This window comes from Salmo trutta, chromosome 15 (genome assembly GCF_901001165.1).
Source record: "Salmo trutta chromosome 15, fSalTru1.1, whole genome shotgun sequence".
NCBI lineage: Eukaryota > Metazoa > Chordata > Actinopteri > Salmoniformes > Salmonidae > Salmo > Salmo trutta.
Window position 1 is genome coordinate 38,325,108 of NC_042971.1, and position 60,948 is coordinate 38,386,055.

General features: G+C 42.9%; 2 protein-coding genes across 5 annotated transcripts; both read right to left on the reverse strand.

Annotated features, from left to right (window-relative positions):
- Positions 1–15,438: 15,438 nt before the first annotated feature.
- Positions 15,439–17,080, reverse strand: si:ch211-284e13.9 (E3 ubiquitin-protein ligase RNF144A). The gene is made up of 3 exons (XM_029691315.1): positions 16,906–17,080; positions 16,546–16,591; positions 15,439–16,236 (listed from the first exon to the last, which is right to left on the reverse strand). Exons 2-3 carry the CDS (start codon positions 16,570–16,572, stop codon positions 15,736–15,738), a joined length of 528 nt encoding a protein of 175 aa, XP_029547175.1. The 5' UTR covers positions 16,573–16,591; positions 16,906–17,080; the 3' UTR covers positions 15,439–15,735.
- Positions 17,081–30,211: 13,131 nt separating this feature from the next.
- On the reverse strand, positions 30,212–60,079 carry LOC115148962 (solute carrier family 12 member 9). Of its 4 annotated transcripts, none has more exons than XM_029691319.1 (14): positions 49,817–50,069; positions 47,427–47,686; positions 47,067–47,201; positions 38,002–38,139; positions 37,508–37,807; positions 37,245–37,352; positions 34,916–35,027; positions 34,621–34,778; positions 34,427–34,509; positions 34,201–34,325; positions 33,802–33,994; positions 33,345–33,519; positions 32,626–32,772; positions 30,212–32,418 (listed from the first exon to the last, which is right to left on the reverse strand). In XM_029691319.1, exons 2-14 carry the CDS (start codon positions 47,626–47,628, stop codon positions 31,562–31,564), a joined length of 2,733 nt encoding a protein of 910 aa, XP_029547179.1. In that variant the 5' UTR covers positions 47,629–47,686; positions 49,817–50,069; the 3' UTR covers positions 30,212–31,561. The 4 variants fall into 4 exon arrangements, with proteins under 4 accessions (XP_029547179.1, XP_029547178.1, XP_029547177.1 ...); XM_029691318.1 differs by lacking the exon at positions 49,817–50,069 and adding an exon at positions 48,215–49,377; XM_029691317.1 differs by lacking the exons at positions 47,427–47,686; positions 49,817–50,069 and adding an exon at positions 58,943–60,079 and having other exon boundaries at positions 33,802–33,853.
- Positions 60,080–60,948: the final 869 nt, after the last annotated feature.

Sequence of the window (60,948 nt, forward strand, 5' to 3'; positions counted from 1 at the left end):
GTTTTCCACTCGTCTCCCTTCTTGATACGCACCAGATTATACGCGCTCCTGAGATCCAGTTTTGTGAAGAACTGTGCTCCGTGAAATGATTCCACCGCCATAGCGATGAGAGGTAGTGGGTAACTAAACCCCACCGTAATAGCGTTTAGACCTCGGTAATCAATGCACGGACGCAGACCTCCCTCCTTTTTCTTCACAAAAAAGAAACTCGAGGAAGCGGGTGAGATGGAGGGCCGAATGTCCCCCTGTCCCAGGGATTCCGTGACATATGTCTCCATAGCCGCAGTCTCCTCCTGTGACAAGGGGTACACGTGACTCCTGGGAAGCGCAGCGTCAACCTGGAGATCTATCGCACAATCCCCCTGTCGATGAGGTGGTAATTTAGTCGCCCTCTTTTTACAAAAAGCGATCGCCAAATCGGCGTATTCAGGGGGAATGCGCACGGTGGACACCTGGTCTGGACTCTCCACCGACGTGGCACCTATGGAAACTCCTAGACACCTACCTGAACACTCCTCTGACCACCCCTGGAGAACCCCCTGTTTCCACGAAATACGGGGATTGTGACCAGCCAGCCAGGGGACCCCCAGCACCACCGGAAACGCAGGCGAATCAATAAGGAAAAAACTAATGCGTTCCTTATGATTCCCCTGCGTTACCATGTCCAGTGGCACCATGGACTCCCTGACTAACACTGACCCTAATGGCCGGCTATCTAGGGAGTGCACAGGGAAAGGGGAATCTATCGGCACCCGCGGAATGCCCAGCTTAATGGCAAGTCCACGGTCCATAAAATTCCCAGCTGCGCCTGAATCGACTAGCGCCCTATGCTGGGAAGAGGGAAAAAATTTAGTAAACAAAACAGGTAAAAACACGTGACCAACAGGGGGTTCTGGGTGAATCTGGTGCTGACTCACCTGAGGTGACCGAGAAGTGTTCTGCCTGCCCTCTCGTCGCCCAGACTGGCTCCTCCAGCACCGATCGGCCGTGTGTCCTCTCCGACCACAGCTGGTGCAGGAGGAGCCACTTCCTCCGGTGCCCCTTTGCACGGCCCCCCCCCACCTCCATAGGGGTAGGGGCGGGGGTGCACGGGGGTGGAACGGGCAGGACCCTCTCCGAACGCCCGCGGGCAGCCAGCAAATTGTCCAGTCGTATGGACATATCTATGAGCTCGTCCAGGGACAGAGCTGTGTCCCGACAGGCCAGCTCCCTGCGGACGTCCGCCCGGAGACTGCAGCGGTAGTGGTCTATGAGGGCCCTGTCGTTCCACCCCGCCCCAGCAGCCAAGGTCCTGAACTCCAGCGCGAAGTCCTGGGCACTCCTCGTTTCCTGCCTGAGGTGGAACAGCCGTTCACCCGCCGCTCTTCCTTCCGGAGGGTGGTTGAACACGGCCCGAAAGCGGCGGGTGAACTCTGGGTAGTGGTCCCTCGCCGAGTCTGGACCGTTCCAGACCGCATTAGCCCACTCCAGAGCTCGGCCCGTCAGGCAGGAAACGAGGGCACTCACGCTCTCTTCCCCCGTGGGAGCAGGTCTGACGGTGGCCAGGTACAGCTCAAGCTGGAGCAAAAATCCCTGGCACCCAGCCGCCGCCCCATCGTACTCCCTCGGGAGCGCCAAACGAAGCGCGCCAGAGCCAGACGTCATGGGGAGCGAAGATGGCTGTATCGGGGGAGGTGGAGGTGGAGAGAGGATACCACTTCTCTCCCATCGGTCCATCCTCTCCATCATCTGGTCCATTGCCGATCCGATGCGATGGAGGACTGTCGTGTGGTGGAGTACGCGTTCCTCCATCGAGGGCAGAGGAGTGGCCGCTGCTCCCGCTGATTCCATGCCTTTTCTTAGGGTGCGGGATTCTGTAGCGGCTTGGTGATCGTGGAGGAGGAATGAGGCGCAGGAAGCAGCGAACACAGGGTAGTGGTGTTTTTAATATATACACTCACACAAAAAACAAAGGTTCCCACACACAGGGGAGAAAATACATACGGCGTCAAAACAACGTCGACACGAACATAAGCCGTCTATCAAATAAACAATCATTAATCCCGCACGAACAGGAGCGGGCCAGCTAAACTAAATAGCCCTTCTAATGGCTAATTGACCACAGGTGTCACAAAATAAAAAAAGGGAAAAGCAAAAGGGAATCGGTGGCAGCTAATAGGCCGGTGACGACGACCGCCGAGCGCCACCCGAGCAGGAGGGGGCGCCACCGTCGGTGGGAATCGTGACACAACCGCTTAAAACCCTCTCACTTGCTGGTCAACAGATTTTCTGTTCAATAGGGTTTTCAGTATATTTATCTTAAGCCATCCCTTTAAATACGGTGTACCTTTTATTTAGAATTTTGTCGATGTACTCACTAGAATACAGTCTATTCGGAAAATTATTCAGACCCCTACCCTTTTTCCACATTTGGTTGTTACAGCCTTATTCTAAAATTGATTAAATCAAACATTTTCCTCATCAATCAACACACAATACACCATAATTGCAAAGGGAAACAAGGTTTTCAGACATTTTTACAAATGTATTAAAAATAAAAACAGAAATACCTTATTTACATAAGTATTCAGACCCTTTGCTATGAGACTCACAATTGAGCTCAGGTGCATCCTGTTTCCATTCATCATGCTTGAGATGTTTCTACAATTTGATTGGAGTCCACCTGTGGTAAATCAAATTGATTTGGAAAGGCACACACCTGTCTATATAAGGACCCACAGTTGACAGTGCATGTCAGAGCAAACATCAAGCCATGAGGTCGAAGAAATTGTTGATAGAGCTCCGAAACAGGATCTGGGGAAGGGTACCAAAACATTTCTGCAGCATTGAAGGACCCTAAGAACACAGTGGCCTCCATCATTCTTAAATGGAAGAAGTTTGGAATCACTAAGACTCTACCTAGAGCTGGCCGCCCGGCCAAACTGAGCAATCGGGGGAGAAGTGCCTTGGTCAGGGAGGTGACCAAGAACCCGATGGTCACTCTGACAGAACAACAGAAATCCTCTGTGGAGATGGGAGAACCTCCCAGAAGGACAACCATCTCTGCAGCACTCCACCAATCAGGACTTTATGGTAGAGTAGCCAGACAGAAGCACATGACAGCACACTTGGAGTTTTCCAAAAGACACCTAAAGAAACAAGATTCTCTGGTCTGATGAAACCAATATTGAACTCTTTGGCCTGAATGCCAAGCATCATGTCTGGAGGAAACCTGGAACCATCCCTATGGTGAAGCATGGTGGTGGCAGCATCATACTGTGGGGATGTTTTTCAGCGGCAGGGACTGGGAGACAAGTCAGGATCGAGGCAAAGGTGAACGGAGCAAAGTATAGAGAGATCCTTGATGAAAACCTGCTCCAGAGCGCCCAGGACCTCAGACTGGGGCGAAGGTTCACCTTCCAAAAGGACAACGACCCTAAGAACACAGCCAAGACAACGCAGGAGTGGCTTTGGGACAAGTGTCTGAATGTCCTTTAGTGGCCCAGCCAGAGCCAGAACTTGAACCCGAACGAACATCTCTGGAGAGACCTGAAAATAGCTGTGCAGTTACACTCCCCATCCAACCTGACAGAGCTTGAGAGGATCTGCAGAGAAGAATGGGAGAAATTCCCCAAATCAGGTGTGCAAAGCTTGTAGCGTCATACCCAGGAAGACTCGAGGCTGTAATTGCTGCCAAAGGTGCTTCAACAAAGTACTGAGTAAAGGGCATGAATAGTTACGTAAATGTGATGTTTCAGTTGTTTTTTTTAAAATTTGCAAACATTTCTAAAAAGCAGTTTTTGCTTTGTCATTGTGGGTATTGTTTAATTGTTTAATACATTTTAGAATAAGGCTGTAACGTAACAAAATGTGGAAAAAGTCAAGGGGTCTGAATATTTTCCGAATGCACTGTATATCGAGAGAAAGGGTTCAGAATATTAGCCATAAATAAAATAAATCCATCTAAATATACTGTACCAGTCAAAAGTTTGGGCACACCTACTCATTCAAGGGGTTTTCTTTATTTTTACTACTTTTTACATGGTAGAATAATAGTGAAGACATCAAAACTATGACATAACATATATGGAATGATGTTGCAACTAAAAGAAATTTAAAGAAATCAAAATATATTTTATATTTGAGATTCTTCAAAGTAACCACCCTTTGCCTTGGTGCTAGCTTTGCACACTCTTGGTATTCTCTCAACCAGCTTCATGAGGAATGCTTTTTCAACAGTCTTGAAGGAGTTCCCGCATATGCTTAACACTTGTTGGCTGCTTTTCCGTCACTCTGCCGTCCAACTCATCCCAAACCATCTCAATTGGGTTGAGGTCGGGTGAATGTGGAGGCCAGGTCATCTAATGCAGCACTCCATCACTCTCCTTGGTCAAATAGCGCTCACAGAGCCCGGAGGTGTGTTTTGGGTCATTGTCCTGTTGAAAAACAAATTATAGTCCCACTAAGCGCAAACCAGATGGGATGGCTTATCGCTGCATAATGCTGTGGTAGCCATGCTGGTTAAGTGTGCCTTGAATTCTAAATAAATCACAGACAATGTCACCAGCAAAGCACCCCCACACCATCACACCTCCTCCTCTATTTATTTATTTAACCTTTATTTAACTAGGTAAGTCAGTTAAGAACAAATTCTTATTTACAATGACGGCCTACCCCATCCAAACTCTCCCTTAACCCGGACGCCGCTGGGCCAATTGTGCGCCCCCCTTGGGACTCCCGATCACGGCCGGTTGTCATACAGCCCGGGATCAATCTAGAGGCGAAAGAAACGCACACCTATTTAGACGAGGTGCTGGCTAGCGGAGTGGAACACTTACAAAAAATTTAAGCAAGCCGCACACTCTAGGAGCTCAGATGCAAAAATGTAATGTCCAACGTTTCGACAGACAAGCTGTCTACATCAGGGTATAATGACAAACACTGTAGGTGACTAGTTTATATAGTGTCAAAAGACACACAGGTATCTGTAATCATGGCCGGGTGTGGCCTGATTTCATCGGTTAATTCTCATATATTAAAATAGCATACAAAAAACAGCCCGGGATCAAACCAGGGTCTGTAGTGACGCCTCTAGCGCCTCTAGTGAGATGCAGTGCCTTAGACCGCTGTGTCACTCGGGAAGCCCTCCATGCTTCAAGGTGGGAACCACATATATGGAGATCATCCGTTCACCTACTCTGTCTCACAAAGACCAAAAGACAGATTTCCACCAGTCTAATGTCCATTGCTTGTGTTTCTTGGCCCAAGCAAGTCTCTTCTTTTTAATGGTGTCCTTTAGTAGTGTTTAGTAGGCCTGATTTACGCAGTCTCCTCTGAACAGTTGATGTTGAGATGTGTCTGTTACTTGAACTCTGTGAAACATTTATTTGGGCTGCAGTTTCTGAGGCTGCTAACTCTAATAAACGTATCCTTTGCAGCAGAGGTAACTCTGGGTCTTCCATTCCTGTGGCGGTCCTCATGAGAGCCAGTTTCATTATAGTGTTTAGTGGTTTTTGCGACTCACTTGAAGAAACTTTCAAAGTTCTTGACATTTTCTGTATTGACTGACATTTATGTCTTAAAGCAATGAAGGACTGTCATTTCTCTTTGCTTATTTGAGCTGTTCATGCCATAATATGGACTTAGTCTTTTACCAAATAGAGCTATATTCTGTTTACCACCCCTACCTTGTCACAACACAACTGATTGGCTCAAATGCATTAAAAAGGAAAGAAATTGCACAAATTAACTTTTAACAAGGCACACCTGTTAATTGAAATGCATTCCAGGTGACTATCTCATGAAGCTGGTTGAGAGAATGCCAAGAGTGTGCAAAACTGTCATCAAGGCAAACGGTGGCTACTTTGAAGACTCTCAAATATAAAATAGATTTTGATTTTTTTAACACTTTTTTGTTTACTACATGATTCCATATGTGTTATTTCATAGTTTTGATGTCTTTATTCTACAATGTAGAAAATATTTTGAAAAAGAAAAACCCTTGAATGAGTAGTTGTGTCCAAACTTTTGACTGGTACTGTATGCATATTCGTCTCCGTTTCAGCACCAATTAGTACATAAAACATATTATTATTAGGTTTAGGAAAGTGTTCATGAATCATAAAAAAATGGTTTGTAGAGGCTTTACACATGAAAGAAAGAAAACAGTATTTTGATTAATTGTGAAATTTGCCACATTCAGTTCTTCAACCCATGGGATTGTTGGAAGATTATTGCAAATATATTTATAATGGGGGAGTAGTGTACAATAATAGGCTATACCCTCGTTTATTGCTTGGGAATTGATTATGGGTGGTTATTAGGCCTACAGACTGTCTGTTAGTGGCTAATACTGATAGTGGCTAATATTTAACATGATAGAAATAGTAAACAGAGAAAATCTGGGTAGCCTATAATTAAGACATTCAAGAGTGCCCATCCCTGCAAGTTAAAAGGATGTACAATTTATATTCTGCATAATGGCACAACATTTCATAAACTTTACTGTGGGAAAGTTGATATTTTGGTATCCTTCATTTTGGTTTCACATTTGTCTCCAGCGATTATAAGGTAAAATAGATCTAAAACAAGTGTCATTTATATTTACAATTCCCTCATCCAAACAGAGTATTCTGTTACTCTTATCAATAGCTCTTGTCAAATTGTAAATTATAGTGCATGGAGAATGGTATTTTGTTCTATCTGAAAAAAAATTGGAAATGGTTTTCCCACTTGGAACCAGTAGGTTCGTTCGACCTTATTCATGGTTTCCTCGCACATAAAGGTGCTGGAATTATTAGGGAATTAAGTAAAGGTCAGAAAACTGCATATCTATAGACACACTTCCACCACACCTTCATTTATTGTATCTCTACCCCAAACTCATGCTTAAATTCAAGGTCAGAATACGCATGTAGAGAAAATTACACAAAAAAGGAATTACGTTCCATATACTGTACATGCGCTTGACTGGGGTCGGAATTCCCCCATTGATTAGCAGTGTCAAACCACAAAAAAATAATAACTAAGAAATTTGGCAGAAAAAAAATATGGTACAGGCCATTTTTTTCTTCTACAAAGTGCTGGTTCTGGCAGGAACCATGTAAACCTGCATGCTTACATGTGTTTTGGATTATGCTATGTGCACCAACATTGCAGACTGCTGCCATAACTCAACCTGAACCTAGAAATCCCCATTAGTGGTTACACTGATCAGGTGGTGAGATTGGAGTCATGGACTACAGTTAGTGTGACACTGACATTGCATGCCAATGCGGCGTTCCTAACTGAGTGGGAAGTGGGAATTTAACACATACGACTGGGAATTCCACTTGAACGGCCCTCCAACTGGGGAAACTCATCTATCATTCTGAGCTCCCACTTCTCCCACGATCTGACCTCTGACGTCACCTACTAAGAAAATGACCTTGATAACAGCATTTTTGGCAGTTAAATGCAGCAACAAAACATTATTTATAAAAAGCAATCTATTACTATGGTTTTGAAACACTATCATTTGTTTACAAGCATGATAGCTGTACTTTGAGTTTATGGTTTACACAGTTTGTTGGCTATCAGCAATAAGTGTTTCTATTCGAGTTCAAAGCATGTGAATGCAACTGGTATTTACAACTTCACAACTGGTAAATTCTCACCTTCCACTTGGTTACGAAAGTAGCATGAAACAACTCTAATGGGCTTTGATTGGTTTAGATGTCCCTCCTTGTTCCCTCCCCTGTTCTTTAGCTCCGTCCGATTGCCTAACAACGGTTCCATTGGATTGGAATTGTACCGGCTGTGTGACATGGCGAAGGGGATTCCACTTCCTGGAATGGATAAGTCTAGCTTCCTTTGCCATTACACCAAACCAATTACTTTGAGATCTTGATTGCGTGCTACCATGAGTTCATTCTCACAATTTCACACAGGCCACTGAGTCTGCTATTTGTTTCATTCATTGTTTATTTACTCTATTGTTCATATGATGTCTGAGTGCTATCTACAGGTGGTTACAGGTGCTCCTTACATAATGGCAGAGGATGAAAATGGGGGCTTAAGAAAAGAGAGCAGCTTGTATTTAAAGTGGACAAAGACTGTCCTGGCTATGTACAGGTATGGGCTTTAGTGCTGTTTAAGTGGTATTTAGTATGAGAGGATGTTTTGTGAGAACCTTCTCACCTTCAATTTACAGACATCAATGGTGGTCTGAAATGGTGAATCTTAGAGAGCTGAAAATGTTTCATCTGAGAACAGATGATTGACAACTTTTAAAGATATGAAAATAACTGAACAATTTTTTCCTTGGACAGTTCACAATGCGTGGACAATGCTTAGCATAATTTCATTACCTACTGTGGCACACCACAACGAGAGAACAACACTCTTTGTGCATCTAACCACCAGCTAACCAGAGAAAGGCAAATCTAACCACACCGATGACTTTACTCAGGACCATAAGATGCCATTATATTTAGAGGGCAAAGTGCAAAGTGGTGACAGTGATAAAGATACCACGGCTGAAAATACCTTGGGGTGAGTTACAAGTCTGTCTTTGGCCTTTTGACCCAAGCCAGCCCATAGATTCAGATGCCGCAATGTGCATGGTAGGTATATGGATGCCTGGAAATGGCCTGCTATACAGACAGAGGGGGGAATGGCACAGTTTATTGGGCTGTGACTGGCTGCTTCTTAGGAGAAATCTCTCACACATGCAAACACACGCACACATACACTCCCATATTGGGAGAATGCTGTCATACAGCTTTCTGGTCATACGATCACAAGTGTGTTCTTCTATGTCGCGACTGATAGAGTCCAGTTAAAGTAATCAGATTAGTCAGATGGGGTCCTGCTAAACTGAGCCGCTACCTGCAAGCCTCTTAGCAGCATGTGGGACAGGCTGACTGCACTGACACTGCAAGGTCACACTTAGGGATAAAGCCTCAAAAAGCTAGCAAAGCCCGTACACTGGCCCTTTAACTGTAGCAACCACAGAGAGAGCACCCAGGAGGTGCAACGAGAGAACATGCTCTTTTGACCTGTGGTCAAAGTGTAATTTGGTCTTAATACAGCCCAGTAATAGCGCTGTAAAGTCAGATCATCTAGGGCAAACACACATCCATCCACATCACATGTAAAATGTACAATTGTAACAAATATTGCAAAGTGACGTTGAAACATCTACCTGCCAAAGAGAGGGCCCTTGGAATATATCACATATAACAATACCTTTTGGTTTATTGTCATGGACAGTTGTTTGAGGTATGTAATTCCATTGTTTCAATGTCTCACATTGTTACAATAGAAACACTTAAATATTCAATTCTGGAGGCAACTCTCTAAAATCAGAATAGAGTAGAAGGCTGATGACTGGTAGTAAGTGGTACACAATCCTTGAAAGGCGCACTATACCATTGGAGCATCTGTCTTGGACTGAATTCTCTCTTCTTTCCTTCTCCCTAAGCTTTAAGTCAAAGTGGCCACCGGCAGACCTGTAGGAGGAGGGAACATGAAAGCAGCTTAGGTACACAGCAGACAGCAGCCCCCCCCCCCCCCCCACCACCACCACCACCACCACCTCACCTCCTATTGATCGGGTGACTACATCAAAGATCTTAGTGAAGTAATAGGAGCTATTCTGGCTCCAGCATTAATCTGTAGGCTATATGGAGTTACTCGACTATGAATAAGCAGGCTAAAAATAGATGTGCATGTGTGAATGATATACTGACATGCAATGTTGGAGTAGAACTACAGGGTAATTGTTTAACTGTTAAAGGGTCACTATGAGGGTCTAAGGACCTACATATATGTATAAGGCATCATTGTGACACATTTGGCATCTAAAGACGCAGGTAGCTTAGCGGTTAATAGTGTTGGGTCAATAACCGAAAGGTTACTGGTTCGAATCCCCAATCTGACTAGGGGAAAATTCTGTTGACGTGCCCTTGAGCAAGGCACTTAACCCTAATTGCTCCTGTAAGTTGCTCTGGATAAGTGTCTGCTAAATTACTAAAATGTTTAAGAGTAGGCTGCTGAAACCAAGTGGGGTAGCCAGCTGTCTCTGGTCTCTCTCCATAAATAAAGGCCTTATGAAACAAAGTTAGATCTCATTGGAAAACACCTGATTATTAATCACAGTGACCTCTTTACACCTGCAGATTACCTCCTGCCGCCAGACACACTACTGTGAACACACAGACACCTAACCCCTTCACACACACTATTATCACACCTTGCCACTGGGAATATCTCTCTCACGCACACAAGAACAAAGACTTCTAGTAGTGCACTTACTGAAATAACAAGTGATGGGGTAAGTAGCATACTAAAGCAATAAGGGGGTGTGGTATATGGCCAATATACCATGGCTAAGGGCTATTATGCACGATGCAACGTGGAGTATATGGCCATATATCATGAACCCCAGAGGTGCCTTATTGCTATTATAAACTTGTTACCAATGTAATTAGAGCAGTAAAAATAACTGTTTTGTCATACCCGTGGTATACGTTCTGATATACCACGGCTGTCACCCAATCATCATTCAGGGTTCGAACCACCCAGTTTATAAAGTGGTTTGAACACCTTTCAGAAAAATCTGCATGGAAATGTATGAAATCCAAAAGCATTATCCAGTTATCTAGTACTGCATATAGTAAAAAAATGATTTTTTAAAATTTCACCCTAAGAAGTAGGCCTACTACTATTTTCCAGCAGTAGTAACCCTGCTCTGTGTTCTATAAAGCCTTGAATTTACTCCAGATTAAATGTAGATGGCTTTAAATCCTTAAGCAGAAAATAATCCTGTGCTAAAAATAGTGGTGACGTCCCTATAGTTCAGACATATAGGCTATTTAAAGTGCCACCGCCAGGTGCCAGTTATGTATGATTATGTTATAACATGACAGTATATAGTGTCAGAGGCCAAAATAATTATTGTTAGAACACTAGTCTGGAATGGAAGTTCCACTATCTATGGATGGGAGAATTGGCCACCTGATTATAAACTCTCTGTGACATGATATGATTACTGAACCCATTTGTCACATGCAGAGGTTGCTCTCTATTTTTAGCACATGATCAAGATGGCGTCGACAGAGATGGTCGCCTCGCTTCGAGTCCTTAGAAAACTATGCAGTATTTCGTTTTTTATGTATTATTTCTTACATTGTTACCCGAGGAAATCTTAAGTCTTATTACATACAGCTGTGAAGAACTATTCGATATAACTTACCAACATTATGACCAGGAATACGACTTTCCCGAAGCAGATCCTCTGTCTGGACCACCACCCAGAACAATGGATCTAATTCCAGAGGCCGACCGAAAACAACGGTGCTGCAGAAGGGGCAGACGGAGCGGCCTCCTGGTCAGGCTCCGTATACGCGCACATCGTCCACCACTCCCAAATACAAATATACTACTCGCCAATGTCCAGTCTCTTGACAACAAGGTAGATGAAATTCGAGCAAGGGTTGCCTTCCAGAGAGACATCAGAGATTGTAACATTCTCTGTTTCACGGAAACATGGCTCTCTCGGGATATGTTGTCGGAATCGGTTTAGCCACCAAGCTTCTTCATGCATCGCGCCGACAGAGATAAACACCTCCCTGGGAAGAGGAAGGGCGAGGGTGTATGCTTCATGATTAACGACTCATGGTGTAATCATAACAACATACAGGAACTTAAGTCCTTCTGCTCACCTGACCTAGAATTCCTTACAATCAAATGCCGGCCATATTACCTCGTCATATTATTCTCGTCAGTTATTGTCACAGCTGTGTACATTACCCCTCAAGCAGACACCAAGACGGCCCTCAAGGAACTTCACTGGACTCTATGTAAACTGGAAACCATATATCCTGAGGCTGCATTTATTGTAGCTGGGGATTTTCACAAAGAAAATTTGAGAACAAAGCTACCTAAATTCTATCAGCATATTGATTACACTACGTGCGGGGGTAATACACTCAATCACTGCTACTCTAACTTCCGCGATGCATACAAAGTCCCCCCCCCCCTCCTTTCGGCAAATCCGACAACGACGCCATCTTTCTCCTACTGTCTTATAGGCAGAAACTCAAACAGGATGTACCAGTGACTAGAACCATTCAACGCTGGTCTGACCAATCGGAATCCACATTTCAAGATTGTTTTGATCATGCGAATTGGGATATGTTCCGGTCAGCCTCAGAGAACAACATCGATCTATATACTGACTAGGTGAGTGAGGTTATAAAGAAGCGCATTGGAGATGTTGTTCCCACTGTGACTTAAAACCTACCCTAACCAGAAACCATGGATGGATGGCGGCACTCACGCAAAACTGAAAGCGCGAACCACCACAGGTCTGGGAATATGGCTGAATATAAACAGTGTAGTTATTACCTCCGCAAGGCAATCAAACAAGTGAAATACCAGTACAGGGACAAAGTGGAGTCGCAATTCAACGGCTCAGACACGAGATGTATGTGGAAGGGTCTACAGGAAATCACGAACTACAAAAAGAAAACCAGCCACGTCACGGACACCAACGTCACGCTTCCAGACAAATTAAACACCTTCTTTCCCTGCTTTGAGGATAATACAGTGCCACAGTCTCGGCCCACGAACAATGACTGCGCCCCCCCCCCCACATATTCAATCGCTCCCTATCCCAGTCTGCTATCCCCACATGCTTCAAGAAGTCCACCATTGGTCCTGTACCCAAGGCAGCAAAGATAACTGAACAAAATTACTACCGCCCCGTAGCACTCACTTCTGTCATCATGAAGTGCTTTGAGAGACTAGTCAAGGATCATATCACCTCCACCTTCCACCTTGAAGAAGGCGCAACAGCGCCTGTTTATGTCATTGTCGTGTGTGTAGGTGGCAGGGAAGTCAGGCGCAGGAAAAACCAACTTGGTGTAACTAGAGTAGTTTAATTATTATAAAACAAACTCCAAGAAACCAACGTACATAAAAAATAAACATGGGTAAACATACCCGTCGCACACCTATACAAAATTCACAAACACATAACCACAAACAATCTCCGACAAGGACATGAGGGAAAACAGAGGGTTAAATACACAGCATGTAATTAATGGGATAGGAACCAGGTGTGTAGGAAGATAAGACAAAACCAATGGAAAATGAAAAATGGATCAATGATGGCTAGAAGACCGGTGACGTCGACCGCCGAGCACCACCCGAACAAGGAGGGGCATCGACTTCGGCAGAAGTCGTGACAGTTCAACCTCAGGGGCTGAAGAAATTTGGCTTGGTCGGGTACAGGCGAAACCAGGTAACCATAAACCAGGTCAGATTCCAAACGGTACAAGATGATAGGCAGGCTCGAGGTCAGGGGCAGGCAGAGTGGTCAGGACAGGCAAGGTTCAAAACCAGGAGGGCGAGAAATGAGAGACTTGGAAAGCAGGAGCTGAGAAACAAAAACGCTGGTTGACTTGACAAACAAGACAAACTGGCAAAGAGAGACAGGAAACACAGGGATAAATACACAGGGGGAAAATAAGCGACACCTGGAGGGGGTGGAGACAAGCACAAGGACAGGTGAAACAGATCAGGGCGTGACATCCAGAAGGCGAGGTCAGTACAGGTGCATCAAAGCTGGAATGGAGAGACTGAAAAACAGCTTCAATCTTATGGCCATCAGACTGCTAAACAGCAATCCCCAACTCAGACAGGCTGCTGCCTAAATTGAGACCCAATCACTGGCCACTTTAATAAATGGATCACAACTCACTTTAAACAATGCCACTTTAAATAATGCCACTTTAATAAAAATGTAAAAAAATGTACCTTTATTTAACTAGGCAAGTCAGTTAAGAACAAATTCTTATTTTCAATGGGTTAACTGCCTTGTTCAGAAGAACAGATTTGTACCTTGTCAGCTTAGGGATTTGAACTTGCAACCTTGCGGTTGCTAGCCCAACACTCTTACCACTAGGCTACCCTGCCACCCTGGTGTTTACATAGCTTACATTACTCATATCATATGTATATACTGTACTTTATACCATCTATTACACCTTGCCTATGCCGCTCGGCCACCGCTCAACCATATATTTATATGTACATATATTTAGATTTGTGTGTATTAGGTAGTTGTTGGGAAACTGTTAGATTACTTGTTAGATATTACTGCACTATCAAAACTAGAAGCACAAGCATTTCACTACACTCGCATTAACATCTGCTAACCATGTGTATGTGACCAATACAATTTGATTTGATGCACCGAATACAACAGGTGTAGACCTGACCATGAAATGCTTACTTACAAGCCCTTAACCGACAATGCAGTTCAAGAAATATAGTTAAGAAAATATTTACTAAATAAACAAAAGTGCAAAAATTATATCAAAAAGTAACACAAGAAAATTACATAACAATAATGAGGCTATATACAGGGGGTACCGGTACCGAGTCGATGAGTGGGGGTACATGTTAGTCTAGGTAAATTGTACATGTAGGTAGGGGTAAAGTGACTATGCATAGATAATAAACCGCGAGTAGCAGCAGTGTAAAAACACAAGGGGCCTGGGGGTTGGGGGGAGCAATGTAAATAGTCCAGGTGGCTATTAGATTAATTGTTCAGCAGTATTATGGCTTGGGGTAGAAGCTGTTAAGGAGCCTTTTGGACCTAGACTTGGCGCTCCGGTACCGCTTGCCATGCAGTAGCAGAGAGAAGAGTCTATGACTTGGGTGACTGGAGTCTTGACCATTTCTTGGACCTTCCTCTGACACCATCTAGAATATACACTACTGTTCAAAAGTTTGGGGTGACTTAGAAATGTTCTTGTTTTAAATCAAATCAAACAAAATAGTCTGTTAAAATAACATCAAATTGATCAGAAATACAGTGCTGACATTGTTAATGTTGTAAATGGTGTTGGTGTTGAACGCTGAGCTGTGGTCAATGAACATCATTCTCACATAGGTGTTCCTTTTGTCCAGGTGGGAAAGGGCAGTGTGACGTGCGATTGAGACGGAGAAATAAGTAAAACCACAAGTCCAAATCCCTATCTCCATCCATGGCTAATTTAGGAAAGGGCCGATTTTAGCTAGCTAACAACACAACATTTTAGCTAGGACAACAACACAATAAGATGCAACAATTCAAGTTGTTTCTGTCAATGACATATTTCTCTTGATGCGATGTGATAGGAGTAAAGTCAAATCCAAACTGGCTTCCCTTGAGACTTTTTTTGGTGTGCCAGGACCATTCACAGCTGAGCTCACTCAGTTTAGCTTAACACTGATTGGCTATTCTTTCCCTTGCATTCAATGCTTTGGGCGGCAACAATGTCATAATCTTTATGACCAGACAGAATCAGATAGATGGCCATCACAGGGGCACTGTTTCGCTCACTCTGATGCTTTCTCAGGTGAGATACTGTGCATTCAGCCTTTTGCGAATTGAAAATAAAATTATGAAAACACAGAGAAACTAAATATAAAACGATTTTATATGTTTATTTCTTTGAACATGTTTTGGGGAAGCCTGGCTTCCCTTGGCATCCATGAATATACGCCACTGGTGTCAAAACACAAATGATAACTTCTGGCTTTATATATCTTTTACTTGAGTATTAGACAGATTGCATTTAACAATACAGAAGCAATATGATGTCTTTGTACCATAGAACTAATGTAATAATTCCATTAGTAAATACAATCAAGATGATTTCCTTTTGCAAGTGGTAATGAATGAGGCCGTAAATTAATGTTCTACAGACTGTTGCATAGCCCCTACAGTTCCAACTCTCTGAGAGACTGACTGTTATCCACCACAGTGCATGGTAAAGGATACTGAAAATCATCATCATCATCATCATCATCCACTTCATAATCATAGCACTCTTTCTTCAAGCAGCGGAAGCAGAACTCCTTTTCGCAGTGTGGACAGATGATATTGGGGCATCCCTCTCCAGTGTGAGTGAGGATGGCCTTACAGTGAGGACAGGCCCTGAAGAAGGGGCATCCCTGGGCTGAACTGCTTGGATCAACTATGACCTCTGGGGAGAGGAGGGCAGCCCTGAGGGCACAGCCTGGTAGAGAGCAGGAGAAATGGACCCCTTGGCCCTCCAGGGTTCCTCCTGACTGGTGCCATTCCCTCCCACAGGCCCAGCAGAACTGGTAGACACGGCGCAGGGCCTCGGAGCAGCGCTGACACACAGCACACTGACCTTTGACCTTTCTGGCCCCAGCCTGGTGGCATCTGGGGCACTTCAGTGGGGTTGGAGGAACGGACTGGTAAGGAGTGGGGAGGGGAAAGAGAGACATATGTCATAAACCATTAGTTGTGAGATTAAGATAAACAACCTATTGATTAAATTGTCTGTAAATAGTGTGGGTCAATAAACATGTCACATTTTGACGTGTGCCCATAACACATAGTCATTGAAATGCTCAACCTTACACTGTGGACAAGAATACATCTTAATAACTTAATGCTGTCCTATAGTGGCTCTGGACAGCCCGACTTGCTTGGCACCAAAAATAATGAGTACAAGGCGCTGAAGCCATACTTTGTCTCTGTGGAAGTGTTACACAGCTTACCTGTGAGAGCAGGAGTGAGGCACTCATTATCAACTGTCCTCAGAGGCTAGGGAAATAGAACATTACAGTAAAGAGGGTCAAGTGAAATTAGGTAGATGTATTCTAAGTAAAGGGCTCTTCTATTCTATAAAACTTCCAGGAACATGTCTTTTTATTGATTGCTATATTAACCACGTTTAAAGAGATTCCTTGTGAAGATGCAGTACTTACTGTTATTTCAAAACACATATCTCATGAATCAAAGAACACAGTTCAAAGATTGATTATGAACTACTTGATTTACTTGGATGTACACTCCCTATTAGACATCGATCTATCAATCTACAAACATACCAATGACATACAATAATTTTGTATTACCTTTAAATCATAAGTTAGTCCCAACAGAAAAAAACGTCAGCTCGTCTTCCTTTCTCTTCTCGATCCACTGTGAAAGGACGATATGTGCTTTTGCATTTCATTTCACAGAGCGGGGGTAATTCCAGGACTTGAACTGAAAGTTATTGACATGGCCATTGCATTTTCACTTTCACTTAGAACTAACTGGGTCTAACTCAGAGTGATCTTGCTTTTTTTTCACTACTACACCACCATACTTTCTGAACCCTGTAATACATACATGACACCCTGCACATTTATAAACTCTGGTAATTACAGTACATACAGTATACATTTATTTCCTGTTGCTGTGAACATGAATTGTTAAAGTGCCATTTGCTCTTTCCATTAACTTTTAAAAGTGTAGTTGCACAGGAGATAGAAAGAACTGCAGGTTTTCAGTGAATTTATGTAAATCATGAGGTTTATTTTAATTTCCTGAGGTGCAGGAACACTCTCAGTGACAACAGAGTGATCAAATTAAGATATGACACCTGTAAAACTGTTGAGGTGCCAGTAGCCTTGCTATCAGTCTCTCTGTTGGCTGCTTCTTGGCTGAGGTGCCAGTAAAAGCAATGCTGCTGGCTCCCTCTAGTGTTGTGTAGCGTCTACAGTCTGACTTTTAGAAAATCACATTTTATTTGTCACATGCGTTGAATTCAACTGGTGTAGATTTTAATGAAATTAAATACACAAGAATGGAGCTTTATACAGGGAGTACCAGTACCAGATCACTGTGGAGCTATGTACAGGGAGTACCAGTACCAGATCACTGTGAAGCTATGTACAGGGAGTACCAGTACCAGATCACTGTGAAGCTATGTACAGGGAGTACCAGTACCAGATCAATATGCAGAGGTACAAGGTATTTGTGGTAGATTTTAAATGATACAATTTAATTTGAGGATATTTTCATCTATAATCGGGTGAACCGCTTAGAAATTACAGCACTTTTTGTACATAGTCCCCATTTTAGGGGAGCAAAAGTATTGAGACAATTTAATTTGTAGTGTATAAAAGTTGTCAAAAGTTTAGTATTTGGTCCCATATTCCTAGTACGAAATGATTACATCAAGCTTGTGACTCTACAGACTTTTTGGATGCATTTTATGTTTGTTTTGAATGAATGAATCGTGAATAATGATGAGTGAGAAAGTTAGGCATAAATGTCATACCCCCCAAAAAATGCTAAACTCCCCTGTTGTTGTAATAGTGAGAGGTTAGCATATCTTGGGGGTATGATATAAAATGCTAAACTCCCCTGTTGTTGTGATGGTGAGAGGTTAGCATATCTTGGGGGTATAATATAAAATACTAAACTCCCCTGTTGTTGTAATGGTGAGAGGTTAGCATATCTTGGGGGTATGATATAAAATACTAAACTCCCCTGTTGTTGTAATGGTGAGAGGTTAGCATATCTTGGGGGTATGATATAAAATACTAAACTCCCCTGTTGTTGTAATGGTGAGAGGTTAGCATATCTTGGGGGTATGATATTTCTATGTCTGTAACGTTCTCACTCATCATTAGTCACAATTCATTACGGATTATCCCTAATCATGATAGCATCCACAGTAATGTAAAAATGTTTAGAAACATATTCTATTGTTATTTACACTAAAACTGAATCCAAAATTAGCAGAACATTATTTAACATTAGGCACAAAATAATCTAAAACACAACCTAAAACAAACAGCAAATGCAGTCACAAGCTTGATATAATCATTGCATGCTAGGAGTATGGGACCTACTAAACCTTTGACAACTTTAATACACATCAGTCAAGTTGTCAAATCAAATTGTATTGGTCACATACACATATTTAGCAGATGTTATTGCAGGTGTAGCAAAATGCTTGTGTTCCTAGCTCCAATAGTGCAGTAGTATCTAAAACAATTCATAACAATACACACAGATCTAAAAGTAAAGAATATTAGATCGAGCAATGTCGGAGTGGGATTGACAAAAAATCAGTAGAATATAATACAGTATATACATATGAGATGAGTAAAGCAGTATGTAAACATTATTTAAGTGACTAGTGTTACATTATTAAAGTGGCCAGTGATTCCAAATCTATGTATATAGGGCAGCAGCCTGGAAGGTGCAGGGTTGCATAACCGGTTGGCAGCCTGCTAGTGATGGCTATTTAACAGTCTGATGGCCTTGAGATAGAAGTTGTTTTTCAGTCTCTCGGTCCCAGTACTTTTGGTCCCCTAAAATGAGGGGACTATGTATAAAAAGTGCTGTAATTTCTAAACGGTTCAGCCGATATGGACGAAAACACCTTCAATCGCGATCACTTGATTTTTGTAAAGTTCATGCATGTATGTGCAAGTCGGACAATTCTGATCCCCATAGTGCAACACACTTTGAAAGGCGGTAACCAACAATGTTCACTGATTTGACAAAAGTGATCTGCTCGAACATGCCCATTATGTACAAATTAATGTGATGTTTAAGTCTCTCTCTCTCTCCAATTTATTGTACACACATATTTTCAGTTTGTGAGTGTCTCCATAGACGAAACCTCCCTCATCGTCACTCAACGCCTAGGTTTACCTCCACTGTACTCACATCCTACCATACCCTTGTCTGTACATTATGCCCTGAATCTATTCTACCACGCCCAGAAACCTGCTCCTTATATTCTCTGTTCCCAACGCACTAGACGACCAGTTCTTATAGCCCTTAGCCGTACCCTTATCCTCTGTTCCTCTGGTGATGTAGAGGTTAACCCAGGCCCTGTAGCCCCCAGTACCACACCTATTCCCCAGGCGCTCTCATTTGTTGACTTTTGTAACCGTAAAAGCCATGGTTTCATGCATGTTAACATTAGAAGCCTCCTCCCTAAGTTTGTTTTACTCACTGCTTTAGCACACTCCGCCAACCCGGATGTCCTAGCCGTGTCTGAATCCTGGCTTAGGAAGGCCACCAAAAATTCAGAAATGTCCATCCCCAACTACAACATTTTCCGTCAAGATAGAACTGCAGAAGGGGGCGGAGTTGCAATCTACTGTAGATATAGTCTGTAGAGTTGTGTCATGCTATCCAGGTCTGTACCCAAACAATTCAAGCTTCTACTTTTAAAAATCCACCTTTCTAGAAATAAATCTCTCACTGTTGCCACTTGTTATAGACCCCAATCAGCCCCCAGCTGTGCCCTGGACACCATATGTGAATTGATTGCCCCCCATTTATCTTCAGAGCAAGTACTGTTAGATGACCTAAACGGGAATATGCTTAACACCCCGGCCATCCTACAATCTAAGCTAGATGCCCTCAATCTCACACAAATTATCAAGGAACCTTCCAGGTACAACCCTAAATCCATAAACACGGGCACCCTCATAGATATCATCCTGACCAACTTGCCTTCTAAATACAACTCTGCTGTCATCAACCAGGATCTCAGCAATCACTGCCTCATTGCCTGCGTCCGTAATGGGTCTGCGGTCAAACAACCACCCCTCATCACTGTCAAACGCTCCCTAAAACACTTCAGGAAGCAGGCCTTTCTAATCGACCTGGCCCGGGTATCCTGGAAGGATATTGACGTCATCCCATCAGTAGAGGATGCCTGGTTATTCTTTCAAAGGGCTTTCCTCACCATCTTAAATGAGCATGCCCCATTCAAAAAATGTAGAACTAAGAACAGATATAGCCCTTGGTTCACCTCAGACTTGACTGCCCTTGACCAGCACAAAAACATCCTGTGGTGTACTGCATCAGCATCGAATAGCCCCCACGATTTGCAACTTTTCAGAGAAGTTAGGAACAAATATACACAGTCAGTTAGGAAAGCTAAGGCTAGATTTTTCAGAACATAAATTTACATCCTGTAGCACAAAGTCCAAAAGGTTTTGGGACAATGTAAAGTCCATGGAGAACAAGAGCACCTCCTCCCAGCTGCCCACTGCACTGAGGCTAGGAAACACTGTCACCACTGACAAATCTACGATAATCGAGAATTTCAGAAAGCATTTTTCTATGGCTGGCCATGCTTTCCACCTGGCTACCCCTACCCCAGCCAACAGCTCTGCACCCCCCGCAGCAACTTGCCCAAGCCCCCCCTCTCCCCACCCCGCTTCTCCTTCACCCAAATCCAGATAGCTGATGTTCTGAAAGAGCTGCAAAATCTGGACCCCTACAAATCAGCCGGGCTAGACAATCTGGACCCTCTCTTTCTAAAATTATCCGCCACAATTGTTGCAACCCCTATTACTAGCCTGTTTAACCTCTCCTTCGTATCGTCTGAGATCCCTATAGATTGGAAAGCTGCCGCGGTCATCCCCCTCTTCAAAGGATGAGACACTCTAGACCCAAACTGTTACAGACCTATATCCATCCTGCCCTGCCATTCTAAGATCTTTGAAAGCCAAGTCAACAAACAGATCCCCGACCATTTTGAATCCCACCGTACCTTCTCCGCTATGCAATCTGGTTTCCGAGCTGGTCACAGGTGCACCTCAGCCACGCTCAAGGTCCTAAACGATTTCATAACCGCCATCGATAAGAGACAATACTGTGTAGCTGTCTTCATCGACCTGGCCAAGGCTTTCGACTCTGTCAATCACCACATTCTTATCAGCAGACTCAATAGCCTTGGTTTCTCAAATGACTGCCTCGCCTGGTTCACCAACTACTTCTCAGATAGAGTTCAGTGTGTCAAATCAGAGGGCCTGTGTTCCGGTCCTCTGGCAGTCTCTATTTGGGTGCAACAGGGTTCAATTCTCAGGCCGACTCTTTTCTCTGTATATATCAAGGATGTCACTCTTGCTGCTGGTGATTCTCTGATCCACTTCTACGCAGACGACACCATTCTGTATACATCTGGCCCTTCTTTGGACACTGTGTTAGCAAACCTCCAGACGAGCTTCAATGCCATACAACACTCATACCGTGGCCTCCAACTGCTCTTAAAAGCTAGTAAAACTAAATGCATGCTCTTCAACCAATCGCTGCCCGCACTCGTCCGCCCGACTAGCATCACTACTCTGGACGGTTCTGACCTATAATATGTGGACAACTACAAATACCTAGGTGTCTGGTTAGACTGGAAACTCTCCTTCTAGACTCACATTAAGCATCTCCAATCCAAAATTAAATCTAGAATCGGCTTCCTATTTCACAACAAAGCCTCCTTCACTCATGCTGCTAAACATACCCTCGTAAATCTGACTATCCTACTGATCCTTGACTTCTGCGATGTCATTTACAAAATAGCCTTCAACACTCTACTCAGCAAATTGGATGTAGTCTATCACAGTGCCATCCGTTTTGTCACCAAAGCCCCATATACTACCCACCACTGCGACCTGTATGCTCTCGTTGGCTGGCCCTCGCTTCATATTCATCGCAAAACCCACTGGCTCCGGGTCATCTATAAGTCTTTGCTAGGTAAAGCCCCACCTTATCTCAGCTCACAATAGCAACACCCACCCGTAGCACGCGCTCCAGCAGGTATATTTCACTGGTCATCCCCAACTCCTGCTTTGGCCGCCTTTCCTTCCAGTTCTCTGCTGCCAATGACTGGAACGAATTGCAAAAATCCCTGAAGCTGTAGACTTATATCTCCCTCACTAACTTTAAGCATCAGCTGTCAGAGCTGCTTACAGATCAATGCACCTGGACACAGCCCATCTGTAAATAGCACACCCAACTACCTCAGCCCCATATTGTTATTTATTTTTGCTCTTTTGCACCCTAGTATCTCTACTTGCACATCATCATCTGCACATCTATCACGCCAGTGTTAATACTAAATTGTAATTATTTTGCCACTATGGCCTATTTATTGCCTTACCTCCCTAATCTTACTACATTTGCACACTGTATATAGATTTTTCTATTGAATTGTTGACTGTACGTTTGTTTATCCCATGTGTAACTCTGTGTTGTTGTTTTTGTTGGACTGTTTTGCTTTATCTTGTTCTCAACTGGCCTACCTGGTTAAATAAAGGTGAAATAAAAAAGATATATAAATATATATATATATATATATATATATATATTGAACAACTGTTAAAAACAATGGCAACACTGCCATTGCACTGAGCCTTGCTGCCCCCATTAACATCAACGGGGCTGTAGTGGAGCGGGTCGAGAGTTTCAAGTTCCTTGGTGTCCACATCACCAACAAACTATCATGGTCCAAACACACAAAGACAATTTTGAAGAGGTAACGACCGGTTGCATCACCGCCTGGTATGGCAACTGCTCAGCATTCGACCGTAAGGCACTACAGAGGGTAGTGTGTAAGGCCCAGTACATCACTGGGGCCAAGCTTCCTGCCATCCAGGACCTTTATAATATGCGGTGTCATAGGAAAGCCCAGACTCCAGTCACCCAAGTCATAGACTTTTCTCTGCTACCGCACGGCAAGCGGTACCGGAGCACCAAGTCTAGGAACAATTAATAAAATGGCCACCAAACTATTTACATTGACACCCCACCTCCATTTGTTTTGTTCACTGCTGCTACTGCTGTTTATTATCTATGCGTAGTCACTTCAGCCCTGCCTACATGTACAAATTACCTCAACTAACATGTACCCCTGCACACTGACTCGGTACTGGTATAGCCTCGTTATTGTTATTTTGTGTTACTTTTTATAATTGTTTACTTTACTTTATTTGGTAAATATTGTCTTAACTCTTCTTGAACTGCACTGTTGGTTAAGGGCTTGTAAGTAAGCATTTCACGGTAAGGCCTACACTTGTATGTGACAAATAAAGTTTGATTTGTTGGCTCCGCCATTCCCTGGTTGCTAAAATTCTAATAGTGGCCTAATTTCAATTTATGTGACAAAACAAGCAATGTATAGACAATCATTGTAAGGGAAAGGGGGCTACCTAGTCAGTTGTACCTTCAACTGAAATGTGTCTTCCGCATTTAACCCAACCCCTTTGAATCAGAGAGATGCCTTAATTGAAACAAAAACATATTTTACCAGGCAAGTCAGTTAAGAACAAATTCTTATTTTCAATAACAGCCTAGGAACAGTGGGTTAACTGCCTTGCTCAAGGGAAGAATTACAGATTTTTACTTTGTCAGCTCGGGGATTCGATCCAGCAACCTTTCGGTACTGGGCCAACGCTCTAACCACTAGGCTACCTGCCGCCCCTTGTACCATCTAAACCGCTGTGAAATATATTTTCCATAACCAAAAATATTGTATTTTCAGCTGTTTAAAGCTTGTGTTCAAAACCGACCGCAAAAGACGCAAAAAACAAAAATTAAGAACGAGATGCATAGAAATAGCGGACATAGAACAGATCTACCACTTCTTAGACTTGCTTTCAATGAGAATTACATTTCTATAACTCACATTTCTATGTGAATTCGGTCGTGTCACCCAAAAAGTTACATATTGCAGCTTTAAGCGAGTATGTGAGGCACAGAAGTTGGCCGTTTGAGAGCATCACAACCATGATGTATCATGGGAAAATTGTGACTGACTGATTGCCAAATAATAATCATTATTTATGATGCAAGGTGATTTGTAGATCTTTCAGTCGGCAGTCGTCTGCATTGTCGAACAAGACCGTTCACTTCGCCTAGCCGAGTTCTGCTATAACCAAACCAAACCTAGTATGCAGACTCCTTAACCCCTACACTTACCCTACCCTTACCTAACTCTAACCCTCACCTTATCCATTTTAAATGTAAACTTCAACGACGTGATGTAAAATTGGACGTTCCAAGGACCCCGGATAGCAGGACCCGACCGTTAGACCGATGACGTGTTTCTGCACATTAGTTTAAATAGGGCGGCAAGTAGCCTAGCGGTTAGAGAGGCAAGCCAAGAACCGGAGGGTTGCCAGTTTGAATTCCGGGTCCGACAGGGAAAAAATATTTCGGGAAGTGAGCTGGAAACAGGAGGGTTGCTGGTATCAAATCCTAGATTTGTCTGCTATTATACCCTTGAGTAAGGCACTTAACCCCGAACAACAACATCTCCCAGGATGTCCAATGCAGCAGCCCCCCGCGCTGCTACAAAACCTGTGCATGTCTTTCAGATCTGTTAGGTTAAAAACGGAAGTCACATTTTGGTTGGAGACCTTATGTGCAATTGACCAATAAAGTGATCTTAACATTGCCTACAAGTGTGAGCTAGGATTTATATTGAAGAAGCAGTTTCTAAATATACAGCGCATTTGAAAAATATTCAGACCCCTTCCCTTTTTCCACATTGTGTTACGTTACAGCCTCAATCTAAAATGGATTAAATACAAATCCTAATTAATCTACATACAATAGCCCATAATGAAAAATTGAAAACAGGTTTTTTGATTAAAAAAAAAAATGTATTCAAAATAAAAAACATGAATACCTTATTTCCATAAGTATTCACACCCTTTGCTATGAGACACAAAATTGAGCTCAGGTGCATCCTGTTTCCATTGATCATCCTTGAGATGTTTCTACAACTTGATTGGAGTCCACCTGTGGTAAATGCAATTGATTGGACATGATTTGGAAAGGCACACACCTGTCTATATAAGCTCCCACAGTTGACAGTACATGTCAGAGCAAAAACCAAGCCATGAGGTCGAAGGTATTGTCCATAGAGCGCCGAGACAGGATTGTGTCGAGGCATAGATCTGGGGAAGGGTACACAAACATTTCTGTAGCATCCAAGGTTCCCAAGAACACAGTGGCCTCCATCATTCTTAAATGGAAAAAGTTTGGAACCACCAAGACTCTTCCTAGAGCTGGCCGCCCGGAAAACTGAGCAATCGGGGGAAAAGGGGCTTGGTCAGGCTTGGTCGATAGTCACTCTAACAAAGCTCCAGAGTTCCTCTGTGGAGATGGGAGAACCATCCAGAAGGACAACCATCTCTGCAGCACTCCACCAATCAGGCCTTCATGGTAGTGGCCAGACGGAAGCCACTCCTCAGTAAAAGGCACATGACAGCCTGCTTGGAGTTTACCATAAGGCACCTGAAGGACTCTCAGACCATGAGAAACAAGATTCTCTGGTCTGATGAAACTAAGATTGAACTTTTTGCCTGAATGCCAAGCATCACGTCTGGAGGAAACCTGACACTGTCCCTACCGTGAAGCATGGTGGTGGCAGCATCATGCTGTGGGGATGTTTTTCAGAGGCAGGGACTGGGAGACTAGTCAAGATTGAGGAAAAGATGAACGGAGCAAAAATAACTGTGCAGCGACACTCCCCATCCAACTTGACAGAGCTTGAGAGGATCTGCAGAGAAGAATAGGAGAAACTCCCCAAATACAGGTGTGCCAAGCTTGTAGCATTATTCTCAAGAAGACTTGAGGCTGAAATTGCTGCCGACGGTGTTTGAACAAAGTACTGAGTAAAGGGTCTGAATACTTATGTAAATTCTATTTAAAAAAAATAAAACATCTCAATTTCTAAACCTGTTTTTGCTTTGTCATTATGGGGTATTGTGTATAGATTTTAAAAAAAAACAATTTTATAAGGCTGTAACGTAACAAAATGTAGAAAAAGTCAAGGGGTCTGAATACTTTCTGATTGCACTGTATGCAATTCAGTAGCAACCTCCTTTGCACTCATTAGTCCGCTTTTCTGGCAGAAGCGTCTCTCTGCTTCACACAGTAGGAAGATAGGCACAGCCAATCAGGGAAGAATATGGACAGAACAATGTGCTGTGGGATGGCAAAGATATTTACAATCGCACAAAATAGTATAAAAGTATATACTGTACATTCTGCTGGCTCCATTTTGGCTTAGGTAACAAACAGTATACAGTAGTTTGATTGGGCTATATGAGTTGATAAGAGTTCCTACCTGAAGAGTGCAAGTGAGACAGCCACTGGTGTTTCTGGAGTGACCCACTGTGTCTTTCCATATCATGTCCAATCAATTGACTTTACCACAGGTGTAAAAACATCCCAAGGATGATCAATGGAAACAGGATGCACCTGAGCTCAATTTCGAGTCTCATAGCAAAGCGTCTGAATACGTATGTAAATAAGGTATTTGTTTTATTTTCATAAATTAACACATCTGTTTTCGCTTTTATGGGGTATTGTGTGTAGGTTGAGGCACTTTCTTTATCCATTTTAGAATAAGGCTTTAAAGTAACAAAATGTGGAGAAAGGGGTCTAACTACTCTCCGAATGCACTGTATGTGGTGCTATAGGTCACATTGGAAATTGAGATGAGATATGTTTGACTTCATGTTCTGTATTTGCATTATTGACTGCCATTGAAATATATTGGTAATAGGAAGACTAAAGTTGATGATATTGTGATGTAGCCTAAACAAGCTGACCCCAAATCTATCATGTCTTGTCCTGACCTATATAGCCTGAGTGAAGCAGAGAATGATCTGTGGGTAATCACATCCAAAGCCTGTATTCTGCCTGTATACAGATGCAACTCTCAAACAGCTTAAATAAACTTCTATACTACATATTCTAGCTATATACTGGAGTAATATAGGGATATAGACTACAACATAACTGGACTGTTGAAAATGTGCATGTTCTGTGGTTGATTTGGTCTTTTAATATAGTACCACTTCTGATATCAACCGTCACAAGTAATTTTTGTGATCTTGAATTTTTTTTATAAAAAAGACAAATGACTATTGTTTATTTTATTGCATTTTACAAACCCATTCACAAATTACTGTCATTTGTTACTGTTTCCTCTCCACATATGTTACTCAGTATGTTATACATTGTCTATTCTTATTCTTGAATAAAGTATGTCCTGCAGAACTAGCTTGTGGCCTATCTGGCACTCAATCAGAAATCCACTGACGCTGGAGAACAGTCTGTGTCACACAACGAGAGAACAGTACATGGATTCTGATTAGTCAGAAACATATAGTAACTTCAGTTCTCTTTATAGTCCTATTTCTGCTTAAAGCACAAAAGTCCCACAAGTGTTGTTAAATGTTGAAGCTTTCACACAGCGCCTAATACATGCTTCAATTAGTATTTAAAAATAGCTTCCATGAATACAAAACTCCTTGCAGTAACTCCGTAACATTCTGTTTCCTACGTCTGTACATGAGAAAAGCCCAGCAGAAGCATTCAAATACTTTTCCCAAGTAATAAATTCATGGGATGCACCTTAGCATAAAGTTGATACATAAAATATTTGACAAAATAAATTAGCAATTGATATTTCATCTGCCTGTTAGTGCCTTTGTGATTGTGTAACATTACATAATATTGTCAAGCATTAGGGGGTCAGGAACTTTGAATTCATGTTCCATCGTGGACCAGATATTAGTCCGGAAAAGCAGCATTTCAAGCATAACCAATTGGTGAATGACCTAAAATCCTAAGAGATCATGTGGTCCAGACAGTCGTGAGCTCTCCCAAACTGGGTCACAATCTGAAGAGGAATATGCTGGGAAAAGGGGTCAATAGAAAGAGAATGTGTTCAACATCAAATAAAAGAACACAAAATACTGGTTTCCATAGCTAGTAAACATATGCAGCCTTTTCTCCATTTCAGAATCCAGAGATGGAACTCAACTCTTCTTCTACTCCATTAACTTACAGTATGAACAAATAAATATACACAGTGTACAAACCATGACAGACTGACAAGGTGAATCCAGGTAAAATGGTAGTGGCCAGACGGAAGCCACTCCTCAGTAAAAGGCACATGACAGCCTGCTTGGAGTTTACCATAAGGCACCTGAAGGACTCTCAGACCATGAGAAACAAGATTCTCTGGTCTGATGAAACTAAGATTGAACTTTTTGCCTGAATGCCAAGCATCACGTCTGGAGGAAACCTGACACTGTCCCTACCGTGAAGCATGGTGGTGGCAGCATCATGCTGTGGGGATGTTTTTCAGAGGCAGGGACTGGGAGACTAGTCAAGATTGAGGAAAAGATGAACGGAGCAAAAATAACTGTGCAGCGACACTCCCCATCCAACTTGACAGAGCTTGAGAGGATCTGCAGAGAAGAATAGGAGAAACTCCCCAAATACAGGTGTGCCAAGCTTGTAGCATTATTCTCAAGAAGACTTGAGGCTGAAATTGCTGCCGACGGTGTTTGAACAAAGTACTGAGTAAAGGGTCTGAATACTTATGTAAATTCTATTTTAAAAAAATAAAACATCTCAATTTCTAAACCTGTTTTTGCTTTGTCATTATGGGGTATTGTGTATAGATTTTAAAAAAAAACAATTTTATAAGGCTGTAACGTAACAAAATGTAGAAAAAGTCAAGGGGTCTGAATACTTTCTGATTGCACTGTATGCAATTCAGTAGCAACCTCCTTTGCACTCATTAGTCCGCTTTTCTGGCAGAAGCGTCTCTCTGCTTCACACAGTAGGAAGATAGGCACAGCCAATCAGGGAAGAATATGGACAGAACAATGTGCTGTGGGATGGCAAAGATATTTACAATCGCACAAAATAGTATAAAAGTATATACTGTACATTCTGCTGGCTCCATTTTGGCTTAGGTAACAAACAGTATACAGTAGTTTGATTGGGCTATATGAGTTGATAAGAGTTCCTACCTGAAGAGTGCAAGTGAGACAGCCACTGGTGTTTCTGGAGTGACCCACTGTGTCTTTCCATATCATGTCCAATCAATTGACTTTACCACAGGTGTAAAAACATCCCAAGGATGATCAATGGAAACAGGATGCACCTGAGCTCAATTTCGAGTCTCATAGCAAAGCGTCTGAATACGTATGTAAATAAGGTATTTGTTTTATTTTCATAAATTAACACATCTGTTTTCGCTTTTATGGGGTATTGTGTGTAGGTTGAGGCACTTTCTTTATCCATTTTAGAATAAGGCTTTAAAGTAACAAAATGTGGAGAAAGGGGTCTAACTACTCTCCGAATGCACTGTATGTGGTGCTATAGGTCACATTGGAAATTGAGATGAGATATGTTTGACTTCATGTTCTGTATTTGCATTATTGACTGCCATTGAAATATATTGGTAATAGGAAGACTAAAGTTGATGATATTGTGATGTAGCCTAAACAAGCTGACCCCAAATCTATCATGTCTTGTCCTGACCTATATAGCCTGAGTGAAGCAGAGAATGATCTGTGGGTAATCACATCCAAAGCCTGTATTCTGCCTGTATACAGATGCAACTCTCAAACAGCTTAAATAAACTTCTATACTACATATTCTAGCTATATACTGGAGTAATATAGGGATATAGACTACAACATAACTGGACTGTTGAAAATGTGCATGTTCTGTGGTTGATTTGGTCTTTTAATATAGTACCACTTCTGATATCAACCGTCACAAGTAATTTTTGTGATCTTGAATTTTTTTTATAAAAAAGACAAATGACTATTGTTTATTTTATTGCATTTTACAAACCCATTCACAAATTACTGTCATTTGTTACTGTTTCCTCTCCACATATGTTACTCAGTATGTTATACATTGTCTATTCTTATTCTTGAATAAAGTATGTCCTGCAGAACTAGCTTGTGGCCTATCTGGCACTCAATCAGAAATCCACTGACGCTGGAGAACAGTCTGTGTCACACAACGAGAGAACAGTACATGGATTCTGATTAGTCAGAAACATATAGTAACTTCAGTTCTCTTTATAGTCCTATTTCTGCTTAAAGCACAAAAGTCCCACAAGTCTTGTTAAATGTTGAAGCTTTCACACAGCGCCTAATACATGCTTCAATTAGTATTTAAAAATAGCTTCCATGAATACAAAACTCAGTAACTCCGTAACATTCTGTTTCCTACGTCTGTACATAAGAAAAGCACAGCAGAAGCATTCAAATACTTTTCCCAAGTAATAAATTCATGGGATGCACCTTAGCATAAAGTTGATACATAAAATATTTGACAAAATAAATTAGCAATTGATATTTCATCTGCCTGTTAGTGCCTTTGTGATTGTGTAACATTACACAATATTGTCAAGCATTAGGGGGTCAGGAACTTTGAATTCATGTTCCATCGTGGACCAGATAATAGTCCGGAAAAGCAGCATTTCAAGCATGACCAATTGGTGAATGACCTAAAATCCTAAGAGATCATGTGGTCCAGACAGTCGTGAGCTCTCCCAAACTGGGTCACAATCTGAAGAGGAATATGCTGGGAAAAGGGGTCAATAGAAAGAGAATGTGTTCAACATCAAATAAAATAACACAAAATACTGGTTTCCATAGCTAGTAAACATATGCAGCCTTTTCTCCATTTCAGAATCCAGAGATGGAACTCAACTCTTCTTCTACTCCATTAAATTACAGTATGAACAAATAAATATACACAGTGTACAAACCATGACAGACTGACAAGGTGAATCCAGGTAAAAGCTATGATCCCTTATTGAGGTCACTTGTTAAATCCATTTAATCAGTATAGATGAAAGGGAGGAGACAGCTTAAAGAAGGATTTTTTTTACTGTGACTGACTAGGTGCCAAATGTGTTCATTTCTGAAATTAGTAGTTGTGTAAATGAGTTACATTACAAGATGTGAAACTATGTGCCTCCAGAACAGAGCTATACTAATAGGTCCTGTTGTGTAGCGTGCCTGTGTGTTTATTGTCTAACTAACACATACATCATGTACCTCATATTTTAAGCATTCAACAGACTGCCCATTCTATTATGCTCAGGATGAATTTAGCTACATGACATATTGATCCCATAAACACACAGTGACACACTCAAAGCTCAGTGCACGTGACTGGGGTGAGACCATGAATCAAGAGGGTTGGGCCTAAACCTTGAGTCACAGCTTCCAACTGACTAAGGTATTGTTGTGATTGGCTAGAGTGAGTAGGGGGGCGTGGTAAATACAGGAAGCGGACAGCAGCCTGAGCACTGTGCTCCATCAGCAGGCAGTTGACTGCAGACAAGAAGTCCTCTGAGAGGGCTGGGGCCGGCCTCATCAGGCCCAGCTCCCCCAGCTCTGCGTCCTGTGTCTGTTTCTGTCCGTACAGCTGCACCACAGAGTCCCAAGGCACTATCTTGATGGAGGCCCTGATCCTCAGCTTCCTCAACAGCTCCCGGAAGGTCTCCTCTTTAACCACCCAGCCCTGGTCGCTTGACTCTGCCTCCACACACAGAAATATTCTCATTCTGGCATGGCGCCATCTGCTGGCCATGTTGAGGACACACGCCATCTGCAGCAGGAAAAGGCTGCACACGTCGACAGAGGCTGCTGAGGTGCTGCCCGGACGCAGCAGGTTGAGGGGCCACACGTCGATGATCCTCTCAGCCCCGTCCATCTTGGTCCCCATGCTCTCTCCCTGCAGCTGGAAGAAGTAGCGGCCCAGACACACGTTCTTACTCATCTTGATGGCATCCGAGATGATTCCCACATACTCCTCTGGCGTGAGCCAGCGTGGGCTCTCCACATGGCGGACTGGAGGGAAGTGGGCTTGCAGAGAGGGCAGATCTACCCCAAAATCATCCCCTCCGGCCTCTTCTGACTCATAGAAGGCAGGGTCTTGGAGGAAGTAGTCCTCAGGGGTGCAACTGTCGTAGAACCCCAAGACCAGAGTGTTGGGCTTCATGCCGCCTTGAAGAGGTAAAGAGTGGAGGAGGATAATCAAATGGATTAAAGAGTACATTGCTTGACGGGTTAAACAGTTTTATGTTCCATTTTCCAAAGTAGTACTATTATTAATACAGTATGTCAATTCTCTTTACGACACAGTTGTGTGTAAATAGGAGGAAAACAACAAACAATGATCCAGAATGGTAAATAGGAGGTTGAGTGACTCACCCAGGCCGGTGATACGCAGCAGATGCTGTGTGCCCTGCCTCACAGAGGGGGACAGAGTCAGGTCCACAAAGGCCTTCACCCCCAGCTTATCCACCAGACTCAGCCAGAAGTTATACTGCTGCTGGACAGGGTCTGAGGGCAGGGTGTCTGAAACAGAAGAGCGGTTGGATTGCCTGGATTCCCAAACAAGAGCAGAGCCAAACTAGTTTCCCTTAAATTTTCTACGAGGTCTGAAATGATTGACACACTTTATAAAGATGAGCAAAAATGACTGAATAAAACAAATAATTCATATTCCTACACTGAGTATACAAAACATTAAGAACACCTCTTTCCATGATATAGACTGACCAGGTAAATCCATGATCCCTTATTGATGTCACTATTCGAGACAGATTTTAAGATATTACAAGGGTCTTTTATACAGCTGAAACGTGTTTTAAATGCAACCAAAACACATTTTATGATTTATAATAGGTTAAAAAAGTTGGTTGAAAATACACTTGCATTTACGAGCTTAGATGGTTTTCGAATGAATCAGGTCTCTGCATATAAATACTTAGGGATATGGTTGGATGATAAACTGTCTTTTAAAATGCATGTTGCCAAACTGTAAACGGCTAAGAATCAAGCTAGACTTCCTCTATAGAAATTATAAGAGTCATTATCATATGATACCACTGGCACCAAAACCCGAGTCACTGTCCCTATAATGTTACCCAGATCTCCCAGCTTCACGTGTCCCAGCACAAACAGGCCGCCCTTCTTCAGCTGATTGACAAAGTTGATGAGCTGGCAGGAGGAGCGAGGGTTGGCCACCATCAACAACACCTGGGGCCTCCAGAACTTCACATGGTCCTTCCTCACATCCAGCATCAGCAGATACTTACGCACCTACAGGAGAGGGGGAATGGGGGAAAGTAGACTCAAAGCACCAAGAATGACAGCGGTTACACACCCCAGGGTCCTGTTTAGTGGGGAACACCGTAGCAAAATATTTTGCATCAGAAAACCTAAATCTGTTTTCTATACTGAACACCTTCAGATAGTTCTTCACCGTTTCAAAATGTTTCCTCCCTGCTGAACATGACCCAGGAACTGGCCCATGAGCGCATGTTTGCTTTGGTACAAGTATATGCGCGTGATGTGTGTGCGTGCGTCTCCATGTGTGGGTACCTGATGGAAGATGAGAGCCTGGCTGATGTATCCCCAGCTGCTGGTGGGTGATCTGTAGTGCAGGAAGAGCAACAGCAGCAAGAGGAGGATGATGCTGGCTGAAGAGTAGACAGGATTAATGACAAACATCATCACCAGACAGCTCAGAATGCCCAGCAGACATGTGTGCCAGGAGAACACCTGGAAGGTGGGCCTGGGGAGATAGAATGGCAAGGGAAACCGGGGAAAGGTGAAAGACAGGTAAAAACTAGACTGGACAATGATGGTCAAAAGTATTCCAGATAAACGCTACTTCACTAAGGACAACGACATCGAAACACAAAAAGAGGAGCATCAGCGCAAGGTCATTGTCTTCTTTTTTTTATCGGATTGTACAGCATGATACTAGGATCTGATTACCTGAAGTTGGGGGCCGATGCCCATTCCAGAGCCAGACAGGCCAAGTCGACAGCAGCATAGGCCAGCAGGTAGAACACTGTCACAAGGCCAGCTATGGCATTAAGTTGGCCTGCAAACACCACACACTGCAACACAGTCACACCAAAGACACTGTCTCAGAGCCTGTTTAAAATGCCAAAAGTAGCACTGCACAGCTCAATATGATACACCCATGTCCTCTCCTCACCTGTGCCAACCCCCAGGTGTACAGCACTGCCACCCATGGGTTACCAGAGCTGGAAGTGATAGCAGCAGGAGCCAATGGAAAACCTATGGGTAACATCAACATTACATCAACATTATGCTCCTTATTCTGTGTTAGCCCAAAACATGTCCTTTACTCTGTTACTCTTTGCAAAACTTGTTCAACAACATCCTTACCAAACAGCTGGTCCAGTGCAAGGGCATGGAGGATCCGGGACGCCCCAATCAGAGAGCACATGGCTGCTGATAGCGCGGAACAGTAGATCCCAATGGTTACAAATGGCGGCCAGATGTTTATACGCTGGAAGAACCCGTAATCCTGAACCAACAGGGTCCTAAACAAAATACATTAATTCGTTGACTGTTTTAAAGTATATAGTTGCTACAGTATGATGAACATTCGGGCAGTTAATTATGAGCAAATTAGATAGATGACAGAGTTCCCACCACTCCCAGCCTCATCCATTCAGACCTTTCACATGTGGAGCTGGCCAGGATGAAGAGCAGGACATAGACTATGCAGGTGTAGAGAACTGCAGTAATGGTGCCTTTGGGAATGGCAGCACTGGGGTTCTTCAGCTCTCCTACAGAGAACAGATTAAGGGAAAGATAGTTGAACATATCAAGTTTGAGTCTGTATGTCAAGCTTAATAACATGTTAACTAATGGAACTAAAATATTCCATTACCTTTAGTCAGAATGCATATGGCACAGGTAAAGTAACAGCTACACTGAGTATACACAACTTTAAGAACTGCTCTTTCCATGACAGACTGACCAGGTTAATCCAGGTGAAAGCTATGATCCATTATTGAGGTCACTTGTTAAATCCACTTAAAATCAGTGTACAGTCGTGGCCAAAAGTTTTGAGAATGACACAAATATTAATTTTCACAAAGTTTGCTGCTTCAGTGTCTTTAGATATTTTTGTCAGATGTTACTATGGAATACTGAAGTATAATTACAAGCATTTCATAAGTGTCAAAGGCTTTTATTGATAATTACATGAAGTTGATGCAGAGTCAATATTTGCAGTGTTGACCCTTCTTTTTCAAGACCTCTGCAATCTGCCCTGGCATGCTGTCAATTAACTTCTGGGCCACATCCTGGCTGATGGCAGCCCATTCTTGCATAATCAATGCTTGGGGTTCGTCAGAATTTGTAGGTTTTTGTTTGTCCATCCACCTCTTGAGGATTGACCACAAGTTCTCAATGGGATTAAGGTCTGGGGAGTTTCCTGGCCATGGACCCAAAATATCGATGTTTTGTTCCCCGAGCCACTTAGTTATCACTTTTGCCTTATGGCAAGGTGCTCCATCATGCTGGAAAAGGCATTGTTCGTCACCAAACTGTTCCTGGATGGTTGGGAGAAGTTGCCCTCGGAGGATGTGTTGGTACCATTCTTTATTCATGGCTGTGTTCTTAGGCAAAATTGTGAGTGAGCCCACTCCCTTGGCTGAGAAGCAACCCCACACATGAATGGTCTCAGGATGCTTTACTGTTGGCATGACACAGGACTGATGGTAGCACTCCCCTTGTCTTCTCGGGACAAGCTTTTCTCCGGATGCCCCAAACAATCGGAAAGGGGATTCATCAGAGAAAATGACTTTATCCCAGTCCTCAGCAGTCCAATCCCTGTACCTTTTGCAGAATATCAGTCTGTCCCTGATGTTTTTCCTGGAGAGAAGTGGCTTCTTTGTTGCCCTTCTTGACACCAGGCCATCCTCCAAAAGTCTTTCCCTCACTGTGCGTGCAGATGCACTCACACCTGCCTGCTGCCATTCCTGAGCAAGCTCTGTACTGGTGGTGCCCCGATCTCGCATCTGAATCAACTAAAGGAGACGGTCCTGGCGCTTGCTGGACTTTCTTGGGCGCCCTGAAGCCATCTTCACAACAACTCAACCGCTCTCCTTGAAGTTCTTGATGATCTGATAAATGGTTGATTTAGATGCAATCTTACTGGCAGCAAAATCGTTGCCTGTGAAGCCCTTTTTGTGCAAAGCAATGATGACGGCACGTGTTTCCTTGCAGGTAACCATGGCTGACAGAGGAAGAACAATGATTCCAATCACCACCCTCCTTTTGAAGCTTCCAGTCTGTTATTCGAACTCAATCAGCATGACAGAGTGATCTCTAGCCTTGTCCTCGTCAACACTCACACCTGTGTTAATGAGAGAATCACTGACATGATGTCAGCTGGTCCTTTTGTGGCAGGGCTGAAATGCAGTGTAAATGTTTTTTGGGGATTCAGTTCATGTGCATGGCAAAGAGGGACTTTGCAATTAATTGCAATTCATCTGATCACTCTTCATAACATTCTGAAGTATATGCAAATTGCCATCATACAAACTGAAGCAGCAGACTTTGTGAAAATTAATATTTGTGTCATTCTCAAAACATTTGGCCATGACTGTAGATGAAGGGAAGGGGACAGCTTAAAGATTGACTTTCAAGGTTGTGTATGTGTGCCAATCAGAGGGTGAATGGGAAAGACAAAAGATTTAAGCGCCTTTGAACAGGGTATGGTAGTAGGTGCCAAGCACACCCGTTTGTGTCAAGAACTGCAACACTGCTGGGTTTCACCCTCAACAATTTCCCGTCTATATCAAGAATGGTCCACCACCCAAAGGACAATAGCCAACTTGACACAACTGTGGGAAGCATTGGAGTCAACATAGGCCAGCATCCCTGTGGAACGCTTTCAACACCTTGTAGAGTCTATGCCCTGACGAATTGAGGCTGTTCTGAGGGCAAAAAGGGGGGGGGGGGAGTATACTCAGTATGATGCATGTGGAGAATACCTGACATGTTGGCTCCGGCCATGATTCCGGTACAGCTGGTGAACATGACAGCGAACACGGAGGCGAATGACATTACTTTACCGGTGCTATAGTCCACAGTGTAGCTCGCTGAAGAGGAAAAAGAGGAAGAACACTGTTGCTATAACGGCTCTCATTCAAACCATAAAACTAACAACTCTATACATGTACAGTTTCACCTCCCCATCAAGGCTTACGATACCTATAATGCATCTGAAATATGACCCCAGCCAGACAGTACTCACAGCCCAGGTTGTCCCTCAGTGTTGTGCCGTTGAAGCCTGTGTAGCTGGCGTTGTAGGTGAGGGTCTGGTTGCCAGGGCCCTGGTGGGAGATGAGGAAGTTTAGGGGCGTGGTCAGCGCCATGGGGCTGATGTAGATGGACAGCAAGGAGATGGTCACCACCAGCAGGATGAGAAAGGAGGTGCGGGCGAAGATGTGGGCGCCCACTAGGCACACCAACAGAACCAGCAGGAGAACTATGGAAGAGTACAGAACTGTGTACCAGTAGCCCTGGGGAAGCACCCGCAATGCAGAGGCGGACACTAGAGTGAGAGGTGGACAAAGAGGACAAGATAAAACACTGGGTGGAATGACTCATTTGAATGCATGTGGCACCAACATTCTAATAAATATTATATAGAATTTGTTTTCAGCAGAAGTACAAAAACATGGCATGCATGCTTGGAATTTTAAGTATTAGACCTTAAACTAGTAATTATAGAATGTCAAGACTAACCTGGATCCTGACCAAATATGTCAAGTATGGCCTCAACCAGACCAAGCACATACACTCCACACGCGCACACCTTGGCAAGGAAGAACATGAGGCCAATGCTTCCTCCAAACTCTGGGCCCAACGATCGACTGATCATGACTGGCAGACATTAGGTCAAGGGGTTAAATATTACTGATCTGGTGTGCTTCATTAATAAAGGTTAGCAAAGTCACTCTGCTCAGCCGGTTAAATCACATGACGCACACCAGATGTTGTCATCCGTGTATTCAGATGATGTAATCCAAAACACTTATCTTCTATCTTTTTGACTACAAAACATAAAAACCCGCTGGCACTATGATGATGTTAGGGTGGTTCTGGACATGATGAATATGAGGTTGAAAATTTCCCGTAAGGGATATAAGGGCTAGAATTGTCTATAAAATAATGTGGCATCAAGTTTGACTAGTAAGAACTTTTAAACTGCACTCATACTTCAGACAAATACACATTTGCAAAATACAATACCTTCAGAAAGTATTCACACCCCTTGACTTTTTCGACATTGTTGTGTTACAGCCTGAATTTAAAATGTATTAAATTGAGATTTTTTTGTCATTGGCTACACATAATACCCCATAATGTCAAAGTGAAATTATGTTTTTAGAAATGTTTACAAATTAATAAAACCTGAAAAGCTGAAATGTCTTGAGTCAATAAGTATTCAACCCCTTTGTTATAGCAGTTCAGGAGTAAAAATTAGCTTAACAAAATCATTTCCATGGACTGTGTGCAATAAGTGTTTAACATCATTTTTTTAGGACTGCCTCATCTCTGTACCCCACACATACAGAGGTCCCTCAGTCGAGTAGTGAATTCCAAACACAGATTCAACCACAAAGACCAGGGAGGCTTTACAAGGCCTTGCAAAGAAGGGCACCTATTGGTAGATTTTTTTTTTTTAAAAGCAGACATTGAATATCCCTTTGAGAATGGTGAAGTTATAAATTACACTTTGGATGGTGAATCAATACACCTAGTTACTACATAGATAAGGTCCTACAAAGGTACACAAATTGCACCAACAGAGGGCTGCCGTGCTTCTAGCTCTTAGAAAACTTTGCAGTATTTTGATTTTTCTGTGTTATTTCTTACATTATTAGCTCAGGAAATGTTTGTGTTATTACATACAGCCGGGAAGAACTATTGGATATCAGAGCAGCGGTAACTCACCAGCATTACCAGAATTACGAACAGGAATACGACATTCCCGAATCGGATACTCTGTCCGTAGCCCCCAGGGCAATTGAACTGATTCCAGAGGCCGATCCAAAACACCACTGGAGGAGGATAGGTACTCGGAGTGGTCTTCTAGTCTGACTTAGGAGGCGCGCACACCACCCACCACTTCCGAGTATATTACTCGCTAATGTTCAGTCTCTGGATAATAAAGTTTACGAACTCAGGGAGAGGATTTCTTTCCAGAGAGACATAAGGGATTGTAACATACTTTTTTCACGAAAACATGACTCTCTCGGGATATACTGTCTGAGTCCGTTCAGCCAGTTGGGTTCTCAGTTCATCGTGCAGACAGGAATAAATATCTCTCCAGGAAGAAGAAGGGCGGGGGTATATGTTTCAAGATGAACTACTCATGGTGTGATTATGATAACATACAGAAACTCAAGTCCTTTTGTTTACCCGACCTAGAATACTTCACAATCAAATGCCGACAGCATTATCGCCCAAGAGAATTCTCTTCAGTTATAGTCATAGCCGTGTATAACCCCCTCAAGCCGATACCACAAAGGCCCTCAAAGAACTTCACTGTACTTTATGCAAACTGGAAACCATATCCTGAGCCCGCGTTTATTGTAGCTGGGGATTTTAACAAAGCAAATTTGAGAAAAAGCCTGCCGAAGTTCTATCAACACATTGACTGTAGTACTTGCACTGCTCAAACACTCGACCACTGCTACTCCAACTTCCGGGATGCCTACAAGGTCCTCCTTTCAGCAAATCTGATCACAACTCCATTTTGCTCCTCACTTACTATGGGCAGAAACTCAAAACAGGAAGTACCCATGCTAAGGACTATTCAACGCTGGTCTGACCAATCGGAATCCATGCTTCAAGATTGTTTTCATCATGCAGACTGGGATATGTTCCAGGTTGCCTCCAAGAACAATATTGACGAATACACTGACGGTGAATGAGTTTATTAGGAAGTGTATAGGAGATGTTGTACCCACTGTAACTAATAAAACTTACCCCAACCAGAAACCGTGGAGAGTTTGCAGCATTCACGCAAAACTGAAAGCGCGAACCATCACATTTAACCATGGCAAGGTGACTGGGAATATGGCCGAATACAAACAGTGTAGTTATTCCCTCTGTAAGGCAATCAAACAGGCAAAATGTCAGTATAGAGACAAAGTCGAGTCGCAATTCAATGGCTCAAACCTGAAACGTATATGTGGCAGGGTCTACAGAAATTCACGGACTACAAAGGGACACCCGAAGTCTTGCTTCCGGACAAGTTAACACCTTCACCCGCTTTGAGGATAACAGTGCCACTGACGAGGCCCGCTAACAAGGACTGTGGGCTCTCCTTCTCCGTGGCTGACGTGAGTAAGTCATTTAAGCATGTTAACCCTCGCAAGGCTGCCGGCCCAGATGGCATCCCTAGCCGCGTCCTCAGAGCATGCGCAGACCAACTGGCTGGAGTGTTTTCAAACATATTCAATCTCTCCCTATCCCAGTCTGCTGTCCCCACATGCTTCAAGATGTCCACCATTGTTCCTGTACCCAAGAAAGCAAAGGTAACTGAACTAAATGACTATCGCCCCATAGCACTCACTTCTGCCATCATGAAGTGATTTGAGAGACTAGTCAAGGATCATATCCCCTTACCTGCTACCCTAGACCCATTTCAATTTGCTTACCGCCCCAATAGATCCACAGACGATGCAATCACCATCGCACTGCACACTGCCCTGTCCCATCTGGACAAGAGGAATACCTATGTAAGAATGCAGTTCATTGACTATAGCTCAGCATTCAACACCATAGTACCCTCCAAGCTCATCATTAAGCTTGAGGCCCTGGGTCTGAACCCCGCCTGTGCAACTAGGTCCTGGACTTCCTGACAGGCCGCCCCCAGGTGGTGAAGGTAGGAAAAAACAAGGATGTGTGCTCAGCCCCCTCCTGTACTCCCTGTTCACCCATGACTGTGTGGCCATGCACGCCTCCAACTCAATCAAGTTTGCAGACGACAACAGTAGTAGGCTTGATTTCCAACAATGAGGAGACAGCCTACAGGTAGGAGGTGAGGGCCCTGGAAGTGTGGTGCCAGGAAAATAATCTATCACCCAACGTCAACAAAGTCCAAAATAACCTCAGGAAACAGCAGAGGGCGCACCCCCCCTATCTACATTGACGGGACAGCAGTGGAGAAGCTGTAAAGATTCCTTGGCGTACACATCACTGACAAACTGAAATGGTCCACCCACACAGACAGTGTGGTGAAAAAGGCGCAACAGCTTCAAATCAAATCAAATTTTATTTGTCACATACACATGGTTAGCAGATGTTAATGCGAGTGTAGCGAAATGCTTGTGCTTCTAGTTCCGACAATGCAGTAATATCCAACGAGTAATCTAACCTAACAATTTCACAACAATTACCTTATACACACACAAGTGTAAAGGAATGAATAAGAATATGTACATAAAAAGATATATGAATGAGTGATGGTATAGAACGGCATTGGCAAGATGCAGTGGATGGTATAGAGTACAGTATATACATATGAGATGAGTAATGTAGGATATGTAAACATATAAAAGTGGCATTGTTTAAAGTGGCTAGTGATACATTACATCAAGATGGCAAGATGCAGTAGATGGTATAGAGTAAAGTATATACATATGAGATGAGTAACGTACGGTATGTAAACATTATATGAAGTGGCATTGTATAAAGTGGCTAGTGATACATTTATTACATCAATTTTTCCATTATTAAAGTGGCTGGAGTTGAGTCAGTATGTTGGCAGCAGCCACTCAATGTTAGTGATGGCTGTTTAACAGTCTGATGGCCTTGAGATAGCTTGGCACCTAAAACCCACAAACTTTTACAGATGCACAATTGAGAGCATCCTGTCGTGCTGTATCACCACCTGGTACGGCAACTGCACCGCCCGCAACCACAGGGCTCTTCAGAGGGTGGTGCGGTCTGCACAACGCATCACCGAGGGAAAACTACTTGCCCTCCAGGACACCTACAGCACCCAATATCACAGGAAGGTCAAAAAGATCATCAAGGACAACAACCACCCGAGCCACTGCCTGTTCACCCTGCTATAATCCAGAAGGAAAGGTCAGTACAGGTGCATCAAAGCTGGGACCGAGAGACTGAAAAACAGCTTCTAGCTCAAGGCCATCAGACATCTGGACAAGAGGAATACCTATGTAAGAATGCTGTTCATTGACTACAGCTAAGCATTCAACACCATAGTACCCTCCAAACTCATTATTAAGCTTGAAACCCTGGGTCTCGACACCACCCTGTGCAACTGGGTCCTGGACTTCCTGGCGGGCCGCCCCAGGTGGTGAAAGTAGGAAACAACATCTCCACTCCGCTGATCCTCAACACTGGGGCCCCACAAGGGTGCATTCTCAGCCCCCACCTATACTTCCTGTTCACCCACGACTGAGTGGCCATGCACGCCTCCAACTCAATGATGAAGTTTGCTGACAATACATCAGTGGTAGGCTTGATTACCAACAACGACGAGACAGCCTACAGGGAGGAGGTGAGGGCCCTCGGAGTGTGGTGTCAGGAAAATAACCTCTTACTCAATGTCAGCTAAACAAAAGAGATGATCGTGGACTTCAGGAAACAGCAAAGGGAACACCCCTCTATCCACAATGACAGGACAGCAGTGGAAAAGGTGGAAATTTAAGTTCCTCTGTGTTCATATCACAGACAAACTGAAATGTCCACCCACACAGATAGTGTGGTGAAGAAGGCGCAACAGCGCCTCTTCAACCTCAGAAGGCTGAAAGAAATGTGGCTTGTCACCAAAAACCCTCACTAACTTTTACAGGTGCACAATTGAGAGCATCCTGTCGGGCTGTATCACAGCCTGGTATGGCACAACCTCAAGGCTCTCCAGAGGATGGTGCGGTCTGCACAACGCATCACCAGGGGCAAACTACCCACCCTCCAGGACCCCTACAACACCCGATGTCACAGAAAGGCAAAAAGATCATCAAGGACAATAACCACCCGAGCCACTGCCTGTTCACCCCACTTCCATCCAGAAGGCGAGGTCAGTACAGGTGCATCAAAGTTGAAAAACAGCTTCTATCGCAAGGCCATCAGATTGTTAAACAGCCATCACAATGAGCGAGCTAGGACGGACGAAGTCAATATAACTATATGTTCCGCACTTTTGAAATGTACAGCGACAGAATTCAGAACATGGACTGTTCTTACAGTCTTCTCCCTGTACACCAAGTCAGAACCATAGGATAAATAAAGGGGCCATATAAGCAGACAATGAAAGCTCTTACAATATTCGATGATGAGAAGAAAAGTTGAACCATGATGACGTCAGGTCGTAGCTCTAGAAAGAGGCCTGAGTTCCGATTTACATTTCCGAGTTGGAGGAAAGATCAAAACATATTTTCCCAGTCGTAGCTCGTTTTTCCCGAGTTCCCAGTTGTCTTGAACTCACTAAAGTCAAACTTTGCAATTCCAAGTTAACAGTTGTTTTGAGAGCAGCACAAATCATGCTTCATTGACAGCATGGCCAATGTTGAATGTTTATAATAGGAAAATATACTCTTAATCTTAGATTTGGGACCACACAGCCACTCCACTGTGTAAAGCAGGCTAATGATTGCGGCTCAACGCTCCGTATTTTCTGCTGGCTTGCCCCACCACCACAGAAAGCACTGAGCTAGGCTGAAACACCTGCATGTTGGAGCTGCCTTACTCAGAAAACAAAAAAATAGACCATGTTTGTATGCAGGTTTATTAACTCAATGATATATTTGTATTTTAATTTTTTTACATTGTTGGCAAACTGATGTGTGACACGTATTAATGCCAAAAGAACATGCAAGACCCCAAACATTTATTTTAGTTTTTTTTTTTTTGCTAAAAATGTGGGCCTCAAAACCCCACCTGCCCTGAATGACGGGTCGCTACTGCTCATCTCATATGTATATACTGTATTCTATCCAACAGTATCTTAGTCTATGCCGCTCTGACATTGCTCGCCCAAATATTTATATATTCTTAATTCCATTCCTTTACTTTAGGTGTGTGTATTGTGAAATTGTTAGATATTGCGGTTAGATATTACTGCACTGTTAGAGCTAGAAACACAAGCATTTCGCTACACCCGCAATAACATCTGCTAAACACGTGTACGTGAAAAATAAAATGTTATTTTAATTTGATTTATGGGCATCCTTCCTAACTCAGTTGCCAGAAAGGAAGGAAACCGCTCACGGATTTCACCATAAGTCCAATGGTGACTAAAACAGTTACAGAGTTGAATGGCTGTGACAGGAGAAAACTGAGGATGGATCAACAACAACAACAACGTCGTTACGCAACAATGCTAACCTACTTGACAGAGTGAAAAGAAGGAAGCCTGTACACAAAAATATTCAAAAACATACATCCTGTTTGTGTTTGCAACAAGGCACTAAAGTAATACTGCAAACAAAATGTGGCAAAGAAATTACATTTTTGCACTGAATACAAAGTGTTATGTTTGGGCCAAATCCAATACATTACCAAGTACCACTCCCTATATTTTCAAGCATAGTGGTGGCTGCATCATGTTTTGGGTATGCTTGTAATTGTTAAGAACTGGGGAGTTTTTCAGGATAAAAAATGAACAGAATGGAGCTAAGCACATGCAAAATCCTAGCAGAAAACCTGATTGAGTCTGCTTTCCATCAGACAATGGGAGATGAATTCACCTTTCAGCAGGACAATAACCTAAAACACAAGGCCAAAATCTACAAGGGAGTTGCTTACGAAGAAGACAGTGAATGTTCCTGAGTGACCAAGTTACAGTTTTGACTTAAATCTGCTTGAAAATCTATGGTAAGACCTGAAAATGGTTGTTTAGCAATGATGGACAATGAATTTGACAGAGCTTGAAGAATTTTGACAAGAATAAATGGGCAAATGTTGCACAATCCAGAGACGTACCCAGAAAGACTCACAGCTGAAATCGCTGCTTCTACTAATTATTAACTCAGGGGTGTGAATACTTACAGTACCAGTCAAAAGTTTGGACACACCTACTCATTCAAGGGCTTTTCTTTATTTTTACTATTTTCTACATTGTAGAATAAAAGTGAAGATATCGAAACTATGAAATAACACATATGGAATCATGTAGTAACCAAAAAGTGTTCAACAAATCAAAATATTTTAGATTTTAGATTCTTCAAAGTATCCACCCTTTGCCTTGATGACAGCTTTGCACACTCTTGGCATCCTCTCAACCAGGTTCACCTGGAATGCTTTTCCAACAGTCTTGTAGGAGGACCCACATATGAGCACTTGTTGGCTGCTTTTCCTTCACTCTGCGGTCAACTCATCCTAAACCACCTCAATTAGGTTGAGGTCAGGTGATTGTGGAGGCCAGGTCATCAGATGCAGCCCTCCATCTCTCTCCTTCTTGATCAAATAGCCCTTACACAGCCTGGAGGTTTGTTTGGTCATTGTCCTGTTGAAAAACAAATGATAGTCCCAATAAGACCAAACCAGATGAGATGGCGTATCGCTGCAGAATGCTGTGGTAGCCATGCTGGTTACGTTTGCCTTAAATTGAATTGTAAATAAATCATAGACAGTGTCACCAGCAAAGCACCCCACACCATCACACCTCCTCCTCCATGCTTCACGGTGGGAACCACACATGCGGAGATAATCCGTTCACCTACTTCGCGTCTCACAAAGACAGGGCGGTTGGAACCAAAAATCTCAAATTTGGACTCATCAGACCAAAGGACAGATTTCCACCGGTCTAATGCCCTTTGCTCATGTTTCTTGGCCCAAGCAAGTCTCTTCTTTCTTAATGGTGTCCTTTAGTAGTGGTTTCTTTGCAGCAATTCGACCATGAAGGCCTGATTCACGCAGTCTCCTCTGAACAGTTGATGTTGAGATGTGTCTGTTACTTGAACTCTGAAGAATTTATTTGGGCTGCAATTTCTAAGGCTGGTAACTCGAATGAACTTATCCTCTGCAGCAGAGGTAACTCTGGGTCTTCCTTTCCTGTGGCGGTCCTCATGAGAGCCAGTTTCATCAACGCACTTGATGTTTTTTTGTGACTGCACTTGAAGAAACTTTCAAAGTACTTGAAATTTTCCAGATTGACTGAACTCCGTCTTAAAGTAATGATGGACTGTCGTTTCTCTTTGCTTATTTGAGCTGTTCTTTCCATAATATGGACTTGGTCTTTTACCAAACAGGGCTATCTTCTGTATACCCCCCTACCTTGTCCCAACACAACTGATTGGCTCAAAGACATTAAGATGGAAAGAAATTCCACAAATGAACAAGAAACACATGTTAAATGAAACACATTCAGGTGACTACCTCATTAAAATGTTTGAGAGAATACTAAGAGTGTGCAAAGCTGTCATCAATTAAGAATCTCAAATATATTTTATTTGCTTAACACTTTTTTTTCCATGTGTTATTTCATAGTTTTGATGTCTTTACTATTATTCTACAATCTAGAAAGTAGTACAAATAAAGAAAAGCCCTGGAATGAGTCGGTGTGTCCAAACTTTTGACTGGTACTGTATGTAAATTTGATATTTCTGTAATTCATTTTGAATAAATCTACAAACATTTATAAAAACATGTTTTCACTTTGTCATTGTGGGGTGTTATGTGTTGATGGGTGAGAGAAACAAATCAATTGAACTTATTTTGAATTCAGGCTGTAACACAACAAAATGTGGAATAAGTCAAGGGGTATGAATACTTTCTGAGGGCACTGTATGTTTTTTTGTGGTGTGAGAAAGAACCAGTGTTAAGGATACAATAGGCCCCGCCTCCCTGCACAGCACCATTGGTGGAAATAGCACAGATGGACAAGATGGTGAGGGAGATAATGGTGTAGGCTACAAGCAGCATCACAAGACCCTGCAAGAGCCCCGCATGACCAACCACAAACCCTATGGGGAAACATCATTACACAGTATTAGTATTGTTACAGGAACACAATACAGTAGACTAATGCATTCACACAGTTACACACATACACCTTCTTAAAAAGATCTAGCATAGCTTGGAGCCAACAGCAGCTTGACCATCAACAAGCATCACTGTATGTTGCATGGTGAATAATTCCACATTCACAGCCTATATTTGTAGTTGTCTGACATCGATGCTGCACTCACCAGTTCTGAGGAAGAGGACAATGCTGAACATGGAGAGGACGGTGGGCACTATCACCCCGAAGAATGTGTTGAGTTTTCGGGGTACAGCATTAGGAGTGCTGGCCTCCCCAGTGCCCTCGGACCCCCCCATGCCACATACTGCTGTGTCTACAGACAGACCACACACCCCATGGGCGAGGAGGGGGGCGTGTTCATTAGACATGGCCTTCGGGATAAGCCTATTGTATATTTAGATGGTCTAGACGTCCTTTTTTGTAACCCTGTTAAAATGTTGACAGTCTTTGTATAAATTAGATTATAAAAACAAGTTGGTAACAAAACTGACAATTTGACAGATTCCTGGAAACACAGTATAGCTTTATATGTACGAAAAATAGTAGGTTCTGCAAACCAAAAAATAACGGGAGGGGAGGGTTTTACATTGGGAAAACAACATCTTCAGACTACGATCCACCAGGAAAAAAAGTCGGGCATTCAAAATAAATAGCACACTTCAAAGACACGCGAGTTAAAACACTTGACTACACGACACATCATGCAACATCAACATACATCATATTGCATTTGTTTCAAATTAACAAGAGTTGCGCGATAGTATCGAGTTGACGTTTCTTTCATGTATCCAAAAATGGGAAGTGGAGCTGTGACACAGAACGGTTCTTGGTGAGGTCATTCAACAATTCAAGCCAGCAAATTCCCTACACTTGGTGTTTGACTAATGATACCATTTTTGTTTACTTTGTAATCATGGCTATTGTAGCTATAGCCAGATGAAAACAGCCACTCACCTATTCTCCGTCAGTGGGAATAAGCGCGCGCACTTCCGGTTGTTAAACACTCACTGTCTGCATCTGGCTGCCTACTGTAGCCCACTGCTCCGTTATTTCAGTTTACAGCTGAATGATCTCTGCAAGTTATCACAACGTAATATAAAAGCATACACAACTGTGCTTTGTTAGTTGATCTAACTAGATTAGAAAACTACTGGCTATAGTTAGCATAGGCTACAGATAAATTCTCCAATAGCTCATAAAAGGTAGAAATAATAATGCCGCAATCTGACCAGCTTTCATTCAAATCTACATGTGTATTCTCCCTATTACAATGAACATTGACCTACTTGCACACTCATCTAGTTACTTGCTATTTGTTCTGTGCTGGTCACGGGACAGTAAAAACTGTTCATGTGACTGCCAAAAAGGGGTGGGTGAATATCTGTCTAGCTAGGTTTCCATCCAATTGGCGACAAATTTTCATGCGAATATTCTAAACTGCGCATTTTCCCACCAGAGATGTATTTCTACCAAATTGATAGAACATGTGCGTAATGACGTTGTGCACATACAAATACAGTGTGCTGTTAAATGCCCATGTACCGAATAAAAAATACAAGTTAAATGGGTTTCCAACTCTACTGATGGTTTTCTCACAAACGTGCGCTCTAGCTAACAGCAATTGCTGCGTTTGACTAGAGCGCATGTATAACCCACATGAGAATATTATGGCCAAAAGAGCGATATTTTTTCTTTTTCTTCAACGGCAGCAAAACATCGATTATCATGTCACCAGAATAAAATCATCGCTTTCACCACCCTGTGAATGTCATCATCATTTATTTAATCTGCAGTGGTGGAAAAGGCACTCAATCTTCATACTTGATTAAAAGTAAAAAGATGCCTAAAGTAAAAGTCACCTAATAAAATACCACTCTGCAAAAGTCTAAAAGTATTACATTTTGAACATACTTAAGTATAAAAGTGAAAATATAAATAATTTCAAATTCATTATATTAAGAAAAACAGACAGCAACATGTTTTTTTTATATTTACGGATAGTCAGGGGCACACTCCAAAACTCAGACATCATTTACAAACGAAGCATGTGTGTTTAGTGAGACCACCAGATCAATGGCAGTAGTGATGACCAGGGCTGTTCTCTTGATAGGTGCTGAATTGAACCATTTTCCTATCCTGCTAAGCATTCAAAATGTAACGAGTAGACCTACTTTTGTGTGTCAGGGAAAATGTATGGAGTAAAAAGTACATCATTTTCTTTAGGAATGTAGTGAAGTAAAAGTTGTCAAAAACATAAATAGTAAAGTACTGATACCCCAAAAAATTACTTAAGTAGTACTTTAAATTATTGTTACATACACTATATAGACAACATTATGTGGAGGAATAAGCAGCCTGTAATGTACGCCTGGTTTACCTATCAAATTCTAGATTTACAATTACTTAATTTCCACAAATGGTTTGTAATGTGAGTGATGTCAATTCAGGTACATACAAATAAATTGTGCTGATTTTATGATATCCTTTTAAGTGATAATACAGTAAATTTGTAATTTTTTTCCACAGATGTGTGGTGTTGCCCAGTCCTCCACCTACCTGTTGGAGTGAAAGACCAGAGAGGTGAATAGAGCCGGTTGGTAGAGAGGAGAGGATGGGTTAGGGGTGCGTTTGACAGAGTCTGTCGCATCCCCCCATGTGTCCTGTCAAGAATGCAGATCCACATTGCACAAATAAGCCAAAGTTGGAGAGACACTGTCTGTCTTCAACACATTACATTTGTTGCACAGAGCTACAGTGCCTTGCAAAAGTATTCATCCCACTTGGCGTTTTTCCTATTTTGTTGCTTTACAACCTGTAATTTAAATTTATTTTTATTTGGATTTCATGTAATGGACACACAAAATAGTCCAAATTGGTGAAGTGAAATGAAAAAAAGAACTTGTTTAAAAAAAATGTAAACGGAAAAGTGGTGCGTGCATATGTATTCACCCCCTTTGCTATGAAGCCCCTAAATAAGATCTGGTGCAACCAATTACCTTCAGAAGTCACATAATTTGTTAAATTAAGTCCACCTATGTGCAATCTAAGTGTCACATGATCTCAGTATTTTTACACCTGTTCTGAAAGGCCCCAGAGTCTGCAACACCACTAAGCAAGGGGCACCACCAAGCAAGCAGCACCATGAAAACCAAGGAGCTCTCCAAACAGATCAGGGACAAAGTTGTGGAGAAGTACAGATCAGGGTTGGGTTATAAAAAAATATCAGAAATTTTAAACATCCCACAGAGCACCATTAAATCCATTATAAAAATGGAAAGAATATGGCACCACAACAAACCTGCCAAAACTCACGGACCAGGCAAGGAGAGCATTAATCAGAGAGGCAACAAAGAGACCAAAGATAACCCTGAAGGAGCTGCAAAGCTCCACAGCAGAGATGGGAGTATCTGTCCATAGGACCACTTTAATCCATACACTCCACAGAGCTGGGCTTTGTGGAAGAGTGGCCATAAAAATGCCATTGCTTAAAGAAAAAAATAAGCAAACACGTTTGGTGTTCGCCAAAAGGCATGTGGGAGAAGGTACTCTGGTCAGATGAGACTAAAATCGAGCTTTTTGGCAATCAAGGAAAATGCTTTGTCTGGCGCAAACCCAACACCTCTCATCACCCCAAGAACACCATTCCCACAGGGAAGCATGGTGGTGGCAGCATCATGCCGTGGGGATGTGTCTCATCGGCAGGGACTGGGAAACTGGTCAGAATAGATGGAATGATGGATGGCGCTAAATACAGGGAAATTCTTGAGGGAAACCTGTTTGCCTTCCAGAGATTTGCGACTGGGATGGAGGTTCACCTTCCAGCAGGACAATGACCATAAGCATACTGCTAAAGCAACACTCGACTGGTTTAAGGGGAAACATTTAAATGTCTTGGAATGGCCTAGTCAAAGCCCAGAACTCAATCCAATTGAGAATCTGTGGTATCACTTAAGATTGCTGTACACCAGCGGAACCCATCCAACTTGAAGGAGCTGGAGCAGTTTTGCCTTGAAGAATGGGCAAAACCCCAGTGTTTAGATGTGCCAAGCTTTTGAGACATACCCCAAGAGACTTGCAGCTGTAATTTCTGCAAAAGGTGTCTCTACAAAGTATTGACTTTTGGGGGGTGAATAGTTATGCACGCTCAAGTTTTTTTTTTGTCTTATTTCTTGTTTGTTTCACAATAAATAAAAAAAATCATCTTCAAAGTGGTAGACATGTTGTGTACATCAAATGATACAACCCCCCCCAAAAAATCTATTTTAATTCCAGGTTGTAAGGCAACAAAATAGGAAAAATGCCAAGGGGGCTGAATACTTTCGCAAGCCACTGTACATTTAAGAGTTTATTAAATGTACTGTAGAGCATATGTGGGAAACAGTATGGATAAATAAAGGGGTATTACAATCATATACCAAAATACCAAATACACTTCAAATTAGTGGATTTTGCTATTTCAGCCACATGACAGGTGTATAAAATCGAGCACACAGCAATGCAATCTCCAAAGACAAACAGTAGAATGGCCTTACTGAAGAGCTCAGTGACTTTCAATGTGGCACCATCATAGGATGCCACCTTCCCAAAAGTCATTTCGTAAAATGTCTGCCCTGCTAGAGCTGTCCCGGTCAATGGCAAGTGCTGTTATTGTGAAGTGGAAACGTCTAGGAGCAACAACGACTCAGCCGCAAAGTGGCAGGCCACACAAGCTCACAGAACGGGACTGCCAAATGCTGAAACACGTAAAAAATATTCTGTTCTCAGTAGCAACAATCACTACAGAGTTACAAACTGCCTCTGGAAGCAGCGTCAGCACAATAACTGTTAATTGGGAGCTTAATGAAATGGCCGAGCAGCCGCACATAAGCCTAAGGTCAACATACGCAATGCCAAGCATCGGCTGCAGCGGTGTAAAGCTCACCGCCATTGGGAAAGGGGGATACCTAATCAGTTGTACAACTGAATGCCTTAAACTGAAATGTGTCTTCCTCATTTTACCCAACCCCTCTGAATCAGAGAGGTGCGGAGGGCTACCTTAATCAACATCCACGTCTTTGGCGCCCGGGGAACAGTGAGTTAACTGTCTTGCTCAGGGGCAGAACAACATATTTTTACCTTGTCAGCTCAGGGATTCGATCCAGCAACCTTTCGTTTACTGGCCCAACGCTCTAACCACTAGGCTCATTGTACTCTGGAGCAGTGGAAACGCGTTCTTGGGAGTGATGAATCACGCCTCACCATATGGCAGTCCGACAGACTAACCTGGGTTTGGCGGATGCCAGGAGAACGCTACCTGCCCGAATGCATAGTGCCAACTGTAAAGTTTGGTGAAGGAGGAATAATGGTCTGGGGTTGTTTTTCATGGTTCAGTCTAGGCCCCTTAGTTCCAGTGAAAGGAAATCTTAATGCTACAGCATACAACAACATTCTAAACGATTCTGAGCTTCCAACTTTGTGGCAGAGTTTGGGAAAGGCCCTTTCCTGTTTCAGCATGACAATGCCCCCGTGCACAAAGCGAGGTCCATACAGAAATGGTTTGTCGAGATCGGTGTGGAAGAACTTGACTGGCCTCCACAGAGCCCTGACCTCAACCCCATCGAACACTTTTGGGATGAATTGAAACGCCGACTGCGAGCCAGACCTAATCACCCAACATCAGTGCCTGACCTCACTAATGCTCTCGTGGCTGAATGAAAGCAAGTCCCCACAGCAATGTTCCAAAATCTAGTGGAAAGCATTCCCAGAAGAGTGGAGGCTGTTATAGCAGCAAAGGGGGGACCAACTCCATGTTAATGCCCATGATTTTGGAATGAGATGTTCGATGAGCAGGTGTCCACATACTTTTGGTCATGTAGCATACTTTACGCCACTGTTCATCTGTAGTCTAATAAGCTGCACGCTTTCCAGACGAGTCGTAGTGTGAGGACCACACACCATATCAAGTTTACTTCAATATGATGGTTATTATATCAATATATGCGCATAAAGGTGTTTCCACTGCCATTATTCACATAATTAACTTTACCGACACAAAAAGATCCTACCATGTTGAACAAACAAATTATCTGTCAGCATTTACAAAATTGTACCAAAACGTCCTGTTTCCATCGCAGCTGTCATGATTATTGTTTATATGGTATGACTTTACCTGCATAAAAACTGTGGATGGGAATGTGGTTTATGATGAAAACACAATACAGTACCAGTCAAAAGTTTGGACACACCTACTCATTCAAGAGTTTATTTTTTCAATTTTCTACTTTGTAGAATAATAGTGAAGACATCAACACTATGAAATAACACATATGGAATCATGTAGTAACCAATTAAGTGTTAAACAAAACACATACTGCTAAAACAAATAAAGGCAACACTTAAACAACACATCCTAGATCTGAATGAAAGAAATAATCTTATTAAATACTTTTTTCTTTACATAGTTGAATGTGCTGACAACAAAATCACACAAAAATAATCAATGGAAATCCAATTAATCAACCCATGGAGGTCTGGATTTGGAGTCACACTCAAAACTAAAGTGGAAAACCACACTACAGGCTGATCCAACTTTGATGTAATGTCCTTAAAACAAGTCAAAATGAGGCTCAGTAGTGTGTGTGGCCTCCACGTGCCTGTATGACCTCCCTACAACGCCTGGGCATGCTCCTGATGAGGTGGCGGATGGTCTCCTGAGGGATCTCCTCCCAGACCTGGACTAAAGCATCCACCAACTCCTGGACAGTCTGTGGTGCAACGTGGCGTTGGTGGATGGAGCGAGACATGATGTCCCAGATGTGCTCAATTGGATTCAGGTCTGGGGAACGGGCAGGCCAGTCCATAGCATCAATGCCTTCCTCTTGCAGGAACTGCTGACACTCCAGCCACATGAGGTCTAGCATTGTCTTGCATTAGGAGGAACCCAGGGCCAACCGCACCAGCATATGGTCTCACAAGGGGTCTGAGGATCTCATCTCGGTACCTAATAGCAGTCAGGCTACCTCTGGCGAGCACATGGAGGACTGTGCGGCCCCCCAAAGAAATGCCACCCCACACCATGACTGACCCACCGCCAAACCGGTCATGCTGGAGGATGTTGCAGGCAGCAGAACGTTCTCCACGGCGTCTCCAGACTCTGTCACGTGTGTCACGTGCTCAGTGTGAACCTGCTTTCATCTGTAAAGAGCACAGGGCGCCAGTGGCGAATTTGCCAATCTTGGTGTTCTCTGGCAAATGCCTAACGTCCTGCACGGTGTTGGGCTGTAAGCACAACCCCCACCTGTGGACGTCGGGCCCTCATACCACCCTCATGGAGTCTGTTTCTGACCGTTTGAGCAGACACATGCACATTTGTGGCCTGCTGGAGGTCATTTTGCAGGGCTCTGGCAGTGCTTCTCCTGCTCCTCCTTGCACAAAGGCGGAGGTAGCGGTCCTGCTGCTGGGTTGTTGCCCTCCTACGGCCTCCTCCCCGTCTCCTGATGTATTGGCCTGTCTCCTGGTAGCGCCTCCATGCTCTGGACACTACGCTGACAGACACAGCAAACCTTCTTGCCACAGCTCGCATTGATGTGCCATCCTGGATGAGCTGCACTACCTGAGCCACTTGTGTGGGTTGTAGACTCCGTCTCATGCTACCACTAGAGTGAAAGCACCGCCAGCATTCAAAAGTGACCAAAACATCAGCCAGGAAGCATAGGAACTGAGAAGTGGTCTGTGGTCCCCACCTGCAAACCACTCCTTTATTGGGGGTGTCTTGCTAATTGCCTATAATTTCCACCTGTTGTCTATTCCATTTGCACAACAGCATGTGAAATGTATTGTCAATCAGTGTTGCTTCCTAAGTGGACAGTTTGATTTCACAGAAGTGTGATTGACTTGGAGTTACATTGTGTTGTTTAAGTGTTCCTTTTATATTTTTTGAGCAGTGTATATTTTAGATTTTAGGCCTGATTCAGTCTCCTCTGAACAGTTGATGTTGAGATGTGTCTGTTACTTGAACTCTGTGAAGCATTTATTTGGGCTGCAATCTGAGGTGCAGTTATCTCTAATAAACTTATCTTCTGCAGCTGAGGTAACTCTGGGTCTTCCTTTCCTGTGGCAGTCCTCATGGAGAGCTAGTTTCATCATAGTACTTGGTTTTTGCAACTGCACTTGAAGTAATGATGGGCTGTCGTTCCTCTTTGCTTATTTGAGCAGTTCTTGCCATAATATGGTCTTTTACCAAATAGGGCTATCTTCTGTATGCCAACCCTACCCTGTCACAACACAACTGACTGGCTCAAATGCATTAGGGAAAGAAATTCCACAAATTAACTTAAGGCACACCTGTTAATTGACATGCGTTCCAGGTGACTACCTCATGAAGCTGGTTGAGAGAATGCCAAGCATGTGCAAAGCTGTCATCAAGGTAGCTACTTTGAAGAATCTTTAATCTTAAATATATTTTGATTTGTTTAACACTTTTTTGGTTACTACATGATTTCATGTGTTATTTCATAGTTGATGTCTTCACTATTATTCTACAACGTAGAAAAATCTTGCTGTTACATGATTGTACAAAACACAGGGCCCTAGATGAGCAATGGCAGACAGGAAGGGTGGGGTAGTATAGTTATCTGCGTTTCATGTGTAGAACATATTGTAATAACCATATTTTATAATGAATGAACTTGGTGTCTTGGTACTGTTTATGAAGTCATATTTTATTGTAACAATATTAAACAAAATAATCCAATAACACTCTGAAAATGTGACTTTTTAATCGGTAAATCAAAAACGTACAAAATAAATTCATTGCTGTTCAAAATGAATAGGCTAATGAAAACAATATACAACAGAAGCATCACTTTAAATACATATTTTCCCCTCAGTTTTGGCTTTATAATTATAGTGTTAAACTGTTGATAAAGATCTACATGTAATACCAACAAAAATACACTATTCATTTCTGTATTGCGCTATCAACTCAGCCAAAGTGTTCTGTATTTCCATTTTACCAGGTATGTGTAGTTAACGAAAATCAACTCTTGATGCCAAACTGTTGTATAAACCTTTCCAGGCGGAATCTGCAGACCTGCTCCTATCTGTACCTGCTCCTATCTGTGACTGCATAATGAACACCCTTTTATGCCAATTAAGAACATTGTGAACAAGCAGTAATAGAAATAGATTATTCTTTACTTGTTTTTTGTATTTTACCCTCCTTTCTCCCCAAATTTTGATCTTGTCGTGTCGCTGCAACTCCTCAATGGGCTCAGGAGAGGCATGCGTCCCCCGAAACATGACCCGCCTAATTGCGTTCCTTAACACCTGCCAAATTAAGCCGGAAGCCAGCCGCACCAATATGTTGGAAGAAAAAACGGTTCAACTGGCAACCAGGGTCAGTCCGCAAGCACCCGGTCCGCCACAAGGAACCGCTAGAGTGCAATGAGTCCTAACCTGGACTACGCTGGGCCAATTGTGCGCCATCCTATGGGACTCCCGGCCACAGCCGGTTGTGGCACAGTCCGGGAATGAACCTGGGTCTGTAGTAACACCTCTAGCACCGCGATGCAGTGCCTTGGCCTCCCTAGTGGCGCAGCAGTCTCAGAAAAGGGGAACTAACCACTAGCCTACCTGCAATAGATGATTCTTACATGATCAGCTTGTGTACATTGTCAATTAAATAATATTAACTTTGATTAGGGTGAACTTAACACACAAAATTAGTACCATCTTATCATGTTTACAAAATATGTTTGTATGAATGTGTACCAAATCCATCCTGATTAGGAATCCAGGGACTGTGAGTGGAGGTGTGGCCATGTATAGGAGGGCCCTGCTTGGAGTAGAGACAGTGCCACTGCCGGGTGGGGTGTGGTGGGAGCAGGTGAGTGGGTCAGCCTGTGCTTCTTGAGCTGGCCTAGCTCCCTGAAACAGCAGCCACACTGGGCACAGCGGTAGGGCCTCTCCCCAGTGTGGATGCGCTGGTGCTTATGCAGACTGTCCAGGTGGCGGAAACGCTTCTCGCAATACCTGCAGGGATATGGCCGCTCACCCGTGTGAATGCGCTGGTGTGTCTTCAGGCAGTAGAAGCGGCGGAATCCCCGGCCACACACGTTGCAACGATGCACCTTATCCGAGCTCTCCCTTCGGACTTCAAAAGCCCCTAGAAGACCAGCGTCCCCTGCAGAGGGTGGGACAAACCCCATGAAGTTACCATCATTGTCACCATCATTATCAATGTGAGCTTGCGTCTGTGGCAGTTGTTGTGATGACTCAGGGAGGTGGGACTCCAGCATACTTGGGACCTCAGGGTCGTTTTCAATTTTAACTGTTCTTTTGACTTCATCCACCTCATCGAGCACCTGGATCAGGCCCAGGTCATTCACATTGCCTGCTGGGTGACTCTGAACCATCTCCAACTCAAAGTTGGTAATATCAGAAGTTCTGTGAGGGTCCTCTGCTGCCACTGTTCCTCCCTCCTGCTCCTGTTGAATTATTCCAGAGTCCTCTCCTCCACTTGCATGGACTTTGTATTCTGAAAAAGATAAATGATGATATGATCAGTGAGCAGGAGACTTTTCATTTGTTGAGTACATGCAAATAGGGTGATCCCACGACAGCATAGCCTGAATATATTTTTGGTATCGCAGATTGTTCTGGCAATTATCACATAGAAACTTAATTGGGAAGATAGATGATTGATATACTTTTTACATTTGTAATCATGATAAAAAATTTAAAAAATTTAAGTGGCAATTTTAGGGCCTTTTTAGACCTATACATGGACCCAATGATCCATGAACCGTACATGATACAAACAGCTTAAAGTCGTTACACTCCTAATAGAGTGCTCTAAAATATGGAGTATCGCTATATTCTAAAATACAATTTTACACATGCATTTATTCAACATTAAAACAACTAATATTAATATTTCAAAAGTACCCTTTTGATTTGGTAAATTAGACATTGTTTTAAACAATATACAAGTACGTCAAATTTCCTGAGTGGGGACTGTTACTTTTAAAGTTCTGATCAATTTGATGACCAACACAGTGAATGCGAAAATGGATTCAAAGGGAACTCAGTGGTCCTCTGTACCTCAGTTGGTAGAGCATGACGCTTGTAACGTCAGGATAGTGGGTTAGATTCCTGGGACCACACACACGTAAAATGTATGCACGCATGACTGCAAGGTGCATTGGATAAAAGCATCTGCCAAATGGCATATATTATAACTCCCTCTGATGGTGATTTGCTGAATCCTACAGGAGGGCAGTGGTTGGTTAATGAACTATAATGTCAATTTCCCACTCTGGAATTGTGATGTGTTTGATGAGTATATTGTTGCAAACAATGTCTAAAAAATAAGCTAAATCAAAAAGGGCATTTTATGTTGAATACATTTCAGATTTTTTTTCTTAAGAATATAGCCACACTCCATATTTTAGAGCACACTATTAGGAGTATAATGACACCAACATGTCAATCGTGTACGGTTCACAGATCATAGTGTCTTTCAGGAACCATGTGTCATATTTTCTCAAATTGTTTGTGAAAAGGGTAAAATGCATGTTAAACATCCTTTCTCCCAATGAAGTTGTGAGAATTGACTATAAAATCGGATACCCAAAATATTTTTGGGCTGAGCTGGAGTGGAACCGCCCAGTATAAATGTCTATGTGTAGGGTGTAAGCCTACCTTTCTCCGCAACTCCATCGTCTGTAATGTAGAATTGCCCCTCTGTATCCTCCTCAGTGTGATGAGGTGAGTTTCCAACCTCTAATTGTGGCACTTTGGATGTTCGTGAGAGATTGATAGAAGAGACAGTGGAAGAGGATGTCCGTATTCTTCTCAAGTTTTCGCTGCTCCTGGGCCATTCATGCTGCACTGTTGGTAAGCAAAGACCTACACTGGGGACTGACTTAGAAAACGGTGATCGTGTGGATGAGGCTCGAAACGACTTGGGCCCACGGGTCGTGAGCATGTTGGAAGGACTCCCCGAAGCAGTGGGGGGAAAGAGAAAAGGAGACTCTTCCGAACCAGGACCTAAAGCACCTGATCTAGGCTGGTTGTGATTAAGAAGTAAACACTGTTTGATGTTCTTCTCGGCTGCTGTCATGTAGTACCGTGTTGCTTTGAGTTCACCCTCAGATACGTCAAGTCTCTCTCTCAAACTTTGGTTCTCACGATGAGACTCAGCAGCAGCAGTCCGAGCTGCGGCCAGTTTGATACCAACTACTCTAGCAGTTTCGTTCAAAACGGCTTCTACTGCACACCTCACTGCCTGTTCGATGGTCGATGCAAGTTCATATTTGAGGAAAGAGACACTGGTCTCCATCGTCAAACTCATGGTAGTACTTCGCTTGATGTTATGTTTCCAACAGTTCGAAAAAGTTACAAATGCAAATTAACAGAAGCCTCGGGATTCAGTCCTTGTTGTTTGGTAAGCTAACCTTAACTGGCCACCGTGTTAGCTAGCTAACGTTAGTTCGATAGCAAGCCGTCTAGTTAGCCTCTGGCCAGACAACATACTGACTGTTTGAAATTCTTAAGAAATTAGCTTTTAAATCAAACAAATGAACAGCTAAATGAGTCAACTTGTTTCTCGAAGAATCTCACTGAAAAACGTGTTTTTTTTTCTTTCTTTCTTTTTTTGCCAACTCACCTCCCCACGTATCAGCTTTTGAGTGTCGCATAGTTATTACGTCAAACGGTGTATTCTTCTTCTTTGGTGGGGTTTATCAGCGGTTGGCATCCAACGTTAAGGTGTATTACCGGCCACCTACTGTACTGGAGTGTGGGCCAGAGACAGGGAGAAACGAAATCCAATCTGCCAGCCCCGTTGTTCTTAAAAAAAAGATAACAAAATATTTAAGACTATATCTAATGACGTTCTACTCAATATAATTTATAAACTAATTTCCTGTATACCCTTCTCCCTCATACTAGATCTCAGCCGCTCTTTCCCTCTGATACTGCCCACACTGTAGCAATACATGCTCCACGGTCTGTGTTTCCTGGCAATAATCACACTTTCCTGTTGGATGCTTTCCTATCACATTTAAGGTCTTATTCAACTGGCTGTGTCCCACACTTAATCTTGTAAAAAATAGCCTCCTCTCTTCTGTCCCTTCCTGCCATCCTCCCCTCCCCGACTTTTCTCTGTACTTGAAATAAATGCCTGCCCTTAGTATCTCTATTCCATTGCTCCTGCCATCTCTGCACCATCACTGTCCATATCAGGCTTTTTGCCTCTGCCTTGCTCTTTGAAACTATTTTACTTTAGTGGCATTATTGTCGCCATGGGGAAATTTTGTTGCAGTGTCATGTACACGTTTAAAGTGGTGTTTAACAACATCAACACCCCCACTATGAATATTCTTGAGTGGCCCAGCCAGAGCCTGGACTTGAACCCGATCAAACATCTCTGGAGAGACCTGGATATAGCTGTGCAGCAACACTCCCAATTCAACCTGACAGAACTTGAGAGGATCTGCAGAGATGAATGGGAGAAACTCCCCAAATACAGGTGTGCCAAGCTTGTGGAGTCACAACCAAGAAGGCTCGAGCCTGTAATCATTGCCAAAGGTGCTTCAACAAAGTTCTCAGTAAAGGGTCTGAATATTTAAGTAAATGTGATATTTCAATGTATTTATTTTTATAAATAACACTGCTCACTTAACCTGGAAGCCAGCCGCACCAAC

Bases quoted from the DNA above. Each gene is read 5' to 3' on its own strand.
- si:ch211-284e13.9 (XM_029691315.1), bottom strand. From the start codon at position 16,572: ATGAGTGCCTCACTCCTGCTCTCACAG. The intron at 16,237-16,545 runs GTAAGCTGTGTA...ACTCCTTACCAG, and splicing joins CCTCACTCCTGCTCTCACAG to TCCGTTCCTCCAACCCCACT.
- LOC115148962 (XM_029691316.1), bottom strand. From the start codon at position 59,594: ATGAGTTTGACGATGGAGACCAGTGTCTCTTTCCTCAAATATGAACTT. The intron at 34,326-34,426 runs GTGAGGAGAGGA...ACTGTGTTGCAG, and splicing joins ACACCTGGGGGTTGGCACAG to TGTGTGGTGTTTGCAGGCCA. The intron at 32,773-33,344 runs GTAACATTATAG...CTTCTGTTTCAG, and splicing joins CGTGAAGCTGGGAGATCTGG to ACACCCTGCCCTCAGACCCT.